This window comes from Mustela lutreola, chromosome 14, assembly GCF_030435805.1.
Source record: "Mustela lutreola isolate mMusLut2 chromosome 14, mMusLut2.pri, whole genome shotgun sequence".
Taxonomy (NCBI): Eukaryota; Metazoa; Chordata; class Mammalia; order Carnivora; family Mustelidae; genus Mustela; species Mustela lutreola.
Window position 1 is genome coordinate 9,874,655 of NC_081303.1, and position 71,097 is coordinate 9,945,751.

Below are 71,097 nucleotides of genomic sequence, written 5' to 3' on the forward strand. Positions count from 1 at the left end.
TCCTAGGGTTATGCCCATCTGTGAGTCCTGCACTCTCTTCCCCTGTCGACAAGGTAGTTTGATGAAAGATTTCATATCGAGTACTAACCGGATCGGAGGCACATTGTGCCCCTCCCCCCCACCCCCCAGCAACCTGTCTTCCTCTATTTCCCCACCGTTCCACGTGCCAGGAAAAAAAAAAAAAAAAAAAGCACAGAGGGCTTGGAAAACAGGGTTGTCACTATGGTCTTTTGCCACATTCAGCTGGCCTCCCCGGGCTCAATGCGACGGAAACCAACAGTGGCACCGACGAAAAAGGGTTGAAGGTAGAGGACTTCACCTGCCGCCAAGGGCGCACCGCAGAGGACCGGCGCGGATCCCAAGCACTGCATGCTGGGAGCTGTAGTCTCCTGGGGAGGCCTGGTGCGGTAAGGAGCGGGAGGTGGGGGTGGGGGTGGGGGGCCGGTGGGGGAGTGGCCCGCGGCATGCTGGGAGCCGTAGTCGTGGAGACTCGGCCTCTGCGCTTCCAGCCGCGAGCTGGAGAGTGAGGGAGGAGGAAGGGGGGGGGGGTCCTCACTGCATGCCGGGAATTGTAGTATTTCTAGGACCCCGCTCCTGCAGCGTGAGAGGCGCCATTTTAGGTCCCGAGGTGCGGCCGCGCGGAGCCAGAGCGCAGGCGGGCTCAGCCCCGGCGCCGGGCCGGCCCCGCCCCCGGGGCGCCTGGCGCCCGCCCCCCGCCCCGCTCAGGCCCCGCCTTTCCCCACGTGTCCGCTGCCGAGGGGAGGCGCCTGAGCCGGAGCGGGCCCGCCAGCGGTCCGGCCCCGTCGGCGCAGAGGGTCCTGTCGGCGGCGCCCGGGAGCGGCCCGGCTCCCCGATGCTCCCGCGCCGGCTGCCGCGGGCCGGGCTGTGCGCGTAGTGCCCGGCTCCGGCCCCCTGAAGTGCCCGCGGGGGTGGGAGCGGCCTCGGCCCCGCGGAGACGGAGCGGCTGGAGGACGAGGCGGCGGCCGCGGGGAGGAGGATGGGGGCTAACCAGTTAGTGGTGCTCAACGTGTACGACATGGTGAGTGCGGCCCAGGCCGGCAGCCTCCGGCCGCTCGGCGCGGGGCTCGGACCCCCGGCCCCCGGCCCCTGCGCTTCCTGCCTCGCGTCTCCGCCTCCAGCTTAGTTCTCGGGGTGGGGGAGGGGAGCGGAGGCTGTTGGGATCCTCGCGCACGTCGGCGGGCGGGCAGCGCTGCCCCGTCCGCCCGAGGGCTCCCGCCCGGGCTCGCGGCGCCTGGAGCCCCGGCGGTGGCCCCTGCGCGGCCCGGAGCCCGCGCCGGGCCCGACCCCCGGGCGGCGGATCGGCGTCCTTCGGGCGAGGCTTCCGTCGGGGGGGGGGGGTCCGACCGCCCTCTCCTGCCGCCCGGACGCCGGGCCGCCCCGTCCCCGAGCACCTCTTCCTGCCCCGGGTCCTCAGGAACTCCCAAGCCCTTCCAAGTGCCGAAAGTCCCATCTGTCGGTGCCGGTGCTAGAATCTCGTCCAAGGTGAACGGGCGCCAGCACCCCTTTGCCTCCAGGGCAACCTCGTCCACGCGAACGAGGCTCCAGTTGAGCAAGCCCCGCTGAATTCAGTGGGGTCCTGGTGGGGCTCCTGCGCTGGCCTCTGAAGACCACTCGCCAGGTGATGCAACAGGTACCTGACGTGACCGCAGGAGAGGGAAGGGGAGAGCTTGTGTGTGAGGTCACCTAACTTTGCAGGACGGCCAGCCCACGGAACCGAGTCCCAGGACTGCTTTGTTAGAGTCGCAGCTGAAGTTCCCGGTAGGGGATGGTCGTGGCAGTTAAGATGCGAGCTTGGGTTTGTTTGCTTTCGCATGGTGCGTTTTTTGCTTTGTGAGAGAGTCGCCTCTGCCTTCGAGGTGCGAAATCTCTTGGCGGAGGAAGAAGTCCTCGTCATTTTTGTTGGCTTAAAGAGGCAGAAGAGCCGAAGTGCTAGATGTCAGAAGTCATGGTTCTCACTCGCAGATCTGAACTTTGCATTCCCTGGCACTGCGTCTGCATTTCTAAATTTACTCTGTCACCTCTTGGGTAGAGAGGAGCTCCCCGTGCCCTAATCTGGGAATTATGTCAGGATGGGCTAGACACTGCCGGGGACTTGAGGTGAGGTCTCCGTTGACGTGGGTTCTGGGTTCGGAGGTGGGTTGACAGGCTGAGGAAAGTGAAACATGCAGAAAAAAATTAGAGGCAAACTGGAGGGCCTAGAGCAGCAGGGCACTTGGTAAGGTCTTTGGCCTAGGTCATGGGTTAGAAATCATTCTCTAGATGTCAACTTCTTATGGTACTGGATGCCTTTATTGTTCAAGAGTTTTTACTGCCTTTTTACTGTTTCATTGCCTGTCTCCACCCCGGTGATGTGCATTTGGTTTCTTGTTCATTCATGAAGACTATTACAAAATATCTCACAGCATTATTTTCTTTTGAGAGCACAGTATGTTTTTTTCTTCTGGGTCATTCGACCCCTTTATAAATTAGGATTATGCAGTGGCCAGAGGATCGTAGACTAAAACCTGAAAGTAGAGGTAGAGAGAAATTTGGCTTGTTAAAATAAAACTGCCAGTGCATTCTTTGGCATGTAATAGGCTTCCTTACACTTAGGGACTCTCCGAATCACAAAAAGCATTGCTAATTGTGGTGACTGTAGGAAAAGCTAGAGATGATATTGGTGTTCCGGGTCCTGGAATGAGGTTATTCACATATTCCTAGTTTACAGGCACACGTAAACCAGTATATTTCAAAGGGAAGAGTGATCTGAAAGATGTTAAAAATATTAACTTGTCTTTTAATAAAGATTGTATTCCTTATATCACTTTTGTAAAGTCGGTACTTACAGAGGAGGCAGGTAGAGAAAGGGGTAAATTAAACCTGCCCAGATAACTAAAAATAGGATCTAGAATTTCTAGACTGCAGTCTGATTCATTATCTCCTCTACTGAATAATTTCTGTGTTTATTTCTTATCAATTGCTTTTTCCTAGCAATAGGAGGAGAAGGAGAATATGAGTGTCTATCAGTGTGGTAAATAATTGAATTATTAGACTTCTAACAAACTTGCCCTTGCATGTTCTCTGGACAGCTTTCAGGCTGTGGCTGTTTCGTGTCACTAATTCAGCAGCCTGCAATTATTATGACCTTGGAGAAGTCACAAAAATGATCGAATTATCCTTTTTCCTTTGAGGAATTGCGACTCTCATAGAGGAGGTACAACAGTAGTAACAATTCGGAACAAAGTGGCATGATTTTGATCATGGAATGGCAGAAGAGGGTGTGAAGGAGGAGACCCCATGTGCGCTGTAGAATTAGGGATTGCGGAGGGGCACCAGGACCTCTCCAGGCAGAGAACAGTCCACAGGAACAGTGGCGGGAGGAGAGCGCGGGTGGGACTGGGAAACAGCTGGTCCCCTGTAACAGTGTAGCCTGCGTGAAAGAGACCAAACGGCCAGTCTGATTCGAACTTGATTCGTTGGGGGCTGGGACAAGGGCTGAGCGGGGGCCGGTCTCTGAACCAGGGGAACCATCTAAAGTTTTCATGGTAGGGAGCAGGGTGATCAGAGTTAGTTTTTGAATGAAGACCAGTGTGTCGAGGTAGAAGATCGTGTCTTTTAAACTGCTCTTTCTCAAGTTGTCTTGGTTTTGAAACGGTTCTGCTTGATATCAAGGTCAAATCTCTTTTATCTTTGATTGTACTGCTCATGCATCATAGGTGCCTTTGATGGGGATCGCTCTTGTCTGTGCAGGCCTCGTCTAGCAGAGTCCATCCAGACTAGACTTTGCAAACATCAAAATCAACCCCTGTTTTTCACTCATAATCAGTTTATAGGGACCCTTTGCCTTGTATCCTTGTGGCTCTCTGGGAGACTGTCACCTGCTCCAGCTCGGACTGCATTTTTCCTGTTCCCTAGATGGGGAATTGCTGATCATTTCTCTTCTTCCAGAACTGCTGCATGTAAGAAAGAAATCGTATCAGGGTCACCTGTATTAACTTCTTCTCATGGAGGGATAGGATAATCCTTAAAAGGTTACTTAATCTTACACAGTGCAGCTAAATTATTGCTTGCTGCTTTCTCAGTGATTATGTTCCTCTTTGTACTTTGGGGTAATCTGCTGCCAATAAAACATGGCCTGGGTTATTTCCGGGTCCTGGAATGAGGTTATTCACATGTTCGTAGTTTACGGGCACACGTAAAGCCGGTGGTTCAGCTGAGGGTCAGGTGCCGGGCCAGTGTCTGGTGTAGGCTCTCTCCCACGAGGGCTTCATTTGCCAGAGACCCCGAATTTGTGCCATTTCGGATCATCTTGGCCACTAATGAATTTTTACAAAATACCAACATGAGGTAGCACGATAATACTTGTAGATTCATTCAGTAAGCTGCTTTCTTCTTATTTTCAAATAGCATCTGTACATCTTCAGAGCCTTAGCACTAAGACTCTTCAAATAAGGAAGTTTGGGTCCGTATTTCTTTTGACCATCCCGCTTCCGTCTGAGTCCTCCAAGAGCACGTGAGGGCATATGCGTGTGACCTGACTTCGCATGCATCTGTGCGTCTAATTCAGACTTTTTAAATGAGTTCCAGACGCATCTACATACACCCTTCACCTAAGTCAGCATGCGGCATGCTCCTTCCCTTCCCAGCTCAGAGTCACCCTTTACTCGACCCAACACTGCCCACCCCCAGTCTTGGATTATAATTTTGTCTTGCTGGCCTTCTGCTTGGTTTCCCAAGCCAGAATGCTGGGAGTAAAACCACTGCTGCTTCTGTATTACAAGCCCATCAGAGTCCAGTCCCCAGGCCCCACCGCTCGAAGTCTGGTTGATTCTGCCTGAAAGCAATAGCTTGACCATCAGTAGCTTAAGCCGGAAGGATACTCCTCTTGACTCCAGAGATCAGTGATCCCGGGTTAGTTCAGCAGCTCAGCTGGGAGGCACCAAGGACAGACTTCCCACCCTTCGAGCTGCTGTCTGTCCCTTCCCTGTTGGCTTTTGTTCTGGTTTGTCCCCTCCTAGTTGGGAAATGACCATCCCGGCACCAAACAATGTCCTCCAGCAGGGTGTGAAGAAAGAGGCGAGTAGAGCCTTTTTCTCCTTTTCACAGAAAATGCTTTGCCAGAGCCACCCTCCCCTCCTAAGGAATGGTCTGGAATGGGCTCACCTGTGGCTACTGAAGCCGAGAGAGGGGCTAGCTGGCTTTCCTGGCCCGCCTGCTGAGCCGCGGCAAGGAAGGCAGGGAGTTGGAACGGAAGTCAGCTGGAAACCCGTGATGTCTGTCACATATTTTACCTTCTGAGTATTCCTTAAATTGGGGACCTTATGCTCATTTCCACTGTTGCATCTTAAGTTCGGGTCCTGGTTATCTCTGTTCATATAATAGCCTTCTCCCGGTTGCGGTCTCTGGTCTTCATGTGAATCTCTTTCCTCTTCTCTTCCCAAAGCGATCTCCTGATATGTGAATGATTGTGCCATTCCTCGGCTTCACATTCGCCTGCGAGGTAGAGGCTAATGCCCCTTATGATGTGACCCCTACCTGACTATTAGGGGCCGACCTCCTACTGGTCCCCCACTGGTTCCCTCCCCAGCATAGATGCTTTATGCTCACGTGATGGGATTGTTCAGTTACATGAATGGGCTGTACTGTAGTAGTTCATGCCGCAGTATCTTTACTCCTGCTGGGCTCACCTGGAATGTTCTGTCCAGCGGCCGCCTCCCGCTCCTCCTGCCTGTAGCTTAGCCCACAGTCAGCAGACTCGAGTGAACTCCTGTGCCCTCTTTGTACTTTGCACATACCTTCCAACAGACGTGTTCTAGTTGCCTGCTTCCCGCTAGGCCAGCTTCCTTGACAGCAGTGTCTAGAACAGGATCTGTCGTGAGAATGTGTTCCATAAACATTGACCACATGCATGGGATTTCCAGGAGGCGCTTTTATTAGGAATGGCGCCCGTACTGAGAAATGGCTCAGAGAGGCCTTCAGATATACCTTCTCTTTGGGCCGATACCTATTTGAGCATTTGTCCCCCTACTTTTACTTAATGTATTTCTAGATTTTAGCTTTTGATCAAACGAGGCGGGTGGGGATCACGGGAAGGGACGGGAAAAACATCAGATATTCTTCTTCGACATAGTTTTCTATTGTTTTAAACACTGTGGGCCTAGACTGAGGAAGTGGGTGTTAATCGGGTTATTTTGTGAGGTGGGGGTGTGGCGCCCCGTGAGAGGCCCAGCTCGCCTCCGTGTTCTTCCTGCACTGCCGCCTGCGGACGCTCTGCTTGACGCAGTGACGGTCATTTGACAACTAAGAGGGACAAACCAAGAACAAGGAGTCCCTCCTTGAAACATAATCTTTCTGAAAACATTGTCAGAATCTTCACGTGAAGTCACCGGTTAACGGGAGCTCGTTCTCATTTCCTCGGAGCTGACGTTCCTCTGCTGCCTCAGCCGGCTTGACCCGGGAGCTGTGAGTCCGAGTCCCGCCGAGGGAACGACAGCCCTAAGTCTGCCCCCCACATGACCCGTGGCATTCTCCTTTCTTTGTCCCCATTTAGTAGAGATGAGAAAAGAATTCAGTCTCTCTAGGTGTTTGTTTTCTATTGCTGCAGTAACAAATTGCCAAGATTTTAGCAGTTTAAAACAGGGTACATGGGGTGTGCCTTGTGTGGTCACAAGGGCGGGTGGGCCCAGGGGCTCCTCTGCTCAGGCTCTCGCAAGCCTGAGATCCCTGAAGTGGCCGGCAGCCGGCGCGGTGCCGGGGGCAGACCCACCACCAGGCCCATCCAGAGGGTTGCCAGAACTGAGTTGCTTGTGGTCGTAGGGTCGCGGGCCAGTCCTCGCCGGCTGCAGCAGGGAGTCCTTCTCCGCTGCTTAAAGCCTCTTGCCTGCCCGGTCTTCAAACCAGCAGCGGTGCCTGGAGTCTGCCTCTCAGCTCCCATGTCTCTGACTTCCCTTCTGCTGCGTCTCTTGTACCTCCATCCAGAGAGACTTCTCCGCTTCTAATAGCTCGTGTCATTAAAGGGGACCCATGAGGATATGCCACGGTAGTAAGCTCCCTGTCTTCAGGTGTCTCTGGCTTACATGTCTGCAAAGACCCTTTGCCATGATTCACAGTGACCGTTTCACAAGTTCTGGAAACGAGGGTGTAGACCCCCCGCAGAGTCATTTTCCGTATCACACCATCTAGGAACGGTATTCTGTAAACCCAGAAATACCTTTTAGCAGTCCTTGGACTCGGCATGGAATGAGTATTAACTCACTAACTTCAAGTGGAAGACTTGAAGTATTCAAAAAATAAAGCGTGGAGGGGTGCCCAACTGGCCCAGTCAGAGGAGCGTGTGACTACTTGGACTTGGGATCGAGAGTTCGAGCCCCGTGTGGGGTGTAGGAATTACTTAAATAAATAGAGTTTAAAAATAAAGCATGGAAACCCTTTGTGAGTGGCATGTTGGTGACCGAAGACCCTTCAAACCGTGCTGGTGTTTGGTCTGTCCGCCCTGACGTCACATCTGTGCTCAAGTTCACAGAATAGAATTCAGCGAAACTTGTAAATTAAATACTATTAAATACCAAGGAGAGCCGACTATTGTAGGTGAATTCTTCCATTAAATAGATGTTCTTTTAAAACAGGACATACCTTTACTTTTCATTTGTTGACTGATTTTCTACAAGATTGTTTACATTCCAAAGCAGCAATTTCGTTCCAAGTCTCACCCAGTTGGTGAATAGAGTGTAAAGGGAGGAAGGCCAAAATAAATCATCGTAAACTATAAGAAAGGCAGAAAAATAATAGAGGGAGATGAGACACATGAAAATAACTTGTAAGTTTCAATTAATCTGAAATGGACATGGGTATATGACTGTGACCGGCCTCCCAAAACAATAACTTAAAAACTGATTGACCCCCCCCCCCATCGTTTGAAATAAAAGTCTTTGCTCACTAAATTAGGATGGCATCCTTGTCATAACACTAAAGTCTTGCCTGTACAGAATTGGTGAGTCTCGTTCCTACACTATTTTTATTATAATTTCATGGAGTATCTTTGTATATGGCTGGGCCAGTTTCCTTTCATTCTTTTTCCCAAGTTTTTATTAGCTGTTACTCATTTCCTTTTCTAGGCTTTCTGAAAAATCCCATACATTGTCACTTTGTTGTTGCTGTTGTTTTAATTGTGTTAAAATACACCTAGAAGTTATCGCCTTGACCGCTGATGGCCGTATAGTTCAGTAGCGCACATTCTCAGTGCTGTGCAGCCAGTCTCCAGGGCGTGTGCATCCTGCGAAACCTGAAAACTCTGTATTCATTAAACAACCCTCCCCACCTCCGTTACCACCATTCTACTTTGTGTCTGTGAATTTGGCTAGATACATCGAAGAAGGGAAACCCGGTAGTGCTCGTCTCTTCATAGCTGACTTACTTCCCTTCGCGTAGTTTCCCCAAGGTTTATCTGTGTTGTAGCACGTGCCGGTGTTCCCTTCCTTCTCACGGCTGAATGATGTTTCGCTGTATGCGTGTGTACCCACCCCGTTGTTTATCCGTTCATGTGTCAGCGGACATCGGAGTTGCTCCCACCTTTTGGCGAATGGGAGTCATCGTGCTGTGCACGTAAGTGTGCAAAGACCTGTCACGTCCCTGCTTTCAGTTCTTGTGGATGTATGCCCCACAGTCTGTAGATTGTTCTTGTTGCTTTAATCAGAATCACACTGGTTCTTGAGCAGTTTAAAGTAACTTGGGAAGAACTGACATCTTTCCTGTTTCCATATTCTTTTCTTCCCCAATGACGAAAATGGGTTTGTTTGGGTTTTTCTCGCTCTTTGAAATTTTTAATCCAGAAAATGCAAATAGTTAATATATGCAAATCGCTAAATAGGTTCATTCCAAGCCCATCTATGTGAGCCATTCTATTAACAGAATAAACTGAAAAAGTAAGTAAAATATTCTAGATGATTTCCCCATAAACATCTTTGCCACAGACATCTTTGCTGCCAACATTTCTGCCACAAAAGTAATTGACTGTAAGGCAATTTGCAAAAAAAAAAAAAAAAATCACAAAATATAAAAGAGGTACTTTCATTTGAAAGGACATAATCATGAAAAATGAGCACCAAAATTAAAGGACTTTATTGCAAAATACAACATATTTGAATGCATTTAAAATGCGTGTAGACTCATGGCAATATTGTGCAAACAACTGATTTGATCTTGTGGATTGTACCAGGCACTTGTCTTCGAAGTCTTTAGTTTGTAGCAGTACACTACACTTTTCTTTTCTTTCCTTTTTTATCTTTTCTCTTTTCTTTTTTCTTTTCTCCTTTCTTTTCTTTTCTTGGCCTGTTGATTCATCTTACTCAGCATCACAATTTTGCTTCTTTCACTAAAGTTTCTTCCTGCATTAAGAGAGGTATCAGTTGCCAGATACCGGGATGCACATGTGGAACTGAGCTTTACATGGCATTGTGCAAGCCTTTTGCACTGCTGGGTTTTTGTCTTGGCGTGTTGTCACGTGTTCGTTGACAGACATTCCAAAGTTCTCGGGGAAGCATGGAAGACCGCCAGTGCTGTGATGCGTTTGTGACTGAGCTTTGTTAGCACGGTAACTGCGATGTTCTCATGTGCTAGCACAGTACAGTATGCAGTCTGGCTTTACACTCTGTACTTCACACTTCCAGTAGGTTCCATCACCGTATTTTTTATCAAGTCGATATATATAGTTGTTACCAGCCACTATTTGAAGAGCGCCACGTCTACGTGTCAGTGTAGAGATCGCTAGCTAAGATTTATCAAACCTAAAAATAGGAGCTTTGTTAATGGAGAAATAATTGACAACTAGCTTCGGTACATTAACCCTGCCCAGGGCACGCTATGCGTCCTTGGAGAAATGAAGCCAGACTGTCATCCAGTTATTTTATCTTCCATGGCCAAGATGCATGTAGCAAAACTACGAGACATGAGTGAAAAATAATACGGTATATTAAGTGGCATTAGGGCTAAACAGGAAAATAAACAGAGGAGGGGTAGGAGAGTGTAGGTGAGGATGGTGTAGTTTAATTTCTACTCCAGTTTCCAATAGAGTGGTCCAGAAAGACCTCACCAAGAAGACATTCCGGAAATGTGAAGGGGTACACCACGTGGCTGTGTAGGGAAAGAATGTTCCAGGCAGAGGGTGTGCAAGTACAAAGGGTAATAAGTCAGGCCACGGGCCTCCTAAGTAAATCATACAGCAAGAAGCAAGAGAGATTTTGAGGGGAATTTCTGATGTTCTTGGGTTCATGAGGACCATTGAAAATAGAGCAGTTGATACCAAAGAAAGAGCACCCCGAGATGAGGATAGTTTCCACAGAGCTGAAGAGCAACATTGCCTTATTGAAAACTACCACAGGATATTGAAAACTAAGGAGAAAATAGCAAGATTAAGAAAATCTGTGAGAACTCTGAGTAGAAGGGTCAATGTTAGGCTCTAAAAGGATCGAGTGCAAGGCAGAACTTGCTAAAAGTTAGGAACATTCATGGAATTTGAGAAACAAAACAGGTGAACACAGGGGAAGGGAAGGAAAAATAAGAGAAAGCAGGAAGACAAACTCTTAAGAGACTCTTCGCCCTAGGAAACAAACAGCGTTGCTGGAGGGAAGGTGGTGAGGGGGCAGGGTAAGGAGGGCACTTGATGGAAGGAGCATTGGGTGTTCTTTGCAACTAATAAATCACTAAACTCTACCCCTAAAACTGATAATACACGGATGATAACTAAATTGAATGTAAATTAAAAAAAAAAAAATTTAAGTCAAAAAAAGGAACATTCGACCAAAGCCTGGCTTAACTTTTAAATGTTAAGGATAAAGTAGAAGGTCCTACAAATACACACAGGCAAAAAAGTTACTCCAGTAACTTTTGTCCAGTGGACAAAATGAAGCTAACTTTTTTTCATGACACCAAAGCCTAAATAAAATGGAGCCTTCGCTACAGAGGGAGAGGGCAGACATTTCTGTCTGAATGCCGTGGCTTCGTAAGTTGTCACTCGTGCAAAAGGACCTAGAGAGTATCAGGCACCTTTTGGGAAGCTGAAAATGACTCAGACCTTGAGAATGGCTGAAAGAAAAGCCCATGGGCTCTACTTCTCATTTAGCACTGCTATCTCCTATTTTATATATATGTGTTTGTGTATATAAAATATAATGTATAAATATATTATCTATAATGCTATGTATGGTTCCAGTGCCAGTGTCCAGAGTTGCTCTTCACAGAGAACACGATGTTAAGAGGATTAAGTCCCAGATTATATTGCCCAAATCTTTGGTCAGCAGAGGCAGTTGGTCTGGGTTGGTATTGGAAGATTGTATGTGTACAGTTTTTTTCATATAAACGTAAGTATTGTTGGGATAAAGTTACATCGAGAGGCAAAACAGCAGAAAGAACACAGTTCATACAGTGTAAGAGAGAAAACAAAGAGAAAAATGTTGAATGAAGACAAGTAGGACCAAATACAAAGATCATGAAATGGTCGTAAATACAGTAATCCCCCTCGTAAGTTTCTTAAGCATATTTGCCTTCCAGAAATTTCAAATCCCATGTGGTCAAAGCTGTTGTTGTTTTAGGACCTTTCTGGCTTCTGTCAGCCCTGGAGAGGCTTTCCCTGGTCTAAAATTACAGAAATAGGCGTTCCACTTTCCCAAGTGGAAAGCCAATTATCCCAACACTGTTGATTGAATGATCCGTGGTTCCCTATGCTAACTGGAGGCACATACCGCAGTCATCCTAAACTAAGATATCATGGATCTAGGAATCTAACTTCCTGACTTTCTGGGCTAGCTGTGTATTTAGCTACCTCTTCCTGCCCCGTTACCAGATGTGTAACTGCAGTATTCCAGCACGTTTTGATACTGGTGAGGGAAGACTCTCTTTCTCTCTTTTGGAATTCTATGTTTCTCACATGTTAGTTTTTCAAGTAAAATTTAAAATCAGTTTGTCAAAAAAAACTCATTGAAATTTTAAGTGCAATGACATTATTTTTTTTTTTTTTTTTTTTTTTTTTTTTTTTTTAAAGATTTTATTTATTTGTCAGAGAGAGCGAGCAAGAGCGAGCACAGGCAGACAGAGTGGAAGGCAGAGTCAGACGGAGAAGCAGGCTCCCTGCGGAGCAAGGAGCCCGATATGGGACTCGATTCCAGGACGCTGGGATCATGACCTGAGCCGAAGGCAGCTGCTTAACCAACTGAGCCACCCAGGCGTCCCAAGTGCAATGACATTAAATTCACGAATGGTAATTGGGGTTAGGTGTTAGAATATCAAGTCGCCCCATAATATAAGGACTAAGCTTGAGTGATTACAACATGCGAGCCCTTGCCCCATATTATTATCCCTTTTTCAGATGATGACACAGGTTTACCTGAAGAACCTGCTCAGAATCACGCCGTAAGTGGTGGCGCACAGTCTGGAACCACGAGCTCCGACAGTGACGTCTGTGCCCTTCACCACCACATTGTATTTCTCCCCCCCTCCCATCCCTGGAAGGTGCTGTTTCTCTATTAATTTGTCCTAATCTCACCGCCTCTCCCACCCCTCTGCCAGACTGACTTCCACTCTGTGCTTTCTGGAACTCATGAATGGGCAGTAGGAAAAAAAAAAAATCCCCTATATCTGTGATTATTTCTGGGATGGTTAATTTTATGTGTCAACTTGACGAGGCCAAGCTAGTCCCCAGGTTTTAGTCAAACATTAGTCTAGATGTTGCTGTGAAGGCATCTTTCAGATGCGATTAGCATTTTTTTAAAGTTTTTATTTAAATTCTAGTTAGTTAACATATAGTATAATATTGATTTCAGGAGTAGAATTTAGTGATTCATCACTTACACGTGACACCCAGTGCTAATCACCACAGATGCCCTCCTCAGTCCCCATCACCCATTAGCCCATCGCCCCTCCAGCAACCCTCAGTTTGTTCTCTGTAGTTAAGAGTCTCTTCATTTAAGTCAGTAGACTTTGAATAAAGCAGATTATCTTCCGTGTTGTGAATGGGCCTCATCCAATCAGTTGAAGACCCCAAGAAAATACTGAGGTCCCCTAAGAGGGAAGGAATCCGGCTTCCAGAGGAGCTGCCACATCAACTCTTCCTGGGTCTCCAACCTGCCAGCTGGCCCTGCCAACTTTATGCTTGGCACCCCCCAAAGTCGTTTGAGCTGGTGCCTTAAAATAATCACTCCCTTACTACATCCTCATCTGAGTTAGATTCTGTAGTCTGCCATCATGGTGTGCTCCGTCCTACCTCCTGTGCGCAGGGTGGGAGTCACCACCACCCATCCGAGGTCAGACCTCCCACTGTGCTAGATCGCAGCCCTGCACTGCACTCCGGTGCAAGGACTTCTCGCTCCGAAATTGGCCTTCCAGTTGGTATATGCGCGTATGCTGCAATAGGTACCTGTTGTCCTCTTGGAGCTGAGTAGAGTTCCTTCCGCATTATCCCCACTGGCCATCCACCATTGTGTACTATGCCCTCCAGCCCGAGGGTGTCTTTTTAATCAACTTCTTTAGAAGTGTGCCACTTTCAGAAGGCTAGCAAGGAAGCAAGCCGGAGCTGTGGGGTGTGAGGCCCCTTCATCCATTCCAGTTGCTCTCTTCTGTGGGTATAAACAGTAATTCAGCAGTACACCTGTTGAAGTTCTTACTCTGCCGTGAGCTTGAGGGCAGAGACAGGGTCTTACTCTTTATTCCCAGAACTTGGTACTTTGTAATGGCTTTTAAAAGGTGTGTTGGGTTCCCCTTAGGACCTGTCATCCTGAAACAGTTCCTTTCTCCACTGTGTCATCTCGCTCGCAGCTGCTGCTCCCCTCGAGGGACCTGCTGCTCTGCAGTCCTGACGGACCTCCCTAGTCTGTCAGGTGGCACATGAGAGCCCCAGACACCTGCACTGGTTCGAAACAAGAGTATCGATGTGACAAAGAGCCACGATTGAGGCTTGGGACAGCCAGCCCTCCCTGGTCAGGCCTGCCATCTGCCTGTCGTCTGGAATCTGTTTTCCTAAGTAGTGTGTGCAGTTCTTTGTCTTTGTGGCGCAGTCTGGAATTAGCCTGCATGAATTTGCATCCCGCCTCCTGCTTTTTAACTGTGTGACCTAGGAAAGTTTCCTGCTAAACAGAGGGTTCCTTGCTGGAACGGAAATCAGAGGGTATCAAGTCTGTAGGGTTGTACGATCTTGAGGCAACTTAAATGAAATGCACAGAATGGGACGTGGCCTATGATAAGCTCTAGAAAGTGTTAGCAGTGTGTTAGTGTAGTTGTTGCCAGATTATGGGAGCAAAATGAGCTGTCTGTATGCTTTGCACCTTTGCATGCGACACCTGAGTAACCTGATCTGTGGCGTTTCCTCAGTGGATCAACAGGAGTGTTCTCCTTCAGGGAACAAAGTGCCACCCAAGCTGAGGCATTAGAAGCAGGCTGTTGGATGTTTGACATTTGCTCCAAAATCTCCATCGTAGTGTGTGCGTGACACTTGGGTTAATTACATAAAGCCTTTTCTCCCCCCTTGAATGTTGGCGTTGACAGCTGGTCTATAGCCTTTCGACCAGATGAACTTAGGGGAACTATTTCTAAGCCTTTAAACATTGATGGAAATTGTGAAAATAAACAACTCGGCCTGAGACTGGTTTGTGTACCATAGCCTAGTTATCATTTCTAGCTCATTGTCCAGCAAAAAGTTAAAGGAGCCACCAGATAAAGAATTTTATACGTTAGCTGTTTCCTCCGGTTCTCAGTATAATCTGTCGCGCGTACTCTTGTTTCCTAAACGGTATAAAAAGAGTGGTCCACTCGGAGTACGGTTGCAGTGTTCGTTTCCGAAAGGACCGTATCTTCTAGATTTCTCCCCCTCCTTTCAGATGTGAAGGACAGCTCCCAGAATAGTTCTCTACGTTACTAAATTAGCTACCGGGTGGACACATTATAGGGCATTTAGGCAAAGACTGGGTCTGTGGTGGTGCCTGAGGGGTCACTGTAACTTTACCCTTAAGGAAAAATGATGACTTAGTAGTCATGGTCTCCATCTTACTGTGAGGTTGTTCAGGAAGCTTCAAGATCGTGTAAAGAAAAGCAAGAGCACCTGAGACTCTCTGCTGGAGGTAGAGCCCTGTGTTCGGAAAACGGTAGGTGGAAACTGTGAAACCCGCGCTCCGTTTGCATTTCAGCCCCTCGTCATGTGACTGTGGCCAAGTGACTTGCCAGAACGTCCCTAAAGTAGTTTATGTATTTTACATGCACTCCTGTCATTATGGAAGACAGAGTAAGTGGAAGTGTGTTGTAGGGTAACATTCAAAAAGTGAGTTTTTAATTTACTATATATATACATATTTCTGTTTAAACACTAAGCTGTGACTGTTTTCATTCTTACTGAGCTCCCTACGGACAAGGACTGTGAGTTAATCATCCTTGTATCCCCGGCGCCCAGCAGTCCCTGCCACATAGGAGGGGTGCCCGCATGTTACTAAACCAGACTTGTCTGACTCGCTTTATTTATAGCTTTGCTGTAAGCAAAGATTTTAAATGAGATTTAAACTGAGGTGCAGTTTAGGGGGGACCCTTCTAGAGCGGTGGTTCTCAATTTTATCCTGGACCCACTCAGAAATACATTTTACATAATGCAATTACACACAGGTAACGGAGACCAAATGTTCAGGAAACAGCCTTGCTCTGGATCATGTCCTCTGATTAGTTCTGTTCCATTATATTTCATTTTTTTCATCCATTATATTTCAATCATATATATCATGCATAAGGCTGGTAACAACATCCCGAAAAAATTTTGGGATCCTCTAACAGGTTGCAGCCTACAGTTGAAGACACCTGTCGAGAACTCAAGCTCTGTGAGAGCAAGAACTTCAGGTTTGCTTCTTCATTGCCAGTGCTTGACACGTAGTAGGTGTTCAATAAACATTGCTTGAGTGCGTAAAAGAATGGAGGTGCTCTTTTCCATGGGCCACAGTTAAAAAGACAGTAAAAGGAGAACATGGCAAACTCCTTGCTGCAACGCTTCGATTCATCAAGCTTTCAAGTGGTCTGCTAGGTCCTAGGCAGCACGAAGGATCCAGAATTCAAGAAGGCTCAGTTTCAGGCCTCGTTCAGTTTAGAGCCCAGTCCAGGGGGATGGTCAGGTAGACGTAAGCCATACAAGAAGTTTTCAGATTTTACTGAAATATCTGACACCAGCCATAGGTACAAACAAAGCTAAGGCCGGATAGGGAGGTTTTACCAAGAACTTGGTTTTCTGCTGCAGATGTGGTATCAGGACCCAGTACCTCGCCCATCGATTTTTCATCAGCAGAAGAGTCTAACTGTAGGTTCTGTAAAATAGGTTTAGTCTGAAATACATTCAAAGGGCATTTGGTTCGCCAGCAATTTGACTTTTAAAAATCAATTCTCCTTTATGGGTGCCTGGGTGTCTTAGTGGGTTAAAGCCTCTGCCTTCCACTCAGGTCATGATCTCAGGGTCCTGGGATCAAGCCCCGCATCTCTGCTCAGCAGGAAGCCTGCTTCCCTCCCACACCCCTGCCTGCCTCTCTGCCAACTTGTGATCTCCGTCTGTCAAATAAATAAAATCTTTAAAAAAAAAAAAATCAATTCTCCTTTAAATAACTTACTAGTTCAGTGATCCTGTGTCTAGTTTGTGGTGGGTCCTAAAATGGGGTCCTTTGAGAAGCACGATGATGTGTTTTCAAAATTGGAGGAGGAAACCTTAACTTTGTTCAAAATACAGAACACTGCATTTTCTTTGGTTTTCCATTATCGCACACGTGTTTAGGTGTGTGTACTCACCCTCGGGAGCCCAGCCGTGGGCTCACCTTAAAATTTATCAAAACTGGGACTCGGGAATAAAAGAGGGTGAACAGTTACACAGAAACACATGTGAACTGGGACCGTCCCAGGCAATCGGGAAGCACCCGTGCCTGAACTTTAGTGCACATGTGTATGTTTGATCACATTGTCTCAAAAAGGGAATAAACTTGACAGCACGTTTACAAACCTTGAAACACTATTAACTAAAAAATACTGGCAAACCTTTTGTAATCAGGAGAGATCATTTCCAGAGATTGCAGCTTAATACCCAACGTTATCAACAACATACACATAATGTATAATGAAAATGTTTTTGTTAATATAAAGTTTTGTCCCCCACCCCAAGACCTACAAAGTGAGTGATATGCTTATTTTAGATATTATTCTCTGGTAATGAAAAGATTGGACATTTTCTTCAAAACGGTAATAGAGTAGGGTCTCCGTGTGGTGCCATCTTTCTTACAGGCTCAACACAAATTAACAGATAGCCCCGGATGCATATGGATTCATCTGGAAAAGATACTAGACTGTCTCCGCTCGTTCAGTGAGTTTTTATTGACTCTGTGTTACGATTAGCTCGATGCCAAGGCTCTATAGATAGCATTTTAATATGATTTACTATTAAATAGCATTTGCTGTAAAATTATCTGGGACTCAACCCAGTGGTGCCAAAAAGACCTCCTGAGTTGATTCCACAGTGTGAACCGCGAGGACAGTTTTCCGCGAGTCTGCCCTCTAGTAATTACCCAACAGCCTCCACTGCTCACCGTTTATTTTTAATTCTTAACTCCGTAATTGAAATGCCTTGTCTTTTCCCTAAGCACCTTTTTGTGGGAAGTAAGTAAAAGACATTTGCTTTAATCCATATGAACACTGGCTCTAGGATTTTTAGGGGAAATGGTCACACTTCATACTGAGATCGGTTTAAGGGAGTCAGGCCCAGGACCTAAGTGGTTATATTAAGTGTTTTAAGTTCCAGACTAGAAAGATTGCATTTATTGTCATTGCTGCTTTCAAACAGGAAATTTAAAATTTTATTAAGTTGATAAGACAAATCACTGACTGAAATGAAGTTTGATGGAAGTTCTCAACCAGAAGAATAATGTAGCATTTTAATATAGGACTATAATATGCCACAGTGAAGTCACTTCTGTAAACACTGCTTTAAAGTAATAAATGGAAATCCCGAGGCCAGTTTTTTTGCATTAAGGCAAAATCGAGTTCGAAAGTAATTATAGTTTATTTATGCCTTTGTTGCCTTCCCACATATTTCAAGATAATTTTTCTCTGAAGTGTGTTCTTTTACTTTATGTTAATGCTTAAAATGCTTTGAAAAGCCTTGTGAACTCGAGTGGCAGGGTTTCGTGTCAAAAGAGGTTAAGTGTGGGTTAGTGATCCTTCCCTGTTTACTGAGGAAGTGCAAGGCCTTAAGGTCCTTGTGCCACAGTCAGCTCCGCAGCGCCTTGCTCTGGCTCGAGTAGCTGTCGTCCTGCCGCCTCGCTGAACAGAGACCTTTTACTCAAATCGGTGCTTCTCAAGAGCATAAATAATTGCTTGTCAGAGTCTTAAAGTAGAATCCAATTAATTCTGCCATTGTTTGCCATTCAGTTTAATGAGTCACTGCTCTTGATCATTTGACATCAACTTCCAGAGAATTAAAAGAGAGCTAGAGCTAACCTGCTTATTTACATGTGCATTCCCGCTATGGGAAACAGAAGTATTAGGGAAGGATCGTGTAGGTCGGTAAATGTATGTGTTTGCTACTCCTAATGCGGCTACCACGGGCCAGACAAGTGTTCTAAGTCTGTATATATTCGTTAATTCTGAAGTAGTCCCCTGGGGTAGAGGCTGTGTTTCATCCCCATATCATAATGGGGTTATGCAGGTTGTGCCGCTGGCAAAGAGTGAAGCCGGAAGTCGAACCCATGCTGGCTCCAGGACCTGAATTGGAATCACTTTCTGAGACCGATCGGGTTCCTTAAGCAGGCATGTGTGCATGTATAAGAAGAAACCGAGGCAAAGTGCTCCAGTCCCCCGACCCTCCGTCCACTGTCTTGTCCTCTGTAATTGACGGGCTTTAGCTCCGGTGAGTTGTCATACTTGGATCAGCCTTTTTTTTTTATCGGAGCCATGATCTCGGGAGGAAAGTTGAATATAATAGAAGCCGGATCCTTGTGATCTAACCCGGAACAGAGGAACACTGTGGGCTTCCCTGTTAGACGTCGAGAGAAAGAGCCTTGGAGTAAGCGGACCTCATGACAGCCTCTCATACATGATTTAGGTGGGCAGTTCTGCAGCCGGGTCGTGGTGACTCTGCTGTTGGGTCGTGGTTTGAGAGCGGATTTTGTGGTAGCGCCCGGCAGGTTTACTGTTTTCCTTCAGTATGTTAGGAAGGACTTGAGAGCAATCAAACAGTAAGTTCACTTCTCAAATGCAGACATCCGACTTCTCCTGGAAGCCTCTGAGGGACTCCCTTTCTCAGCACGGGGTAAACTTGGATATCCAGGCACCTGCAGTGGACCTGCCCCTGAGGTTCTGTGTCACACAGCCTGGTCTCTGGTGGCCGGCCCTGGTGTCATGCCCTAGAGCTCTAGGAGCCACGGTTCTTGAACTAACCCCCGGATTGCTAGTCGACCTCTTAGGCTTGCGCCAAGCTCCAGGAATGGGAGCAGGCTGCTCCAGCTCAAGCGAAACGCCTTGGGGTAACACTGTTCTACATTATCGCGTTTCCCCCAAGTGTGTCATTGTAGACTCTGGCATCTGCTACTGTTCAGACAACAAAATCAGCGAAGACGTTATCCAGCAACAATTCACAGAAGTCGCACTACCATCCAGTCTCGTCTAATTCGGCAGCTTGTTCTGTTTGTTTGTTTTGCGTGCGTGCATGTTCTTGGCTGGGATTTCATGTTGCAGATTTAGATCTTTCTTTCTCTTAGAAGAGTCCGTGTCTTACGGCGTTCTGCAAAAGCAGGAATTCCCACAGCGGCTCGAGAAGCCCTGTTGAGCTTTGTAGGGAGGTTTTCACTGCGGAGATGCCACGTGAAATGTGTCCACGGCAGTAAATACTTTCCCAAAGTAAAGCCAAGGAATAGCAAGCGTTGGAGAAGCGCTGAGAAGCACTACCATTAATTTCAACCACCTTGAGCTCGGAAGGGATGGCCGTTAAACCAGCGGGGAAGTCTGACAACTGAGACCATTCAGTAAAAGGCTTAGCTTCTCCAGAGGGTGGTGTTTGTTTCCAGTTACCTGATCGAATCCCCACTTAAAACAGGCACCATTCCTGCTGTCTGCAAAGCCTGGGAGGGACTTTGAGGCCAAAAGACTCCCGGAGGCGAGGCACGCTGACCTTGAATTAAGCGCCCCAGCCCCGCTTCCACCAGCAGCCTGGCCAGTTTTTCAAGATCGAGCCTTTCAGGCCTGTGCTCTAATAATAGAGCAAGGAAGCCCGAACAGGAGCAGAAACATTTGGAGGGCGTCTCTCTCTATGACCGGTGTTCCCTGGAAGGCTTTACCATCTTTTCTTCTGAATTCATTCAGGGGGGAAAAAAAATCACACCAAAGGAAAAAACATCGAATCTACTTCATAGCGTAAATTCTGAAAGTTTTGGCAGCAGCGCGCTGCTCTTCATATGTTCATTCTGGTAGCTGACCAGAATACATCTGTTTAGAGTTGGTTTTTTCTGTTCTTGATGTGTTATTTGTTTATAGCCTGGTTTCTACATGTTTTAGAAAGCAGCTGTCTGGACTTCGGAATGCAGTCTGTAATTTGAGAAGTAACCCATTTAAAGGTTTTTGACTGGGGATAAGAGTTCAAGAACGAATTGGACCATCTTTTCTGTTATTATAAAATGTTTTAAGGTCACGAATATATTTTTAACTGGTGTTTGCTTGTTTGTTTGTTTTGTTTTTGGTCAATTTCCCACATTCATAATTGTTTGTTTTCTTTCACTCCTAGTAAAGTTTGTATTAGACCATTTGTAAGACTAAGAACAGGGAAATGGGAACTTTTTTCCTCATGAATTTCTTGGTTTTCCTTTTGTTAATATAGGGAAACTTCCCTGTAATGCCATCTTTCCTTCCCTCCCCTCCCAAGAAGCTAAGTGTGGATTGTATTTAAAGGAAAACTTATACTTGGGGGACACGTTATTTATAGAACCGTTTGCGTTTAAGTTTGCCAACTGTAAAATAGTAGGCTTTCTGCCATTTGACATAAGTTAGTACACCCTTTATTTCTATTCCTAGCCTTTTTAAAACGGGTTTTTAATCCACATCCCATACAGTTCACCCTGTGCACAATTCAGTGGACATGTGAACTCATGTGTTCTTTACTCTGAGAAACTATTTACTACTGTGGACACATTTCCACGTGTGTTCACTGAGTTCTACAACCATCATATCAGACCATGTTAGAAATTTGTCTTCACCCTAAAAAAGAAACCCCATCCCGTTAGCAATCACTTCCATTTCCCTGCAAACCTCCCCTTTGTAGATAACCACTAATAATACTGCTTTTTAAATTTACCTATTCTAGGCATTTCTTGGCAACGAAATCCTACAGTAGGTGGTTTTTTCTGACCTAGCATAATGCTTTCAAGGGCTCTTCATGTCATTGCATGCGTCAGTGCTCCATTCCTTTTGTCGAGAAATATTACATTGTAGAAACACTACACCCTGTTCACTCATCAGTTGACGGACATTTAAGGTGTTCCCATTGGTTGGCTATTAGCAATAATACTGCTGGGAAGGTTTTAATCATTTTCAGATGCAGAGCTATATTCTTTTGTTCAGTTTATCCCTAAATATTTTTTTGATGTAACTATAAATGGAATTTTCTTTTTTTTATTTTTAATTATTTTATTAACATATAATGTATTATTAGCCCCAGGAGTACAGGTCTGTGAATCGCCAGGTTTACACACTTCACAGCACTCATCATAGCACATACCTTTCCAGTATAAATGGAATTTTCTTAATTTCATCTCTATATTGTTCATTGCTGGTATAGAGAAATGCAGTTGATGTTTTATGTATCATCCTGTACCCTGCAGTCTTGATGAACTTGTTTATTAGTTTTTAATAGGTCATTAGTGGACTTCCAGTAATTTTCTATATGCAGGAGTACACCATCTGCAAGTAGAGATCATTTTACTTCTTCTTTTCCAATCTGGGTGTCTTTTGTTTCTTTTTCTTCTCTAATTGACTGGGCTGGAAATTCCAGGACAGGATCTTTGGAAAGGGCAAGAGCAGACATCGTTGTTTTGTTCCTGATCCGAAAGGGAAAGAAGGCATTGTATCTTTCACCATTAAGTATGACTTTACACTTGATCTTAGCCAAAAGGCCAAACTGTGGGTTTTCACAGATGCCCTTTATCAGACTGAGGAAGTTTCCTTATATTCCTAGTCTGTTGAGTGTTTATATCATGAAAGAGTGTTGGATTTTGTCAAGTGCTTGTTTGCATCTAAGGAGATGATCCTGTGGATCTTGTCCTTTATTCTGTTGGTATGGTATATTACCAATATGGTATATGACATGAATTGATTTTTTTGAATATTAAACCTAACTTCCATTCCTGGAATAGCTCTCACTTGCTTTTTCTATGTTGCTGGATTCAATTTTCTAGTATTTTGTTGAGGATTTTTGAGTCCAAATTCCTAAGAGATGTTGGTCTGTAGTTTTCTCATGATGTCTGTCTGGTTTTGGTGTCACATTATTGGGAAATGTTCCCTTCTGTCTTTTGGAGTGGTTTGTGAAGAATTGGTACTGGTATTGTTTAAATATTTGGTGGAAGGGCACCTGGGTGGCTCAGTCAGTTAAGCATGACTCTTAATTTCAGCTCCAGTCATGATCTCAGGGTTGTGGGATCCAGCCCCACATCGGGCTCTGCGCTTGGTGGGGAGTCTGCTTCTCTCTCTCTTTCTCTCTCTCTCTCCCCGCTCCCACCCCCTACCCCCGCCTCTCTTCCCTCTCATGCATGCACTCTCTCTCCCTCTAAAACAAATAATATTTTAAAAATTAAATGTTGGGTGGAATTCACCAAAATCATTTGGTCACAGTCTTTTATTTGTGGGTGGTTTAAATTACTAATCTGTTCTCTTTCATTCTCATTGATTATAGATCAATTCAGATTTTTTATTTCTTCTTGAGTCAGTTCTGGCAGTTTGTGTCTTTTCAAGAATTTGTTCATTCCGTCTATTATCTAATATTGGTATATGGTTGTTCATAGCATTTCTTATAATCCTTTTTTTTTCCTGTAAGGTCCATAAAGCTGTCTGTTCATAGATTTATAACTAATAAATAGTTACCTTAATCTCACAAAGAAATTAACTCTAAATTTGGGGGCTTTCTAGGGATGGAAAATACAAAGAAACGTGATCATCAGAGGACTGTTGAGCCCTTCGTTGTTACTGCTAACAGTGAATATGTAGCATCACCATTGATTCCTGCCTGGCCCAGAATATTAAGACAAAACCTTTGCTGGGGGGGAAAAATGATGTTAGGAGAGGTAGGCTTCTGCTGTCTAATACTACCCAAAGGAATCTGGGTAAAGATAGCCTTTCCTTAGCAACTTCTAAGTTTCCTAAAACCTTGAACAAAACATTTGACCTGATTGTCCAACTTTGCATCCAAGGGTAGAAGTAGATGCTGGAGCTTGAAAAGCTCCCGAGTATTCATTTTTCACTGTAGTACGTCAGCACTTCACGAGAAATCTTATATAGATCAGGTCTTATTATAGTGAATTCCAAAGGACCAGCCAAATTTCTGGATAGTACATTTCTCTCTCGTTTTTAAGTTTCTCTAATTTTACAGATTTTCCTTCTCAAAAAATGTGTCACAACATACCCTTTCTTTTTTAGAATGTAAAATCTTGAATACAGGGAGATTTCAGACTCTAAAGTAGTAGCATACATACCCAGGCGACTGAAAGGAGTTCTAAGCATGGGAGAGATCATGATCTTTATTCTTGGAAGGGCAGAAAAGAAAAGATTCCTGAGTTCAGGATCCCCACTCTGGCGAATGCGTCCCCATTGTCACCCTGGCCAGAAGTCACTGCTTATGTATGATTTTTAGTTTCCTGAAAACATTTCTGTCTCCTGAGAAAACATTTAGAGTCCCATTATAGAAATTTATTATAAAAGCACTTTTGGAAAACTAGTGTGCAACTAAAAGATAAATTGTTAAAATTAAGTGCTATTAGACATTAAATGGAGAAAAATGCTCAGTTTACTAAGAGTTTTAAACCATTTGATTATTGCAGACAAACCATTTTGGATGATTTTCTTTTTGGAAAAGATGGATTCTTTTTGGAAAACGTTCTATATTTTGGTAGAGAAGCTCACACTATAAAAAGAGAAAAGGTCACCTTTAAATGAGAGCTGTCTGCGTTCGGAACAAAAGCTGTCGGTGCTGTTGTTAAGGAAATCAGCAGTATACAGACCAAATTATTGGTTGCAAAAAGTATAAACAATGGAATTTTTCAAACGGAAAAGACAGTTTAAGTCGAAGAGAAGTCGGCTGCCAAGGAAACCACTGACTGGAAGGAAACTAGCAAAATTTTTATGCAGACTCGCCTGATCACCTTGTGGGATTTTTTGCTTCCTCTTCTGAGAAGGGAGAGCAAGTAGGAGGATAGCAAGCAACAGGGAAAAGCAGCTCCTCTGCTGTAAGGAGATGAGAACTAGATCATTCTCCTCAGTTCCCCCTAACTTTTTATTTTGAAAATGTTTATGACTTCAAAAACAAAACAAAACAAAAACTTGGGACGCTTGGGTGGCTCAGTCAGTTAAGTGGCTGCCTTGGGCTCAGCTCGTGCTCCACTGGGATCCACTCCTGCATCGGGCTCCCTGCTCAGCGGGGGGTCTGCTTCTCCTGCCGGCTCTACCTGCAGCTCCCCTGCTTATGCTGTCTCTGAAATAAATAAAAATAAATAAAATCTTAAAAAAAAAAACACTTGAAAGAAGAGTACAATGTGTATACTCTTCCCCTAGATTCACCAGTTTTTTAACTATACTTGCTTTCTCGTACCCTATCCTACGCACACAGTCACTTTCACACCCATGCAGAAAATAAGTCACAAATGTTATAGCATTTCAGCTCTAAATACTTCAACATGTATTTCCTAATAAGACATTCTCTGCCTAACCACAGTACTGTTATCACACCCAGGAAATTTTCCATTACTGTTTCCCCTAATAATGTCTTAGGGAGAGGGGGATTTAACCTAAGATATAGTCAAGGTTCCTTCATTGCATTTAGTTGTCATAATTTTTTTCATCTTCTTTAAAGAATAGCCACCCTTCTTTTGACTTTTATGTCACTATTTCTTTAAGAGACCAGGTTACTTTTCTTATAGAAAGCCCCACAGTCCAGTTACTGATTTTTTTTCTTATGATTATATTCTATTAAACATATCTGACAAAACTAACAAAGGAAATGTTGTGGCCTTTCTGTTTTATCACATCAGGAGGTACATAACATCAGTCAGTGATACTGTGTTTAATCATCTACATAAAGTAATAGTCACCATATTTTTTTCATATTTTCAAAGATAATCTTTTTTGGGGCACCTGGGTGGCTCAGTGGGTTAAAGCCTCTGCCTTCGTCTTGGGTCATGATCTCGGTCCTGGGATAGAGCCCCACATGGGGACTCTCTGCTCAGCAGGGAGCCTACTTCCCCCTCTCTCTCTGCCTGCCTCTCTGCCTACTTGTAATCTCTCTCTCTCTCTCTCTCTCTCTGTCAAATAAATATAATTTTTTTAAAAGATACCTTTTTTTCCTTATAATACAGAGAAATGTGGGGTTCAGTACTTTGAGACCAAGTGAACATTATTCTCCTTTTTCTTCAAGATCAGGAACAAAACCAGGATGCCCCCCTTACCACTTTTACTCAACATCATATTGGGATTCCTGGCCATAGCAATTACGCAAGAAAAAGAAATAAAAGGCATGCAAATTGGAGAGGAAGAAGCAAAACCGTCACTACCTATGGAAGACATGATACCATATATGGAAAACTCCACGTGTTTTAAAACTGTTAGAATTCAGTCCAGTTGCTGGATATAAAATTAATATATAAAAACCAGTTTTTAATACACTAATAAAGTATTAGAAAGAAAAATCAAGAAAACATCCCATTTACAATGGCATCAAAAAGAATAAAATACCCAGGAATAAATGTAACCAAAGAGGTGAAAGACCTGTACACTCGAAACTATAATACATGTGTGAAAAAAATTGGAGAAATAGCAAGATTTTATCCTCAAAGACTGAAAGAATTAATAATGTTAAGATGTCCATACTACCCAAAGTAATCTACAGATTCAGTGCAATCCATATTATAATTCCAGTGACATTGTCCCAGACCTAGAAATAATTATAAAATCTGTATGAAACCACAAATGACCTCGAAGAGCCAAACCAATCTTGAAAAAGGAGAAAGCCAGAGATACCACTCTCTTATTTCAAACTATACTACAGAGCTACAGTAATCAAACAGTATGGTATTGGCATAAAAACAGACACATACATCATTAGAACTGAATAGAGCTCACAGACTTAAACCCATGTATTTTTGGTCAGTTGATTTACAACAAAGGAGGCAAGAATAGAGATAAGGAAAGGACAGTCTCTTTAACAAATGGTGTTGGGAAAACTGGACAGCTCCATGCAAACAAATGAAACTGGACCACTGTCTTATACCAGATACAAAATCAACTCAAAATGGGTTAAAGGCTTGATTGTAAGACTTCAAATTATGAAACTCCTCCAAGAAAACATAGGCAGTGATAAGCTCCTTGACACTAGTCTTAATGTTTTTTTGGATCTGACTTCCCATTTATAAAGTAAATAAGTCATTGGGATGTATTGTGCCATGCAGGAATATAGTCCATAGCATAGTATTAACATTGTAAGGTGATAGATGGGAACTAGACTTATAATGGTGACCATTTCACAATGTATGTAGATATCAAATCACTGTATTCTACACCTGAAACCAATATTGTATGTCAGTTATACCTCAATAAATGTAATTTTTTTCAAATATTTCAGATAAAAGTGAAAGTAGCCCTTTCTACTGCTTTACTCCCTCCCCTGCTATGTCTGCACCCCTTTCCCAGACTGTTAACAGTTTGGTCTGTATCCTTCAAACTTTCTTTTGCTGTAGTCAGTGTAGTAAAATACTACAGTTTTGTAGTATGTTTCCATTTTAGCACAAGATATACACAAAGGGCATATTTATTTATCTATTTTGCAAATATGTGATCACATGACAGATAAGATATCATAATTGGTGTTTTACCTTATACGTCTTAGGGATCTTTTTATGTCATATGTATCGAGTTATACATAGCTACTCTTTTAGTAGCTGTATGATAGTTCATAATACAGATTTACCATAATTTATTTAACCATTCCATTACCGATATCAGTGTTATTTCTTGGTTTTCAGTATTATAGACAACAGTTAATATCCCAAAAAATGTCTTTGCATATGTTCAAGTATTTCTGTAGAATAGATGCCCAAGAAGTATAATGGTTGATTAACTGTTACTGATTCACACTTCAGTGGGAGCTTCCTCACACCCTTACCAACACCAGCAATATTTAGCAATATTTTTTATATTTGCCAGTCTGATGGATTTAAAAAAAAGAATGGTAGCTTATTGTTTTCATTAGTATTTTTCTGTTTACTAGTGAAAATGTTAGTTCATGTTTGTTAGCCACTAATTTCTTCCATGATTGCTCACTTGTCAATAGGTTTGTTCGTTTTAAGATTTTTATTTATTTGAGAGAGAGACAGAGATAGAGCACAGGAGTGGGGAGGAAGAGAAAAGCAGGCTCCCCAGAGATCAAGGAGCCTGATGTGGGGCTTGATCCCAGGACCCCAGGATCATGACTTGAGCCAAAGGCAGATGCTTAAGTGACTGAGCCACCCAGGCACCCCAAAGGAGTTATTTTACTGGAGCTTTTGTGTATGGTATCCCTTGCTGTCTGAATTTTTGCTGCCTAAACTGTAGAATTAAGTAGATTTGATGAAGTCTTGAGAAATCCCTTTCTGTATGTACCCTCACTACAATACCCAAAATCAATTCAATTCAGATAATATCCCTAACTTGCCATCCAAATTCAGGCTGTCCTAAATCAAGAACCAAATAGAATCTGATAGAGAGCGAGACATATTATCATTCTCATCTTTTCTTCTTGTGTCTTGTTCATCCTTTGATGTTGTGCATGTGGTTTTACACAATAAGAAATTTGAAGTTTTTGTTGAATATCTGTGGTTTTCCTATAAAAATTCTAGGTTTTGCTTTACTTAGGTCATCTTTTCCCATCTAAGAATTTTTTTATCAATTTTCTTCTCTATGATTATTTTTAGACACACCAGAATTTTTAGATACATGAAACATATTTTTATGCATGAGTTTTGTCAACACCTTTTTAATAGTTTAAACTTTAACATTCTTCCTAAACACCATCTTGATCATATACCAGATTCTTACACATGCAAGGATCTGTTCTAAAGCAGTACTGTCCTGTGAATGAGTGTATTGATATATATTTTTTTAAGATTTTATTTATTTATTTGAGAGAGAGAGTATGAGAAGGGGGTTGGTCAGACGGAGAAGCAGACTCCCTGCCAAGCAGGGAGCCCGATGCGGGACTCGATCCCAGGACTCCAGGATCATGACCTGAGCTGGAGGCAGTCGCTTAACCAACTGAGCCACCCAGGCGCCCAAGTGTATTGATATTTAGATGAGAAAGTTCCTTGTTCTCTTTCAAGTATTTCATCTTTATTATTGCTTAATTTTTCTTCCAGGTACCTTTAGGACAGAATAAATTGACATTATCCATTTATACTTCCTCCAGTGAAGTATATATATGTATGCGAACATGCACTTCCCAAAGTCTGGAAAACTGGCTAGGGATCTGGAACCAGGTTAAGACTTGAATAAACCCAGAAACATTAAGACCAAATTACCTATCCTCTAATCTAGAAGAAACTTAATGGGTTTGTAACACTTTTAAGTGTTGCCTAAGTATTGTTTAATGAGCTGTCGACTCATTTACTGTCGCCTTCTAGGTAAACCCTCTCCAGTCCTCCTGGCACCCCTCCGCGTTCACCCCCAGATATCCACATCGTGATGCTTGGTGCACCCTCTTTGCCATTCCAGACATTTTTCCCCATTCCCTTCCACTCTGCCACACCCCCTGCATTTTCTACCTGGGGAAACCTCATTTGTTCCTAAAAACCCAATTCACATACTGCCTTTTCTGGGAGTGTTTACTGCATGTCACTGGTAAGATTGTGGTAGCCTTTGTGCCTCATATTATCTGTTCCTGTATTACTGTGATCAAACTTTGAGCTGAATCAGGACATACATGCCATATATATGTCTTATATGTCTTTTTCAAACGTTTTTGAAAAAATACAATAGCCCAGTCCTCAGGGAGCTCACCAGAGAATGAAAGGGAAGGCTTAAGATAGAAAAAAAATAGATATGAAAGCATATGCTATGTGTGATTTTTTTTTTTTTTTTTAATCGCAGGAGAGCTTTTATATCCATTTTTTCCCCCAATCTGACCAGGTTTAGACTGTATGGCTTATGCTCTAAGCCTTTACAACTTTGAGGCAGTCATTTTGACCCAGGAAGGCATTCCACATGGGATGTCTTACAAGCAGAAGCGCAGAGATAGGACCAAATGAGCCATTATTGTTGAGTCCGGGGGCCAGAAGGAAAAATACTAAGAAATGAAGCTAGAAGTGCCTGACTGTTCCGTGAAGGACATGGGGTAGTAGTTTCCTATCATGTGGAGTTAAGTGGTAAGTGGACAGATACTCTGAATCTCTTCTTTTTCTCCTAGTACTGGATGAACGAATACACCTCGTCCATCGGAATTGGCGTTTTTCATTCGGGCATTGAAGTATATGGCAGAGGTATGTGTACACACAGTCTAAGTAGACTTTCGGAACATTGTTTTCTTTTAGAGGACTTGCAGTTCTGTCTGTAGCGCTTCCTGTTTTTTTCGGCTGCTTCCATACATTACTGTGGTAAAAAGAAAATCTCCCCACATTCGTTTACACTGTATTTTGAGAAAATGCCCAAAGTTGAATGTATTTGGGGAGAAAGTATATGACACCATACATTCATGAAGTTATCTTTTATTTCACATACAGGGTCTTAAAAGATACTTGCCTTTTGGGATTGTCTTACCATTGACAGTCTTGTGCCAGTGATACTGGAGTTCCTAAGAAAACCTGCACGTTGAAAACCAGTCATTGCGGTTGGAGAGGAGTTGGTGCTAGTGTCAGACTTGAAATAACCAATTTCCTGAGGGAATTTCAGTATTAAATTTGTTTTTATAGACTTGCAAGTATGTCATTACAAAGTTTAAAAATGTCACAGAGCAAATCCCACCCTTGATTACATCTAGCTTTTTGCTCAGGAATGATGGCCTTTGTCATTAACTCAGCCCTTTTAGTCCTCTTGGTCCTTTATTACGATAAATACGACAGGAGCCACTCAGGCCAAGCAGCTTGTTATCAACAGCTTTTTCCTTGGTTCTGATTCGCACTGTTGGTGTGGGGTAATTTCCTCCAGACCGAGCCATAAGTGGTAACGGTCTGCATAACGCAGAGCACATTGCCAGTTCCAGCAGGGCTGTAAGACCGTATTATTTGCATCATAAACTCCCCCTGTAGCAGAAATGTCTTTTATTTGCCTCAGCCAGGCGGTCTCTGTACCAGACTTTTAAGAACACGTGATGGCAACCTGCCCGGAGCCACCCATGGAGGTTGCAGACCAACTTGTGCGAACACGAGAAAAAGGCTCATGTACCCCAATGTGTCGGGGGCACTGATACTGTCCCCTCCTCACGCTCCACATTAGCTGCCCCTGGCTGCGGCATAGCATAGGAAATGTTTGCTGTGGGGATCCGCCCCGTGAGCTCCATCTTACTGGAAAGGCTGCATCTACCAAGTAATCCCCCAGAGCACGGAGGCTGCTGCCCGAAGGCTTAGCAGTCAGATTGTCGCTGCAGGCCGCATCGTCATCCGTGGGTTTACTTCCCCTGTTTGATTTGGCTTCTACCAAAGTTGTGTGTGTTGCTTTTTAACTGATTTTCTGTGGTGTGTTCCAGTCTTTTAAGTGCCATCCAGTTCTGAGCCACATGACCATGCCGCTGTGACATAGAGAAGGACATGGGGACAAGTGGCATTTGCTCCATTTTGCAAACAAAGAAGCCCAAGCCCAGCTCTGCTGAAAGTCCTGCTGCTGATCAGTAGAACGGGGACTTGAACCCGAGTGTTCTTGCCTACTAGTCAGTACCCTCACACCAGTCTAGTCAGTGCTCCCCTCCGTCAAGTGATTTAGGAAGAATTAAAAACACGGTCCAAGCATGTTCAGGGAGGCTTATCCAAGCTAAGGTCAATATCTTCCTGAAAGTGGAATAATACTTCTGGAATAAATGGCTGATGACTTTTCTTACTGGAATTGAAGTTAAAAAAAAAAAAAAACTAAACATTACCTTTCCACATCTGATGTGATTATCTACAGTGTTTTATAAAATCCTGTCGTTAAGATCAGGCACTTTATTCCTTATCCACGTCCTTGTGCCAGTGATACTGGAAGGTCTGGATCAAAAGGAAACTTGGTGTCTGCCTTGTTCGTTGACCTTTCACGATTATATTTAGTGAATGGTCAGCGAGGAGATTCATTTAAACATTTGTGATTTTGAAAATAAGTCCACCACGATCTAAGTATCTCCTCCCAGGAATTTTAGTTCCTTCCTTATCTGAAAGCACTGTCTGCTTCTGTTCTGGATCAGAGCTGATTTCTCGTGAGCCTATAGCACGCACCGTCCCCTCCTGGCTCAGAGACGTGCTGTGGAGAGTGTGTGTGTAGGTGTATGTGTCAATGTGGCAGCTTCTTTTTTTCTTGAATGAGGGGAATGGAATTCAGTTTTTCAGGCTTGCTAATGTTTCACTCTTACTCAAAGATAAACCAACAGTCTTCAACCCAGGAGCTGTGCAAAATCATTGTTATTAGACAGCTTTTCCGGTAAAGTGCGAGTTTAACATTTGACCGCTTTAATTTAGAAAAAGACAACACACGGAATGGACCACCCACTTGGTTTGGCACAGTAACTAGGCAGAGAGACCACATTCCCCCGTGGTAATCATTCTGCTCTCACCAGCCTACACGAGATATGGATCACCTTGGAGTATCTTTCCTTAGTGGTTTCAGGTTTTTTGAATCAACTGTTGTGTACGAGTAACAGCCGAATGAGATGTTTGTGAAAGAATTGATAACCTGCAAAATGTTCAGATGGTATCATTATTATCCTCATGGTTTATTAAAGCTAATACAGCATTTCTGATTAAGTTTTGTGTGATAAATACTAAAAATCATGAGTTTTCTCTTTTCAGAATTTGCTTATGGTGGCCATCCTTACCCCTTTTCTGGAATATTTGAAATTTCCCCAGGAAATGCTTCTGAACTAGGAGAGACATTTAAATTTAAGTAAGTAGGGAGGATAATTTTTATTATGCTATCTTAGGTGCCAAAGTGTGTTTACAAGCATACAGAATTCCTTCTGGAGACGAAAATCTAGGAAGTTAAAATGTTTCTTTGACGGTGTTGTAGTTGCTGACTATTTAAAACTGAATCTGTCTGAAGTTGTATAAAGATGGGAATCGGCCCTCTGAAATGCCTGACGTAACCTAGTCTGTTGCTTGTATTCAGGACCCACGTAAGTTCCCTTGTGTACTTGGAAAACGTTCTTACCTTGGTAAGACTTGGGTTCTGCTTTAGAATACGTTTGTATGTAGCAGTGGTTTCCCCTCGACCTCCCATGCAGGGGGAGAGGGAAGACAGTGACAGGTGTCTGTATGGTTCAGGTGGTAGCTACCCTCGGGGTGAGCAGAGCATATGGGGCTGTTGACTCTGCATACACCTGAAACTAATGTGACATTGGGTGTCAAATACAGTTTATTTTAAACTCAAATAAAGTTTAAAATTTAAAAAAAAAAAATACATGAAGAGAAAAGAAATGGTGGGTAGGATTTTTTTTTTTTTCCTGTTTAAGAGAGAGCAAAAGAGCGCAAGCAGGAACAGAGACGGGCAGAGGGACAGAGAATCCCAAGCAGGCCCCTCACTCACTGTGGAGCCTGATCCAGGACTCGATCTCACAACCTGAGCTGAAATCAAGAGTCGGGACTCTTAACCGACTGGGCTACCCAGGTGCCCCATTCAGTAGGATTTTTTTTTTTATCTTTTCATTTTTCCCAATGAAAGGGACACTGTTTATACATTTGAAATAATGGAGCAGTTGGTTAGCTGAGAAACTATTAGTAAGGTGCGTGTATATCACGTGTTTGGATACACCAAAATACTCTGGAGCCTTATGAGTAGTCAGCAGCACTGAGAATTTGAATGCTTGATAATCCAATTTCCATTTTTTAATGAAGGTTTGTATTTGAAGAGCTATTTAGAACCTTAGGTTCAAGGAGCTTTAAAGAAACTTCTGGGCCTGTGATTGTTAATTTGCCAAGTAAAAAGTGGTGAAATGAGGTTATAACCTTGAAATTCAGGATAGGACGCAACTTTTTCTTTTTTTTTTTTTAAGATTTTTATTTATTCATTTGACAGAGCACAAGCAAGGGGAGAGGCAGTGGGAGCGGGAGAAGCAGGCTCCCCGCTGAGCAGAGAGCCCGATGCAGAACTCAGTCCCAGGACCCTGGGATCATAACCTGAGCCAAAAGCAGACGCTTAACAACTGAGCCCCCCCAGGCGCCTCAAGGGCTACACATTTTTATCACTATGAAGTTCATCGGTTTTCTTGGCCGGTCACAGATTAGCTATAATGCCATCCTTAGGTTTCCCTTTTAACAGGACTACTGGTAAAGGGGTTTTCTAAGTATTTTCAGTTTTCTTGGATTCCTAACTTGTATGTGACTAAAATTCTGCTTTCTGTTGCATAATGTCTGTTGCAAGTCCAGGGTAGCTGGGAGTCAGGTGCAGGGCAGTTATTTTTTAATTGGTGGGCTTGGTTGATTGGTTGGTTTTAATTCTGCTCACAGTGGCACAAAAGCAGATGACATAAAAGACAATTTCTGAACGTGACTGTGGCCAGCTCTTTAGGGGCTGGCGTAATTGAGCAGGAAAATTTGCGGCATGGATCTGGTTCTCTGATAACCTGACGGCGTACACAGGCCTTGGAAAATAACGTGTTCCCACATTTTTAATACACGACATACTGCTTCATCAAGAAAATGACTAGGTTTGCGTCTGTATGATTCAGAAGTAGTGCACCTCGGAGTTTATTGTAGGAGAGTCGAGCCTCCACAGAACTTTTGAAAAGTATCGCATTGACCTTGTAGTCGTGTTTGTTGTGGCTTTGTTAGGCCAGTCACAGTAGTCCCGGGAATAAGCCAGTCCTTAAACGTGCCCTTTAGAAATACTTAAGAAATACTTAATACTTTAGAAATACTTCAGACTCACACGATCGTGTTTCTTTCCTCCTCCTTTTTCTTCAAGAGAAGCTGTGGTGTTAGGGAGCACAGACTTCCTGGAGGACGACATCGAGAAGATCGTGGAGGAGCTGGGCAAGGAGTACAAGGGCAACGCCTACCACCTCATGCACAAGAACTGCAATCACTTCTCCTCGGCGCTGTCGGAGGTGAGTGCCGCTTTCTCCGCAGATCCTTCGAGCAAAAGACGGCCCCGGCATCCTCGCTGTCTGCTTTCGCCGCCGCCTGCGTGTCTCCTGTAAGCACAGGCCTTCGTGTCGGGGGAGCGTGGCGCCCCTTGTCCTGTAGGAATGAATGAGCTCCCTGAGGTCCGCGGCTTCCGAGTGGGCGCAGTTTCCAACCGTGCCCCCGACCACGCCGCGGCCGCGGGGAGAGGGCGCACCGATGACCCACGATCGTCTCCTCGGCTCCCGATTCATTTTCTTACAGCCTGGAACTTGCTCTTGAAAGAAAGCAATGCCTGAGCGAGGGCTGCCTCTCAGCCACGAGATTCTTCCTTTTCTGTTTCAGTTCCGGTGTGAGGTTTTGTTCCCCCAGCTCTGAAAATTGTTCCTAAGTCGTTTGTGTTGCCACTCTGGAAATTTCGTTCCGCCGGCTTACACACGGGCACACACTTGCCTTGGGAGTTTTTGAGTCCCAAGTGGGAGATCGGAGCTAGATCAGAATCGTAGGACCTAGACACAGGAGACGGAGGGAAGAAATCACAAGATTAGGAAACAGGTCGAGCAGATTAATGGGCACTCGAGGAGCTTCCCAGTTCGCCGACTCTGGGCGGCCAGAGGCCGGGGCAGCGCCAGGCCCCGCAGGACCCGGACGGCGGGCAGGACAGGTGGAGCCACTGCCTCGGTGGCCTGAGCATGGGCGCCCGGCTCCCCGACTCCCCGGCCCTCGCAGCTGCCACAGCTCGGCTCTCGGACAGACCCATGGTGGGGACGCTGTGCTGCTTGGAGGATGCGTCCTGCGCCTGCCACACGGAGGGTCCCGCCACGGTGCACGGAGTTGGCATCTTCACATTCGCATGATCCCCGATGGTTCGCCCGGGTGTGGAAGCCGGTGAGGCAGCACCAGTCTTGTCGACACGCTGACACTGTTGAGGTGACCTGGTTGCCTTTTGGGAACGAGAGAAGGTGGTTCAGATCCTTCTTGACACTGCTTGTCCCCTCATCCGGGGACCCATAGGGATCCGTAAATGTTAAAATTGGCAGAGACAGTAGCAAGCACCCAATCCAGTCACCTCATGTGACAGGGCCGCTGTGCCCTCATCTGGGGTCTGGAGGAGCCGCTGGGCTGTCATCCGTTGTTACAGGAGAGGCAGCCTACACGATCTGGAACGGTCGATCCGGCCCCAGGAGACCCAGCGTCTGGATCCCCCGGCTGTTTCTGCCAGGCTGCAGACGTCAGGGGGACCAAGTGTGGCCCAGGTGAAACCCGGATCTGTCCTCTCCTGCCGGCAAGAAGAGAAAAGCCCCCCAAATCCCCAAAATTGAGTTTGGAGGCAGCCCAAAGTGCTAAAACTTTTGAGTTGCTCTCTCCTCCTCATGAGAGGGAATGTGGTTAAAAGGTTTCCAGGCCTGAGCCAAGTAGGAAGGGCAGCAGGGCGGACACCACACTGACTCTCTCCCTGCTGCTCGCATCCCTGCTCCCCTGCCCCAGCTGGGATCTCCCCGGACGGCCGTCACCTCTGTCTAAGGTTGCTGCTGGGAAACTGTGAGGGAGATGACGTGAAAGAGACCATTTCCAGGGGGACTTTAAAGTATTAAAAAGCAGTTTTTAAATACTGATGAGCTCTTGTAACATCAGATGTCTGACCCATCGAGGTTGCTGATTATCCGGCCTGATGCGCACATTTTGTAGCAGGTTTTAAGAAAAGGCTTTAGGGAATACTTGCATGTCGCTTCCTGGCCTCAAGGCATCTCAGCCTCACTCCTGCCAGAAGAAATGCCGCGGCCTTTTTTATTTTTTTATTTTTTTATTTTTTTATTCTGAATTCACAATCCTAATTGGCTGGGCTTGACTCGTAGACTGAAACCCGGTGCCATCTGCCACCCTCCCTGCTATACTGAGAGGTAGAGGCTCAGGGAATGGGACTTGGCCCTGGGGACCATTGCAGGTCAGGACACTGTCCTCGGACCCCTACACCATGAAAGTTAGGGACGCTGACCGGCCGGCCTGGCTTCCTTGCAGATGCCCCTGGGAAGGGCTTTTTCCTGCTGGGACTGGCTGCGTTGAGTTGCTCATCAGCTTAGAGTTTCCAATACTGGGAATGATTGAATCCGTAACCAGTGATTCTTGCCAAAACTGCAAGTGGGGGGAAAGCCCATCACCAGGACTGTGAGCCCCTGCTGCTCCCGACGCCCCCCTCCCCAGGTGCTTCAGGGTGGCTCCGGCCACGACTGGTGCGGTTGGGGACTGGCAGCCAGACGGCCCTCCTCCCGCAGACACGGGCCCATCTTCTCTAGGCTGTTTGCTAGGTAAGTGGTCAGGGTAGAGGGAGTGGCTGTATGAACCCATTTTGAAATTTTCTGAAAACTCAGGATTTTACCCTGACAAATCCCTAAACATGATATGGCTGTCTAGTTCAGGTACATAAAAATATTTCCAATAAGAACTCTTTGTCCCTCCTGTGCTCATCCTTTTCAGATCAGAAAGAGGGCTGGATGAGAGCAGGGACAATTTTAAAAAGTAAAGTTAGGATTGCTAAACGGCACACGCTGATTTCACAACAAGAACAAACAAGCCCCAAACCGCAGCCCCTCAGGAGGAGAGAAGTGGAGCGGCCGTCATCACCTTTCTTGTCCAACACCGCGCCTTCCCTTGTCCTAAAGAAAAACACTGCGCTCGGCCTCTCTGGGCCGCTGCGAGGACCTGGAGCCCACCGGGCTGCCGCCCTGTTCCTACACCTGCCGCACGCGGCTTCCACACCTGCGAGGCCCACAACCTGGCGTCACGGACAAACAGCTCTTTGGATCCGACCGTCTCTAGGCAGACCCTCCGGAACCAAGATTCAGCCGGTTTTCCAGGCTCGATTGGAAACCCTTGGGCAGAAGCCCCGTCTTCTCGTGCGTTTGGTGGCTGGGGCCCGAGAGCGCAGACCGGGCTGCTTCTCCACAGCAGACCTTTGTTTCTCACCATTCTGGAGGCCAGGGGTCTGAGGTCGAGGCTCTGGCAGATTCAGTGACTGGTGAGGTCTGTGTCGTGGGTCACAGGCGGGAGAGGTGGGAGGCACTCAGATCCCTGGTTGGCGCACTAATCTGTGCCCCAGGGCCGAGCCCCCCAAAGGTCCCTCTTCCATGCATGATAGTGGATGGTGGCAGCACGCCAGCTTAGAGGGGACAGAAAGCTTCGGTCTAGAGCAAGGCCCTTGGTGCTCACTCCCAGAGACAGAGTGCAGTGGCTGGAGACCTTTTAACCCAGACTGCCTGACCCGTGTGCCCTGCTTGGGGTGCCCTGACAGCATAAACTGACTGTTCTAAGGGTAACCCGCGTGCCCTCTGGGGTTTTACTTTCTGGGTGTGTTCCCCGTCATGACATTGCTTCGGGCCTGAAAACCTCTTTGGGCCAACTTCGGGTTCCTGGCCAGATCATGCAGGTTCTGAATGATGCGTCCGACCCGGCAAAGATGGTTCGTACTGACACTGAAGGTGGGCGCCACCCGGCTTTCTAAAATGAACCTCGATGCTTAGTGGGATTTGTTTTAACTGGCGTAAGGCCAGGAACCCTAAAGGGTATAACCGAAATCAATACTTCAGGTTCAACAAAAGAGAGAAGTTCTCCGTCTCGTAAGAGAAACTCTGTGAACAGACTGGACGACCCAAGAAAAGACGGACAAATCCCTAGAAACACTGTCTTCTGAGGCGGAATTATAAGGAATAGAAAATCTGGCTAGACCTTTTACTACTGAGGAGATTGCATCAAAAATCTCCCGGCAGACAAAAGTCTAAGACCAACAGCTTGACTGGTGAATTCTACCGAACTTCATTCAAGGATTTAATACCTAATCTCCAACCTTTCCCCAAAAAAGAAAGAGGAGGGAACACTTCCACACTCCTTCTGTGAGGCCAGCAACACCCCGATACCAAAACCGGACAAGGACACCACAAAAAAGGAAAATCACAGGCCAACATCCCGGATGAACAGAGATGCAGAAATCCTCAATAGAATAGACCAAGCCAGAGCCAACACTACATTAAGAGGATTCTACACCAGGATCAGGTGGGACTTTTCCCAGGGACTCAAGGGTAGTTCCACATTTGCAGATCAGTCAGTGTGATGCGCCACCTTAAAGTGAAAAATCAAAATCATTTGATCATCTCAGTAGGTCCAGAAAAGCACTCGACAAAATTCAACATCTGCTTAACAATAATTTTCTCTCCATGAAGTGGGTAGAGCGGTAACTACCTCACCACATTAAAGGCCGAAAGCGACAGGCCCACAGTGCCCGTCGTACATGGTGGGGAAAGATCCAGAACAAGACGGGGGCGGCCTCCTGCCCTTCCACACAGCGCTGGACCAGCTCTCCCTGGGCGTCTGTCTCTTCGCCCCCAGCGAGTGTGTGTCGGTGGGGGGATTTCTACAAGGGGAATTACTGGTTGAAGTAATTTTGCTCCGTAAGCCACCACCCACCGTAAGAAGTGTGTTTTACATCTGGATGCAGCAGGTACACGGGCGTACGTAATGCATTTAGTGTCACAGCTGGCCCTCCTCTCTTCAAACTTCAAGTCACGATGCTGAATGACTCATGGATGGACTCGAAGTTTCGAGACATTGGCTTGGCAGAGGACCAGCACGCCTCTGAGAGGGTCGGGGGGAGAGGGGACTGGTCCCAGACTAGACTCCGCCACGAAGAACTCAGCCCACGGGTGTGGCCTGTCGCAGCACGATCCACCCACCAGAACAGGAGGCTGTCGGTCTTCATACCATGTTTTCAGCTGATCAGGCCACACCACCGGGCCTTGGGAAGAAGGTAGCTCATTGGGTAGAACCAGGACTTGGGAAGTAGTTTGGAGGAAGGGACTAGTCCGCGGTGGCTGTCGCTGCCCCGCACGGTGCTCGCCACGCCTCTGCGCTTCCCCTGCAGCTGTGTGGGTGTCCCTCCCCGGTTCATCTCGGCTCTGAAATACAACGTAAAACTTGCTTGCCTGGGTTTCTGACGGTAGAGAGACGGGAGTGGTATCGTGTAAGGTGACCCCTCAGCTTCCCCCCAGATCCAGTTCACGGACATGTTTCTCATGTATTTGTTTTTTAAAGATTCTATTTGAAAGAGCACGAGCGGAGGGGCAGAGGGAGAGAGAGAAGCAGACTCAGTCCCCACTGAGCTGGGAGCCTGACGTGGGGCTCAATCCCACGTCCCCGAGATCATGACCCGTGCTGAAGGCAGCCGCTTCACTAACTGAGCCACCCAGGCGCCTCTCCCAGATAACTTTGAGTACTGTCTCTCTGTGCTGCCTGGCGGGTGACCGAATTTGGTCAGAACAATGCCACCACTTCCCTAAGTGAGACTTGCCCTGTGGTTAAGTCAGAGACGTTGTATGTGAGGAAAAGTGACGTTTGTCAGGGAAGGCTACCCCTTCAGAGAGAGGAGATACCTTGCTTAATTACAGGTCCTGGTTTGTTTATATTTTAGTGATTTTTGGACTATGATACTTTGACATCTTTTCCGGAGTCACCAGCTAAGATAAGATGTCCGGATCCTAGCCTGTGACTGTGACGTGACTGGAGGCGAAACTGCCAGGAGGACAGGGCAGGGCAAGGGTCGGGGGTGGGGGCTCAGGAAGCCCAACATTGCCTGCGGACAGGCAGGAACGTTAATAAAGAGTCAAGTTCACTGTGGAAGACCCAATTCTCACTCTCTGAGATAGGTGGCCCGTGGCTTGTGGCTCCGGAGTCCTAAGGACAGGTTCAGGGCAGGAAGTGGGCAGAGAGCCACACACCATCAGCCAGAGGGACCCTCCTGGCCCCATGTCGCCCCCGCCACCCCCAGCGGAGTCTGCAGACAAAAGGCAGCCGGGCATTGTGGCCTCGTCCTGGGCACGGCCCTGCTCCTGCCCCGGACTCCCGAAGCCAGGGCTGCGTCTGGGGAGATGGGCTTTCTCAGCTGATGCGAGTGCTTTGGGAGAAGTGGGTCAGGAACAGAAGTCCACGGGGTAGAGAGAGATGCAGAAAGCGAGCTCCTCGAACAAGGCTCCGCAGAAAGGGGGGATGGGGCTGCCGGGAGGGCCCAGGCTCCCAAGGCAGGTGCCGCATGTCCCCGGAGGCCCGGGTGCAAGGTTTCCGGGGCACTCCCTGGCACCAGGCCAGGCCCACGTCATCCTTCTCACCTAACCCGACACCCTTTGTCGTCCGCAGATCCTCTGCGGGAAAGAGATCCCTCGCTGGATCAACCGACTGGCCTACTTCAGCTCCTGCATTCCCTTCCTACAGAGCTGCCTCCCCAAGGAGTGGCTCACGCCCGCGGCCCTGCAGTCCAGCGTCAGCCAGGAGCTGCAGGACGAACTGGAGGAGGCCGAGGACGCCGCCGCGTCCGCCTCCGTGGCCAGCGCCACGGCCGGCCCCAGGCCCGGGCGCCACACCAAACTCTAAGCGTCTCCAAAGCCCCCCCCCCAAGAGCTGTCTCGGACAGGGGACGGTCAGCTAGAGAAAAGTACAAGAGCACGCGTCCTCTGGACATTCTGTATGCAAAGATGGCTCTCCCCCCCCATCCCAGTTTTTCAGCTCAGGATTATATTTGTAATCAAAAGAATCACTCGGCGCAGGAGGGAGAACTTTGTATGAAGCCGCCCTCTGGTTTTTTTTACCCACTTGTAAATTTGGATTTCCTTCTGTTTTATACGAGCTCTGTTCAGTTATGTTTACAGTATTTTGTATCGCTGTTTACAAATCGTGCATGGACTCCTGCCACCGTGGAAGAAGGAAGCATTCGCGGCCCCAGCGGGCGAGGCGGGCCAGCTCTGTAGCCTCCCGACGGCAGCCGAAGCTGCGGTGGGGCCCCCAGGCACGCGACAGGTCCCAGAGCAGCCAGTCACTGTCCCCTGCTTACGAGTGGTCTTTTAGGTTCGTGTTTGGTTTGTCCATGTTTGGGACGCAGTGGGGAAGGAGCACCCGGGGCTGAGGGCGGTGGCTCGCAGCCCCGCAAGGGAGCGCGGTCCCCAGGCAGATCCAGGCCAGGGAGGTGGGGGGGGAGGGGAAGGGGGGACAGTTGCGTCCCAAATACTGGTCCAGCTCAGCAGGCAGGCCCCTTCCTGTGTCCGTCCGGCTCAGACACCTCGGATTCTGTCGTTAAGTTCGTTTTCGTTGAAGATTCCCTTGCTGGTCACTGAGGAGTATTTTTGCACACGCGCTGGGGGCCTCACCTGCATCCACTACCCTCCCCGCCCCGCGCTGCGACGCCGGGGGGTGCGCGTGGGGCGTGGGGGGGTCCAGGCGACAACCTTCTGAGTAGCCGTGTGAGGTGACGTGCAGCTGCTTTCTTACTGGTCGGGCCGCCTGTTACATGAGACCTTGAGAACCGGGGGCTGAAGTAACACCGTCCAGCGAGCGACTCCGCCGTCCCGCGGTCTTACCTACCATTCGCGACCGAGCGCGTCGGAGGCCACGGCTCGTGATGGGAGTCGTGTCCCCTCATCATAGGAAACCGAGTCTCGTTGACTTTTTGTTGGAAGATATTCGTGTGTCTTAAAAGTCATCTTTTTCTGTTCTCTCAGATGTGTCTCTTACAGAACCTGCTCTGAGGGAGAACTTGGCTGCCACGGACGGGTCCTCATTAGCAAGGACTCAGTGTGCGCAGGCTGCTTCCCATTTGACCCCTGGACGTAAGAGCCAAGTCATTACGTGTCAGATTCAATTTTTCTGCCTTAAGAATGAATGTCCTACATAGAATATTGGATGCAGCGTAGAAGTAGATCCGAGGCAGTGACTTCAGCTCTGTCGAGACGGTTAGTTTCAAAGGCACCTGCTCTCACGCAGACTTCTCGATTGGGTTGTTTGCTAGAGCGCTTTGTGAAGATCCATACCTTTCAGTAAAGGACGTTTTTAACTTTTCCATTCAGCTGATTTTGATTCATTTTTACCAACTGAAGCACACGCTGTTCCTAGGGAAACCAAACCTTGGGTTAGAAGCTTTGACCCGAGGAAAATGAAGCCACTTAACCTAATTTACGCTTCTGACTGTTCCGTTTCTGGAGAGGAAAGCCTCGGCCATTCTGCCCTTGGTTCTTCAGAGGGTGCAGAGGGCTGGTTTCAGAGACGAGACGCGGCCGAAGGAGGGAAGGAGCATATGGTCTTTGTGAGAAGTGGACTCGGTTCAGGCCTCAAAAGGAGATTTAGAATCAAACACTAAGACTCTGGCCAGGTATGTGTTCCCTCAGAGGAGAGCCCTAGCGCCAGAAGCCAAGGGAGTGGAAAGTGTCGGAGGCAGTTTGCTTGGGATTTTTTTAAATACGGTGGTGGGTGACGGTTGTTTCCTGTCCATTCCGGTGGACGTGATTTTAGTCTGCGCTGCTGACCCACATGAAGGAGTGGCCGCCCGTTAGACCCCTCTAGAACGCCAGGGACATCCCGTCAGTGCTTAGCCGGAGCCCAGCGCCTCGCACACAAATGATTTCTCCATCGTCCTGTTGTATTTACTTTCATCTGCGGCATTTGGAGTGAAAAATAGCGTGAAGGGGCCTGGTAGAAATAAATAGTGGCCTGAGGCTGCTCCTCATAGTAGCAGTCATCAGCCAAAATCCTGGGTGTGAGATTGCTTGCCGTCCAGGGGTACTTGAGGTTGAAAAAGAAAGAAACGTCTTTACTTTCGAAACTCTCATTTAAACTAGTTCCCCTCTATAGTTCAAAGTTGCGGTTGGACTTATGGACTAGCACTTAACCAGCTCTTCCTTGTCCCTCGTTCTCGGCCTGTTCAGAAAAATCCGTGTCCATTAGGGTACGTATGACGTGGCGGAGTTAGAGATGCTCTTTGTAGTGGGAACCAAGTGAAACACATTTCTCACGGTGGGTTAGACAGTGACAGACTGTGGGGGCGTCAGAGCTTCTGGTTTCTGTTGGTTTTCAGTGCCCTTGCTTGGGTCGGTCGGTTTGTTTTGTCAACCCTAAGAAGGGGGCATCGGCTTTGGAAAGTGGCCTCTGGAACTGCAGGAGGAGGTGCGGAGAGAGGCTCCGGCGGAGGCCTGCCCCCAGCCGGCCGCCGCTCTGCCCTCAGCAGTAGCGCCCAGCTCCCTTCACCAGCATCTGTACAGAGCAGGGAGGCCCGGGGTTCGCCGATGGGCGCCTTCGTGTGTGCCAGAAGAGTCCTCGCTGCACGTGCTGCGGGACTCCGTGTCCGTGGCTTCTCTCCATCACGAAACGGGTAGAAACACACTCACTGCTTCAGGGCTCGAATCTGTGTTGTCTTCTTATGGCTCCGTTTCTGCAAGATACTCGGTCGTTTCAATCCGTGCTGTATTTCCTTTGGGTTTTGTTCCGCAAGCTGGCCACGCTGCCGCGGCGCTTCCGTTCGGTCTTAGGGTGCGGCTCAGTCATCAGACTCGCCTTGTCTACGCAGTCCATACACATCTTCACTGTTCGAGAGGTGTTACAGCTGTTAAAGAATCTTCATGAACCTGAAGATCATTTCTTGTGAAGTTGAATGCAAATGTACGGTCATTCATAGTGTTTATATATATATTAAAAAAAAAAAATACCAGGAATTTCACTTTTGCTACCTTGATATAGCATTGGGCTATCATGTTAACAACATTGAAATACATCAATTTATTAAAAAATACTTTTATAAGAAATGTTTCCTAGTGCTTTCTGACTACAGCTGTGGTGCGGTGGGCGGTGACTCTTAAAACCCCATCTGCTCTGTGGATGCGGTCGGCCCTCTGGTCAACCCACGCGCTGACTCACATGCTTCCCTCAAGCCCAAGTCCACTGGCCAAGTCCTTTGCTCCCAGAGAGCATGGCCACACTCCTCACAGCGGCGGCGGGTATCCGCGCCCCAGCTCCCGGGCCATGGGAGCAGGCTGGGAGGGAAGACACATCCTCTCTGCTCTGCGCCCAGAGCGCAGGGGGGTGGCCCGCAGAGGAAGAGCCCCCGCTGCACACGCGGGCTCCCTCTTCCCCGTAAACCTGCTCCGCTTCTGTCTAGCGCATTCAGCATGGCCCTGCCCTTCTCCGCTGGCTTTTTTTGTACCTAGCCGAGTAGCATGTCCCTCCACTAACTCAAAAACTCTTAAATTAAGTACTGTTAAATAACTGCTGGCGGCCCCCTCCCTGCTAAAAAGGAATGACGGACAGGCATGTGTTCTCCCCTCAAGCATGGGGACCGAAGGGAACCTCCCCCCGCTCCCAGTGCCCCATCTGAGTAGGTTCCGAACAGCCTCCAACAAGTTGGTCGCAAACTCAGATCTGGTCAAGCAGCTGGTCTTGCCTACAGAGAAGATGCCGAGTACACAGAGAAACAATAGCTCCTTTTCCCCGTTACCCTCCCCGAGTTCTCACTACCCAGACCCTGACCTTGTTCTGAGTCTGCGGAAATCTGTGCTAATAAAGATGAATGGCTTTGGCTGTACTTCCAAGAGGTAACTTGGACGCAGGCAGCTACCCGTTTCCTTACAGATTCTGAGCCCAGAGAACTGCTGAGTCCTCTCAGACTCCTACCTTTGATCCTTTCCCCCAAAAACAACATCCTCCCCAAGAAGATGGCACCTTGACCCTACCCTGGGCAGTGGGCATGGTCTCCTTCTTCTCAGCACCAAGGAGGGGAGCTAACGGGAGTTAAGAAGGGCCTTCTCCCAACTTGGTCATGCAGGCATTCTTTTCCAGAGGCTGGACAGGTGTACCTGTACCCTGCAGCCATGTCCCGATGGGGAGGGCTCTACAGCCCCAATCTGGAATGTTCCATTCCCATGCTGTTGAGCACAGTAGAGCCCTGTACCCAGAGCTCCTCTGTGACCCCCTCATTCAGGAGCAGTTGCCTGTTTCCACCAAACACTTCTGGCTACTCAGCCGGCCCAGCTAGGGGAGCCAGTGGCTACCACACTAGCGTCCTCACCCCCTAACCCCCAGCGATTGGAGGGAGCTAGTGCCTGAGCGACCTTCAGATGCTCCAGAAGCTGCTGCCATACAGAGGGAGCCCAACAGGCTGGCCTAGCTTTGCGGACAGGTGGACCTGGGAATATGGTCGGCAAAGCCAGAAGCCAGACCCCTCAGGTGGAGGGGGTTACAACCCGCTCTGCTGGTTCTGCTGGGAAAGGGATATGCACTGGGCAGGGCAGCAAAAAATTAGACAAGGACAAGTTACTCTGTCCGCCCAGGGCCCTATCTATGTGATTATCCACCCAAATGGGGACTGGGGTTTTGAGGTCACCAAACCGAAGCAAGAAAGAGTAAGGCAAGCAGGGCTACCAGACTCGGCCCTAATCAAAGGCAGAAGGACCCTGCAGCCTCCTGCTCCCCGCCCCCAGCCCCACCAGGGTCAGCAGGTGGGTGCCATGGAGAGGCCCACGCAGAGGCCCCTGGTGGGCAGCCGACAATCCACAGAAGACCAGCATCTCTGCAAAAAAAGTCACTTTGGGGGCACCTGGGTGGCTCAATGGGTTGGGCCTCTGCCTTCGGCTCAGGTCATGATCTCAGGGTCCTGGAATCGAGTCCTGCATCAGGCTCTCTGCTCAGCAAGGAGCCTGCTTTCCTCTCTCTCTCTCTCTCTCTCTCTCTCTCTGCCTACTTGTGACCTCTGTCAAATGAATAAATAAAGTCTTAAAAAAAAAAAAAAGTCACTTTGCATCTATCAGTGGATTTTGTAGACCAGACAAAAGAGAAATGGTCTTACTGTAGCCCTGCTGTGTGCACCTCCCGTCTGTGCAGGACCCGGTACTCTGCACCGCTGACAGCACCGAGCCGCTTGGGCCCCTCCCACTGGGACTCCCAGTCTGCAGCAGGCAGACTGCTTCCTCTGCTTCCTCTGGAGCCCAGCTGTCCCCTGCAGGTGCGTACTCCCAGCCTGTGCCCCCTCCCCCCGCACCTGCCATTGCTGCTTCCAACACTTCCCCCTCCTCCGTCCCAAACCACCAGCTCTGCGCCGCTGGTGTCACCATATCATGCAAGATTCCCAAACCAGCAGCTCCGCTGAGCCCGTGTTCCCTGGTGACCCTCAGCGCGGCCATCTGCTCTCCCTCCTCCTGCCTACCTTCCCCTCCACCACGTTCCTGTCCTCATTCATTTGCAGGGACTCCAGTCACACAGATGTCCCATCCTGTACCCTGGCCCTGTGTTTCTCCCCCCGGTCTCTGTTGCCACGGGGGTGGGACAGTGCCTCCTGCAAGACAGTCCAGTCATTGCCACGTCAAAGGTCCCCACACATCTTGCCTCCAGGGGGTAGCCGGTGGTTCCTGGTTGAGAACCAGGGTCAAGGTCTCTGCCCCACTTCCACCAGCACTCCAACCTTGACCATGTCCCCACCGCGACTGACCCTCTTCTAAGTCTTTGCCCACTGACCCGCACGGCTCTGATGCTCCGGATAACACCGTACCCCCTGTCACTTCAGATGTCCCCCATGTCCTCACACACGTCAGCTGAGACCCTCCCCTGTGTGCTTCCTCCAACAGAGACAGCGGAGGCAGCTGCCCCTGTATTACGAAACCCAGTGCTCCCTCCTCTGTGCGTCTCCTTTACTTTCACACAGAACGTCCACGTCCCACACATCTGGTCATCCTACGTAGGGGGAAGGTCCCCACCCACGCAATTCTGTGTGACGCCAGTGGGATGTCCAGTGATTTAACTCTGCTGTGATGCTGTGGTCTACCTGGGGGTGGTCTCAGCCCCCAGGTCAGGGCTCAGGTGCCGGTCACAAGTAGTAGCTCCCAGGTGACCACAACCTCTGTCTGACTTAGCGACCGATCACAGGTTCCCTTTCTTAAGTCCAGCTGATTTGCTGGAGCAGCTGACAGAACTCGGGAAACACTTACTTAGTTTTACCGTTGACTAAAGGACATGATAAAGAATGAGGAGATACATAGGGCGAATCTGGGAGGGTCCCGAGTGCAGGAAATCTGTCCCCGTGGAGCTGGAATGTGTCACCCTCTCGCCCGTGGAAGTATCCACACGCACCCCGACCCCCACCCAGAGGCTCTCGCAACCCTGTGCCATCGGGATTTCTACGGAGGATTCTTCAAGCAGGCGGGGCCGATCACCACTCCATTTTCAGCCCCTGCCCCTCTCTGGGTAAGTGGGGGTGAGGAGGGCTGCGAATTCCAAGCGTCTAATCATGGCTTGGCCTTTCAGCCGACCCGCCCCCGTCCGGGAGCCCACGCAGAGCCACCTCAGGAGAACGGGAGTTGCTCCTCGTGCTCTCACCACGTAGGACGGACAGGGGTTTCAGGCGCCCGTGTCGGGAACCAGGGGCAAAGCCCGCTGTATCTGTCTTCTATTACCTCACAACCTCCAATTTCCCAATCTACAAACTCACCTGAATTTGTAATCGGAGTCATTGTCCCTGTCCCAATGGGAGAAGGTCTCTTAGTCTTTCCAAAGACCAGTCCCCCCCTCGCCACTGGATCCCGGGCTCCCCCATCTGCCAGGCACTTGCCCCAACACGTCCCCCCACCCCCCCATCCTGAACTCTGTCCTCATCATCCCTTTGCTTTTCTTCATGGTTTTTACACCCACATTTTCATCCCTAGACGGCATGTCATTTGGTTTTACTTACTTTAAAACATTATACAAATGGAATCCCACTGTGAATGTTTTCCTGTGATTTTTTAAGTTCCATCTATATTTTTGAATTCGTGCACATGAGTACGTGTAGTGATACTTCATTCATTTTCATTGCTGTATAGTATTCTGTCGTACAAATATACCACAATTTTATTTATCGATTCGACTTTTTTTTTTTTAAGATTTTATTTATTTATTTATTTATTTAACAGAGATCACAAGTAGGCAGAGGGAGAGAGATAGGGGGAAGCTGGCTCCCCACTGAGCAGAGAGCCTGATGCGGAGCTCGATCCCAGGACTCCAGGATGATGTCCTGAGCCAAAGGCAGAGGCTTTAACCCACTGAGCCACCCAGGCGCCCTTATCAATTCGACTCTTAATGGATATCTGGGGCATTTCCGGTTTACTGCCCTTAGAGCGATGCTTCTGTGACTATTACAATGCATGTCTCCTGCTGCTTGTGGAGAGATGTCTCCCTGAAGGGAATCGCAAGGCTGTAGAGAGTGTTCCTGCCCAACTTGATTCATGTAGAAGAAACAAGGCCATCTTCTTATTATCCTTTTATTAAATAAAATCCTATCTCCGCCTGCTAACCAAACAGAGCTCCATAGCCTAGCTATTTTCTAATCATGTTATATAATGAAATTTCAGATCCTGGCCTTTAAAAAAAATTTTTTTTTTCATTATTAACTGAAGGAGTCAAAGAGGTGAGAACTGTATCGTATGCCCACACGGCCGCCAGGAAGGAAATCACTCGAGACACAAAAGCAGTTTAAAGAGTCCGAGTGGCGTGGTTGGAAGAAGGTTCTGCAGCAGGTCTGGTTCTAAGTGGTCCCGTGTGAACGTTCATAGCTGTTTGCAGCTCTGTTCGAGCAGCAGGGCCTCATTCAACGTCCACACTTTAGAGATTGTTGGCATGTCCAGTGCGGATAAGCACTAAGCACCGTATGAGCGTAACCTCCGGGGGACGGCTGCGTCTGCTAGCACTTTATTATCTTAGGTGAGAATTCGCTGGTTTACGTACAGTGTTGCAAAGGGCAAGTCAGTCTTCCTCCAGGCGACTTCTCTGCCACATGCGTTTTGGAGAAACCAAAGCCCCTGCTAGAGATCTTGTTTAACAAACCAGCCCAAAGTTCTCCTGTCCTCCTGTCAGCACCGGGTCACCAAAATTATTTTCCCAAGGGGCTGCAACGCTGTCCAGTCCCACCAGCAGAAGATTCTCGTCCCGACACTCCACACCCTTGCCAATACCTGATACCGACTGACTCTCCGGGGCTGGTCACCAATCTGGCCAGCCGAAATCGGCACCTAGGTGTGCTTTTGAAAAGCATTTTCCTGATTATTAGTAGGATTGAGACTCTTAAGGGTTTCTGGGCTAAGTACTTATGTCTCCTTTTCTGTGAAATGTCTGTCCTATCCTTTGTTTTTCTACTAGGTTACGTGTCTTTTTCTTGCTGATTCGTAGGAAATAGTAACATATTCTGGCTACCCTTCTTTGATGGTTCTGTGTCTTACAGATATATTCTCCCAGCTGGAGACTTCGTTCACTATCTTTCTGGTGTGTTTGGAGAAACCGAAGTTCATTTTAAAGTAGTCAGAAATAAGGGTGCCTGGGTGGCTCAGTCATTAAGTGTCTGACTTCAGCTCAGGTCATGATCCCAGTGTCCTGGGATCAAGCTCTGCATCAGGCTCCCTACTCGGCTGGAAGCCTGCTTCTCCCTCTGCCACTCCCCCTGCTTGTGTTCCCTCTCTCACTATCTCTCTCTGTGAAATAGATAAATAAAAATCTTAAAAAAAAAAAAAAAGCAGCCAGAAATATTAGTAATGTTCTCTATGGTAAATATTTTTTATATCTGAAGACATTCATCTATCCCCTTAGATCATCAAGGTATTTTCCTACATTTTCTTCTAAATATTTTAATGTTTCCTTTGCACAGCTAAGTCTTCAATCCACCCAGAGTTGTATGTTGTGTGTGTGTGAGTGAGGAAGAGCTCAATCTAGTTTTTTTCCGGATGGATAACTGTTCGCCCTCACGCAATACACCAAATGGCCTGTCAGTCTCCCCCCGGTTGGCCATCCCCATCTCCTGTTAACCAGGTTTCTGTGCACAGATGAGCCTCCTTCTGGGCGCCCTCTAGTCCCGCTGGGCTGTTTACGATCTCCAGACTCATGATACGCTCTCCTAACTGCTAAGATTTATAATAAGCCCCAGTCTGTGAAAAAGCAAGTCTCCCCAACTACTATAGAAGTGCTTTGGTTAGTCTTGGTTTTTTTCCATATAAATTTCAGAATCAGCTTCACAAGTTACACACACACACACACACACACACACACACCCTATTGAAATTCCATTGAATTTATAGATCAGCTTGTAAAGAACCAACATCTGAATGACATTGAGTCTATCCAAGAACATGATAATCGTTCCATATACACTGATTTTTAATGACCCTCAAAAAGGTTTATAGTTTTCTCCATAAAGGCCTTTTATATATTTTTGTTAGATTTATGCCTCAATTCCTTACTTTTTTTTTTTTGCTACGGTTAATATCTTTTATCTCTTAATTATAGTTTCAGACCCATTGTTCCTCATACGTATGAATGCAATTGACTTTTTTCATTTTTTTAAAAAAAATTTGTTTTGTTTTTTTTTTTAAAGATTTTAAGTAATGTCTATGCCCAATGTTGGGCTGGAATTTACAACCCCCGAGATCAAGAGTTACATGCTCTAACAACCAAGCCAGCCAGGTGCCCTGAAAGACTTGTTTTGTTTTGTTTTGTTTTGTTTTGTTTTGTTTTAGAGAGAGTGAGTGATGGGGAGGAGCAGGGGAGAGAGTCTTAAGTGGGCTCCTCGCTTAGCACGAAGCCCATCGCAGGGCTCGATCCCAGGACCCTGAGATCACAACCTGAGCCAGTAACAAGAGTCAGATGCTCAACCGACTGAGCCCTCCCAGCTGCCCCCGCCCAGCTGCTCTGTCGGCTACCTGATGAGTCAGCTGCGGCCACCTCGACAGTGAACATGACCTCAGACATCTTCAGTCTCTTTAGCCACCCTGGGTGTCCTCAGCTCTGGTCCTCGCAGCCTCCCCTCACCGCGGGGCCAGCTGATGGGGCAGACAGTGAGAGGATGGGATTCTCTGTGAGGCTAACGGCACCCAAGCCTTGAGCCCCGCACCCCCAGATCCTCAGCATTCGGGTGAGGAACAGAATCCAGATGTCTTCCCTGATGAACAGGGGGTCTCCCTGGGTTCAGGAGGCTGGTCCTTCCGCCCTGCCTGTCCTCTCCCTGCGTGTGTTACCCGGCTCATCCTTCTGGCTTGGGGCTCGTAGGTTTTACAAGGACTCCATACACCGTGCCATTTGGGCATCTCAGCTGGGTCTGCGAGCTCGGCTTCTGGCTTGGGGTGGCCAGCTTGGGGTGCACTTGGAGCCACCACCGTGCCAAGGTGGCCCTTCCTCTCCCACGTGCTGATTTGCAAAAGGGCACTTTGGAGCAAGAGACAGCCTTGAGTTAGTGACCCTCCCCAGCCGCTGGTGGAGGTGGGTGTGGCAGGGCAGGGCGTGACATTTGCACATCATCCAAGTCCACATGGAGCCCAAAGGAGAAAAGGAATTAGAATAAATGACTAGAGTCTTGGAGCTTTCAAGGTCTTTTGTTTTTGTTTTTCAAGATCGCTATAGGCAGTTTCCCCGAAACGTTTGCGTGGAAAAGCTTCCTGCTCAGTACCTGACTTCCTTCCCCGCCTGGACTCTGGAGCCGGACAGCGAGGGGCTTGAAGCTGGCGCTTCGGGAGCTCGATGGAGAGTCCCGTTTGCCAGTGCAAACAGGAGAAGACAGCACGACCCGCTGGACAAGTTCACGTCCCCTCTCAGTGCCCGTTTCCTCCTCTGGGTCTGGCCTGAGGGGCCGTGGCAGACTCTGGCACAGCCCAGGAGATGGGGCTGGGAGAGAGAAGAGAGGGCTCCCAGAGGTGCCCCCGCCCGGCAGCTCTTACCCTTCTGCATGTTCCCCAAACTGTGAACCCAAGAATCACCTGGGAGCTTAAAACAGATTCCCACGGGCATCGCCTCCAGTTAGGCAGAGTCAGCAGACCAGATGGGGCCCCGGGAAATATGCATTTCTATCCGGCTCCCCAGGGTTTTCTAACTCGGGACAGCCAACCCTACTTAAACAGGCATATCGGCTTAAGGAAGGGGTGAGGGGGGAGAGCAGGAAATACCACCTCTTTATCCCTCATCTTCCTTTCATCTCTAAAATTTTCTCCTTAGGGAACTGGGGGTCCCCAAAGCTCCAATTTTATTCAGACATTCAACTCTCTGGACCGTATTCCCCAGGCTGAAGGTAAAGCCAGATGGTGCTGGCCGTGAACACATTTCCTTTCTGGTCATTGCAACAGGAGGAGAGCCAGCTGGAGGGATTCTGAGAAGGCTTTCTCCTCCTGGAAGATCGCAAGATGCTATACTCTTCTTTTTGGACTGTTACACCTGGAAGGCGCATGGGGACTGCCGAGGCCGGTTTGCATCCAATAGCCTCAAGGCAGAGCCTTGCACCAAGGATAGGCAGAGCGTGAATAATGCACAAACTTGGGGCTTTGACGCTCTGCTGAGCTGATCATCCGAACCTGGAACCGGTCTCCCTAGGGATTTCTTATAATGTGAGATAATGTCCCTATTTGTATGCTACTTTGATTTGACTTTCTTATGTTGTTGCCAAAAGCATCCCGACTCATCCATCTGAAAGGGCCCAGGCTGGCTTTGTGCATGGCTTTCTCCCAGACCTGATTTCTCTGCATTTCTTAGCTCCACCCCTCGAGACAGGCCCTCGCCTTGCGATGTCACTGTAGCCGCAGCTGGTATCAGGGTACGGGTCCCTTGTTTAGAGCCACCAGAAAAGAACCTGTGTCCCAAGGTCCTAAGGTCTATCTTGACTAGACCCACTAGGGAAACTTTCCCGTCCCTGAACTCAACAGTAGCCACAAAATGGAATTTGCTAATTGGCTTCAGATAGACTCTCCACTAGGGCTGCATATTAGAATTACCCGAAGGGTCTTAACAATGCGTATGAAACTAATCGCAAAACCCTAGATACTGTATGATTCCCATTAGTGACATGGTAGAAAAGGCAAACTTACAGCAATAGTAACAACAACAACAACAAAACAGTGGTTGTCAGGAATCTGTGGGGAGGAAGGGATGAATTGGAAGAGCACAGAAAATTCTTCTTTTTTTAAATATTTAAATAATCTCTACACCCAGTGTGGGGCACGAACTCATGACCCTGACAGCGTTGCATGTTCTTCCAATGTAGCCAGCCAGGCAACCCCCCACCCCCGCCTTTTAAAATATTTAAATATCAGAAAGCTTTTTTTTTTTTTTTTTTTTTTAAGATTTTATTTATGTATTTGAGAGAGACAGAGTAGGGACAGAGATATCATCAGAGAGCACCACCGTGGGGAGGGGCAGAGGGAGACGCAGACTCTCCACAGAGCAGGGAGCCCGACATGGGTCTCAGTCCCAGGACTCCGAGATCATGACCTGGGCTGAAGGCAGATGCTTGACTGACTGAGCCCTCCGGGCGCCCTTGAATATCCGGAAAGTTTTTAAGACAGTGAACCTGCTCTGGATGATGGCAGGCTGATGGGTACGTGTCATCGTCTGTCTGTCCAAACCCGCCGGATGTGGACCACCAGAGCGAACCATAGTGTGAGCTATCAACTCTGGTGATAAAATCGGGTGTCCGTTTAGGGTCCATGACTCTGACGAATATTCCACTCTGCTGGAAGATGCTGTTGAGAGGGGAAGCCATGGCAGGGGGCAGGGAAGGCACATTTGAGAGCTCTGTACTTTCCACTCAGTTCTGCCGTGAACCTAAACCTGCTCTAAAAAAGTCTACCAGGGTTCCAGAGTGGCTCCGTCGGTTAAGTGTCTGTCTTTGGCTCAGGTCAGGATCCCAGGGTCCTGGGATCGAGTCCCATATCGGAGCCTGCTTCTCCCTCTGCTTCTCCCCCACACTCATGCTCTCTCACTCTCTCTACCCTCTCTCTCGCCCTAACCATAACAATTAAACCAGAATCTCTGGGCGCAGAATCTGTGTGCAGCCAGGATTGGGGACCACTGGTAAAGCCAGCTGGAACCCATCCCTGGACCCGGGAGTAGAGTCAACCTTTTGCAAACTAATGGCTGAGACTGGTTCCAAAAGGAAATGTGGGATGCTCTTACCAAGCAGCTTGAGAAATGAATGCTCGGTGGCAAACAAGCGTGTACCCATGAGAGCCGAACGCCACTGTCAAGGACCACGTGCCCAGCTGGATTCCTATCCCAGGAGCTCACAGCTCTGGGACTTAAAAAGACCGTGTTCCTCCCTTTCCCGTGGCTGCTGACTGGCTTCTGTTTTGAATATGGAGATAAGCATGTCCGCCTCAGCTGCACTTTTCCTTCCCAGGTGAGAGAGTGAGTCTTAACGTTCTTCCCACCTCCTGCAACCCCCAGAGCCCCTGAGGGCAAAGGGGGAGACTAAGAGTCAGAGTCTAGGGCTCTGCTAGGAAAACAGCACAGTGAGTCAATCGGACGCCCTTTCCAGGTACTCAACATGGAGCCCAGGCTTCTTACTAGTCCGATTCTGAAATGAAACCCCAGTTGCGACATCCAGTTTGATACCACTTCTCAGTGTCCGTAGATCCGTCCGTAATCGAAAAAGGAGACCATTAAGCAACGGCGTCCAGCTTCTGCGGGCTGGGGTCAAAGAGCTCGTTCCATTTGTGCAGAAGTGACCGGGCTTTTTAAGGGGGAACAAGGGGTGGGGGTGGGGGGGTGCCTCAAGTGAAGAATGACAAAGGGTTGGTCAGTGGAAATGTGATCGGGCGATCAAGTCTGCAAGCTAGCAATCCCCGCAGTTAGGAATCTCTCCTCCACACAGTCTGGGAGACTGAGCCCAGCAGCTCCCACAGATTCCATTTCAAAGGAATGGCTCTCGGGTCCTTGAGAAAGAGACAGGTCAGTCTGAGAAGCTATACAGACATCTCAAGGGGACAGAAGAGCAATTCACACTTGTAATCCCATTTTAGTACAAGTTCTAAGAAAGGCAGGTCAAGGGCCTGTCTTCAGGTGTTGGCTAGAACAAACAGCAAATTCTTCCCACAGCCTGGAGTTTTTTCAGATGGGAACTCCCAGGAGGGCTGCTTTGTCCCGGAAGCCCCAGCCTGAAGCGGCCAGGAGCTGAGTTCATGGTTTCAAGTCTCCAAATACACATCAGTAGGGAGGAAGTCAAAACTTTCACTATTTGCCGATGACATTTTACTCTATATAGAAAACTTGAAAGACTCCACCCAAAAAAACTGCTAGAACTGCTTGAATTCAGTCAAGTCACAGGATATAAATTCTATGCACAGAAATCTGTTGTATTTCTGTACACCAGCACTGAAGCTGCAGAAGGAAAAATTAAGACAACAATTCTATTCCCAGTTGCAGCCAATATAATAAGATACCTAGGAGTAAACCTAACCAAAGAGGTGGAAGAGGGTACTCTGAAAACAAAAGAACACTCATGAAAGAAACTGAAGGTGACACAAAGAAAAGGAAAGACATTACATGCCCATGGATTAGAAGAATATTGTCAAAACGTCTGTGCTATCCAAAGCAATCCGCACATTTAATGCAATTCCTATCAAAATACCAACAGCGTTTTTCACAGAACTAGAACAAACAGTCCTAAAACTGATATGGACCCAAAAAGGACCCCAAATAGCCAAAGCAATCTTGAAAAAGAAAAGCAAAGCCGGAGGCATCGCAATTCCAGACTTTGAGTTATATGACAAAGCTGTAGTGATCAAAACAGTATGGTAATGGCACCAAAAGAGACACACAGATCAATGGAAAAGAAAGGAAAACCCAGAAATAAACTCACAAGTATTTGGCCGATTCGTCTTTGACAAAGCAGGAAAGAACATCCAATGGGAAAAAAACAGTCTTTTCAACAAACGGTGTTGAGAACAATGATGAGTAACATGCAAAAGAGTGAAATTGGACCACTTTCTTACCCCACGCACAAGAATGAATTCAAAATGGATTAAAGACCGAAATGTGAGACCTGAAACCATAAAATCCTAGAAGAGAGCACAGGCAGTAATGTTTCTGACATCAGTGACAACAACATTTTTCTAGACACGTGTCCTGAGGCCAGGGAAACAAAAGAAAAAATAAACTATTGGGACTCAAAATAAAAAAGCTTTTGCACAGCAAGGGAAATAATCAACAAAACTAAAAGGCAACCTCTGGAATGGGGGAAGAGATATGCAAGTGGCTTATCTGATTAAGGGTTAGTATCCAAAATATCTGAAGACATTATAACCTCAACAGCCGAAAAACAAATAATGCAATTAAAAATTAATTTTAATCCAGTTAAAAGACACGAAGGGAATTTCTCCAAAGGAAACATACAGATGGCCAACAGACACTTCAAAACATACTCACCACCACTCACCGTCAGGGAAATGCAAATTGGGACTACAGTGAGATTTCGCCTCACACCTGCCAGAACCACTAAAATCAACAACGCACGAAACAACAGGTGTGGGTGAGGATGTGGAGGAATAGGAAGACTCGTGCAGGGTGGGTGGGAATGAAACCCGTGCAGCCACTGTGGGGAACAATAGCGAGGTTCCTCAAAATGTTAAAAATAGAACGACTCTCCCATCCAGGAATTCCACTACTGGATATTTACCCAAAGAGTACAAGAACACGAATTCAGAGGGATACATGCATCCCTATGTGTGTAGCAGCATTATTTACGAGAGCCAAGATATGGAAGCAGCCCAAGTGTCCATGGATAACGAACACGATGACGGGTCACCAGAGGGGATGTGGGTGGGGGGGGGTGGACTAGGTGATGGGGATGAAGGCCACCTGCTGTGATGAGCCCTGGGTGATGTATGGAAATGTGGAATCACTACACTGATCACCTGAAGTTAATATGTCACTGCTATGTTAACTGGAATTAAAAGTAATAAAAAAATAAGCCATAAGCCTGTCATGGTGGTTTATCACAAATAGTGTGCGATTCCATTTATAGGATAGAGTCAAACTCAGAGAGACAAAAAGCAGAATAGTGTAGCCAGGTTTTCAGGGAAGCGAGGGCAGGGAAAGTCATTGTTTAATGCGCACAGAATTTCACTTTTGCAAAATGGAAAGAGTTCTGGGTTGGGGGATGTTGATAGCTACGAAACATGGAAGTGTGTAATACCGCCGAATGCAGAAAGAGTTCAGATGGTAAATGTTATGCGCATTTTACTACAATTAAAAATAATTTTTAAAAAATGATTCAACTCATGTAGTAGTGGTCAGAAATATATTGTATAAAGGCAAAGTAAGATCTACCTGAACCCGTGGAAATCAGACTGGGGTGGGGGGCATCTTAAATCTCACTGCACTCCCTTGCTAGGCATGCCTAGTCCTCTATACATTCCTTGGAGCCCCTGGCAGAGTGAAGCTTCTGGAACACTGAGCACACTGGCCTATTAACAGAGCTGAGGCTCCTCCTCTTGGGCTCATCGGTGGTGACCCAAATATACAGCGCCCCACCCCTTCTATTTCAGAGGGTAAAGCAATTCACCATCTGGAACTCTCTTTTCCAAGAACCCCGAGCACTGTGGATCATCCCAGTAAGACCAGTCCCACCACGAGTTGTCCTCTTTGCTGGCCGCCACCGCCCAGAGCTCAGTGTGTGGGACTGCTTAGGAGGCTGAGGTCCTTCCCCAGGGACACATGGAGGGTTTGGGGAATGCACCAGAAGACCACCCCAAATGGCCAGCTAATGAAAAACTGCGTTTCTTGTTATTGGCTTCCGGCCTGGAGGATGATGGATATAAGAGGAAGAACGAGTCACATGCTGGTCGGACTCCAGCCCCAGAAGATCAGAAGTACAAACAGTCACCATGAAATAGTCAAGTTCATGAGAAGTGGGAGGGGGGTCCCTAATAGGGTGTCCACGGGAAGATACTCCTTCCCAACCCCGGGAGGGAGCCTGAGCACCCAAAGGCCATTGCTTCTGCTGAATCTGGTCTTTGATAGGAGATATCGACCCACAAATTTAGGCAAAGCTACCCCTCTCTTGGCCTGGGAGGGATCCATGATGGCCCACGGCCAGGAGGCTCCGATCACAGGCAGGCAGCATTACCAAAAACACGTGGCATTGGGCGGATGCCAGAGGACGCCCATTACATCACCACAGTGATTCTCTGACACACGGACGTGATGCCCCGTGCCTGTACACAGAGTCCGTGTATGTGTTCACGGAGATGAACCCAATTTCCCTTGCCTCCTGAAAAGGGAAGTATGATGGGGCAGTAGACGGTCAGTCAAAACAAAAAGGCAAAGCCACAGCCAAATGATGGCTCAGAGAGAATTCACTGTGCATTAATGCGGCTCTTGCTTTTCTGAAAGGAACCCAGGAAACACAACCTGTACTTGCGTATTACACAATAGAACCCACTTTCCCGGGTCGGAGGATTCCGTGATTTGGTATCTTCTTTGAGGGGTTTCTCCTTGTTTTGATTTTTTAAGATTTTATTTATTTGAGGGGTTCGGGATTCAATCCCAGGACTGTGAGATCATGGCCTGAGCCCAAAGACGCCTAACAGACTGAGCCACTGGGTGTTTCTCCTTTTCTAAGTCCCTCACCTCTAACCTCTCCAAGCAAGGACATTTTCACTGGGCTACTTCCTACAGAACAGGTTTTAATTCAGGCTTCTTAGGATCCTTGTCTAATCGGCTAGAGAGATGCGGGGTGGGGTGTGGGGGTGTGGGGATTGCTTTCCCTACACACAGGGCGGCTGGCTACGTGGCTTAATGGCTTTCCCCTTGAAAACGCATCCCCTTATCGAAGCCCTACGGAATAATTTAAGCTGTGGGGGCAAGGTCAGGAATGAAGAGGTAGTAGAAGTTCAAAATGCACCTGACCTCAATTACAGAGTCCTGTCCCCAGCTTTCTGACCCATGCCTCGTTTTCTCTGCCCTTCTCAGGCCTGCCCACTGCTCTCTCACTACAATGCACCGGACAGGGGTGGTGATCCTCGGCACTTCCTTCCTTGAAGGGAGTGACTTTCTAGGTCACGGGCACCAGGAGAACCCTGTTAGGGACCAGGAGCTCAGGGGCCACTTCCGCATCAAGCGGAGAGCCTCTAGACCCATTGCTGGATGCTTCTGGCTAGTTCAAAGGGCTGTTTCGGGGAGGGTAGAGGGGGCATGGGGGGCGGGCGGGCCGCAGGTGTGATCTGGGAATAGCTCCCAGGAGAGGCCAGCATAACAGTTTAATAAGTACCCTGACCGCCTTCCTTCTTTCTTTTCAGAAAGTGCTCCGAGCACTTGTGCTTCTAATATTTGACTTCCATCCTCACAAGCCTGTGGAGAGTATCATTAGCTGGCTTTTATTGATGAGGCACAGGAAGAAATGAAAGACCCATCCAGGGGTCCCCCAGATTCCTCGGATTCCTCCTTGCTCTGTGCTCTTTTATCTGTCCCTGCAGGCAAACCCCAAACCTTAGTTCTAATGTTGGCTTAGGTCAGAGCTCACAAATGCCTGAAAACAAAAGATAAAAGCAGAGTTGGAGCACTTCGATGTGGGCTGAGGAGCTCAGCAACCCGCTGCTTACACAAACTATTCTTAATCCACAGACTGTCAACAACGGCCTCTCACCTCATCCCCTTTGGGTGTGTCCAGCCGCGAAGGAGCAGCAGAGGGGGGTGTGGGGCTCCCCAAGGGTGGGGGGGGGGCAGAGGAACTGGGGGTCTGGTGCTTGGGAAGGTGCAGGGCCCCAGGAGGATGCGAAGCCCCTGGAGGATTCAAGGCTCCAGTGGGGTACGGGCCCCCCGCCAGCTCCTCCAGGGCTTCCCAGCGCCTCGAGGCCTGAGGCCCTGCAGCCTGGAGACACGAAGGACGAAGGACGGGCCCTTCCCGTCGGTGAAAGCCCGCGCGGGGGTCGCCCAGCCCCAAAGAGCCCGCGCGGTCTTTCATTCACAGGACGTCGGGTTTATTTTTCTTTCTCGCCTTTGTCAAACCAAACCAAACCGAGGCTCTGGGGCGCCCGGGGTGGGGGGGAAGGGGCCGGGGTCCCGGGGTCCCGGCGGCCGCCCGCGGCCTAGTCGCCGCCCGGCGCGCGCTCCAGCACCAGCAGCGGGATCTCCTCCAGCCGCTCGGGCCGCTCGCCGCGCCGCAGGTAGCGCCTCCTCCACGCCGCCAGCCGCTGCATCAGCCTCTGCAGGCGCGGGTGCGCCCACAGGCCGCGCTCCGGAGCCGCCCGGCCCCGCGCGCGCTTGGCCTTCTTCCTGCGCCCGCCGCGCGCCGCGCCCCGCCGGAACAGCCGCCGCCAGCACCAGCAGCCCGCGCCGCCGTCGCCCGCGTCCCCGCGCTTCAGGCGCGCCGCCCCCTCCGCCAGCCCGTGCTGCGCGCCCCCGCGCCGGGCCCCGCCGGGCCGCACGTCCGCCATGCCCGGCCCTCGCCGCCTCCGCACGCGGCCTCCGCACGCGCACTCGGGTCCCCGCTCGGCCGAGGGGTCCTGGCCGCCGCCTGCGCTCGGGCTCCGGTCTGCGGTCTCCGGGGAAACCCGAACGCTGACCCCACAATGCCCCGCACGGCCGTCCTCGCTCCCCCACGCCGGGGGCCCTCTCGGGCCGCGAACGGGATCCGTCGGCCCGAGGCTCCGGGGGCAGATCCGCGGCACCGGCTCCAGGGCCTGCCGGGGTCCCTGCACCCCCTCCCCCGCCCTCGACCCCCACATTAAGCCCGCGCACGGCCCCCACCGGATCCCAGCTTGGATGTCAGCCCCAGGCCTGGGTTGCCCTGGAGGCTGGTCGTTTAGGGGGACTGGTCTCAGGGGTTCTGTAGCTTTCCACCAGCGGGAACCAGAGTTGCAGGAAAGACCTCAGCACCCGATACTCTTCATCGGATCTCTTCCTTGTGGGATGATGATCGATTTTTTTTTTCCAGGATTTTTTCCTGATTGCAGACGTTAAGATTTTTTTGTGTGTGGAAAAAACCGAAAAACACAAATACAGCAAAGAAAACATCTTTTGGGGCACCTGGCTGGCTCAGCCGGTTAGGCATCTGCCTTCAGCTCACCTGGGATCAAGTCCCCTTCTCTCCGGCTCTGCTCCGCGGGGAGCCTGCTTCTCCCTCTGCCACTCCCTCTGCTTGTGCACTCTCTGCCTCTCTCTCTCAAATAAATAAAATATCTTTAAAAGATAAGAGATAACCTCTTTTTCCTGCTTTTGTATACAAATTTTTGCACTTGTCAATTTCTCAAATTCAAGGGAGGAGAGGGAAAAAGAAGAGGAAGCTAGCATCTGTCGTGTCTTTATGTCCTAAGCAGTCCACCTAGCATGTCTATTTGTCTCGTTTTGTTGTTTTGATTTTGTTTTTTGGTTTTTGTTGTTTTGGTTTGGTTTGGTTTGGTTTTTGTTTTGGTTTGGTGGTTTTGGTTTTGGTTTTGTTAGTTGTGCCGTTGGTAGCCCACCACCAAGTAAGTGATCAAGCTCTGCGATAAGCCTGACTTTGAATGCTGACTCCAGCATTCACCAGCTTTAACTTCGGGCAAGTTACTTGACTTCTCAGCACCTCACCTTACCCACCTGTAAAACTGAGGTAGTAGCAAGCCTACCTCTGGGAGAGTCTTGTGAGAATTACATGAGATAATATAGAGAGAGTATTTGGTATACACTGGGCACATAGTAAGTGCATGTGAGTCAATTATTACGCAATCCTAACCACAACTCAAGAGAAGTGTTTCCCAGGTGGATACTCCCATTGTGCTGACTGAGCAAAGTAAAGCCTAAAGAGGTTAAAAATCCCTGATCTGGGAAAACATAGCTTATAAATTAAGGAAAAAGATTTGAACCCAGATTCTTTGAGTCCCAGGATGTGAAATGACCATCCTGCTGTTAAGCGCTCAGCTACTCACCTTAGCAGTTCCATGTCCCTCCTTCTAGTACACCCATCGTCCCAAATGTCCACAGCCCACGGGTAAGGGTCAGCATTTAATGTTTGTGTAGACTCTGGGCACAGAAAACAGGAGGAAAAAGTCCCCAGCTGTGCCCAGTCCTTATTTCTAGAAACGTCTTAAGTTCACAGTCATCTGGGCTGAAGCCTTTTGGTCCCCGCAGCCCCTGAGCATATCCTGACGGACACGGATTTTGTTTGCCGCTTCCCCTCCGTGGGAGGGCACAGAGTCCACATTTGTTTTTTTGGTTTTGTTTTTGTTTTCTTAAGATTTTATTTATTTATTTGACAGACAGAGATTACAAATAGGCAGAGAGAAAGAGAGAGGAGGAAGCAGGCTCCCCACTGAGCAGAGAGCCTGATTCAGGGCTCGATCCCAGGACCCTGGGATCATGACCTGAGCTGAAGGCAGAGGTTTTAGCCCACTGAGCCCCCCAGGCACCCCCCACCTTTGTTTCATTTGCTCCTTCCAGGGTTTTCCACGGGTGCTTCCTCCTTATATTCGGGTTGTGTGAGCTTTCTGCTGCCTGCACCACGAAGTCAAGTCCAAGGTTAATCCCGACTGACAGATGCGGCTAAAGAAACAAGCCCTGAGTCAGGGGGATCATGTACGTGGACAGTGAAAGGGGAATGAGCCAGAGATACCAGATGCCCACAGACACCCTGCACTCCGGGCAACCCTGAAAGCAAAGGGACCTGGGGACTCGAACATCAGTGTTGGGACCCCCTGTTGCTGAGGCTGCTGCAGCTAGTGTCCAGTGAGCATCTGTGCTCTGGGGGGGGGGGGGAGGACAGACAGCCTCACGCATCATCAGAAGCCGAGAGATGATGTGGAACTTTCTAGAACAGCCTTCCGGGCAGCTAGGAGGCAAGTGATGGCTCTGACAGCTCCACAAGCTTCCCGGGCCCTCCTCTTCTGGGACAAGTACCACGGGTTCTGTCAAGACCTAGATTCAGCTGTCATTCAAGCTTGGCTTATGAGGCCTGTGTGGATGTGTACTGGGAGCCTCCCCGGGCACCATGACAGAGCCTTCACCTGCACAGACCAATTCACGTGCTTCCTGAATCTTTTTCTGGCCGTCACGGACTAAACTGTGTCCCCTGAAAAGTCCTGTGTTGAGGTGCTAACTCCTAGAAGTTCAGAATGAGAAGATGGGGCCCAAGGAGGTAACTGAGTTAAAGCGAGGCCTTGAGGGTGACCCTAATTCACTATGACACTATGGCTAGTGTCCTTATAAGAAGAATAGGACACCGACACAGAGGGAAGACTGTGTGAAGACACAGGGCAAGGTGGTCAATTTACGAGCCGAGGAGAAAGGTCTCAGAAGAAACCAAAGGTGCCAACACTTTGATCTTGGACTCTTGGACTACAGAATTGTGAGAAAATAAATTTTTGGTGGCTGAGCCACGCAGTGCGGTGTTTTATTATGACAGCCCTAGTCAACGGCACCCCGGCTCGCTGGCTTTGCCTCCCGTTTTATTTTGCCATAAAGCCCTCCATGCCCTCCCTCTCACAACACCAAGAGGCACTTTCTTGGCACCCCAGTGCTCAGGTTCCCCAAAGCTACCTTCTAGGGATGCTCTCTTTATAGCTCTCACCAGGCAATTGGGGAAGATCTGGGTGACCTCAGACAGAGCCACGGGCCTGTCTTAAAGATTGGAGTTTTCTGATACCTGTCACTGTTCACAGCTGCTTGGGTTAGCCTTAGGGGACCCTGGGTCTAGGGTTGCCAGAAGAAATACAGGTCACCCAGTAGAATCTGAATTTCAGATAAAGAACAATTCTCGATTATAAGTATATTCCAAATATTGCATCGGCATACTGGCACTATAAATTATTTAACTGGTCATTCGTATTTCTATTCACTACCCCACCAGGGTCCTGGGGAGGGTCAAGGGCACACTGCCTAAAAGGCTCTCTGGGGCTGGTTCTCCTCCAGGTCCCTTAGGTGATCTTCAAAACTGGCCAGAGACTGGAGCACTGTCCACATTCTCCAACCCCAAGCAGGAGCAGCTTATGGGAACCCCTTTCCTTCCCTCTGAGTTTTAAGGAAGTGACAGAAGATTTGGTAACCCCAGATCCAGAAAAAAAGGGATAGCACAACTAAAAGCATAACGTGTGGGGTCATACAGCCTCAACAGAATTAGCAAAATGGCTTTGAGTATGATACAGACCTGTGTCTCTGCCTCATGTCCCACTGGAGTGTGGGAGTTCTAGTCCTGCCTGTCGTCACTATGACAAGCAAGGAGGCAAGCATGTGTGTCCTTAGACGGCGTCCGACGCAAAACCAGTGCTCGACAAATGTTGCTCTGCTGTCCTGAAATCCTCTCCCCTTTGGCCAGTTTGCACCTCCTGTCCCAAGCACTCCCGGCACATACAGTTCTCCTGACACGAGTCCCATTAGGGCCTCTGTTTCTGGAGCCCCAGAGCTAATGACCAGCTTTGTGAGCTCAAACTCCTGGAAACCTTCCCAGGAAAACGTGGCATGCAGAGACACGAGATGGGAGAAAGCAGATGGCTTTGGTTTTTGTGAAGCATGGACAGTGAAAGGTCAGGTAGCTCTGCGGGAGCAAGCGCAGTGCCAAGAGGACCCAACCCATAACACCTCTTGCTCACGTCTCTAGCCAGCTCCCCCGCCTCACGCACCTGCTGCCCGTGCAGCCAGGGACAGGCGGAGCAACGCCATCCAAGCCCTAGCCTTGAAAGACGAAGGCGGCATCCGGTTCCATCAAGGCTGAGCCTGTGACATCACCCCTATATATGAAAGGTGACACGTTTGTAAGCAGACACGTGAAGTGGGAGAGCGAGATCACCCAGGACAACGCCTGCCATTACATTGATAACTGGGCCAGAAGTGGAGCATGAAAATTTTTTTTAAGATTTTATTTATGTATTTGAGAGAGAGAGAGAGAGAACGTGAGCATATGAGCTGGCAGTGCAGGGACCCCAGCGTGGGACTCGATCCCAGGACCCTAAGATCATGACCTGAGCCCAAGGCAGCTGCTTAACTGACAGAGTCACCCAGGCGGCAGTGGAGTGTGGAATCTGAACAAAACAGAACAGACTTCATCTCTTCTCTTTATGGATTTGGCCTTCCTTCTAGTATACAGACTTGACAAGGTGACTATTTCGCAATGGTTCTTTATTATAAGAACCACATGTTTTCCCCAGATATTTTAAGATAAAATTTGATGAAATAAGTGCATCCTAGGAAAAGCCTGGTTCCCATATCAGGAAAGCCAATTCTGCATCCAAGGACATTGGCTAATTGCACCCTTGAATGTTTGTGTGCAATTATAGTAACAACAAGGGAACAATCTCTAGATTCTCTCCCCTTTATTGTGTGCGGGTGGATCCTAACCTCACTGTGTCAAGGCTACTGAAATGCCAGCGCAACCTTGAAGTCACATAGGGCCTCCCCTAGGGAGACCCCCAAAACCATGGCCTGTGGAAATCCAAAGCTTCCCCCTCAGATTTCTGCAAATTCTTTATCTCTATATGTACACGTTTCTCTCTCTGACTTTCACAAAACCCCTTACCACTTGAAGCATGAAGCATTCTGAAATTCATAGAGTTTCATGGAAATTTCAGACACAGAGATGGATAAGGGGTTCACAGTGTAAAAATACAAATGACTTCCATAAGGACAACAGTAAGGACATGTTGCTCAGGATTTCTACCTCTGTAACCTCAGTGGCCTACCCTGACCCAACCCAGCCTTCTCACCCTGCCTGGCTCTTCTCAACCCTGCCCCTCTCTCCTCTCCATGTCTCTTTCCTCCTTCTTCAAAGAGGAAAGACAAAATCCTCTGCCTTGTTCATAGCAAACGAGTTTTCTACTGATATATTGACTCTTGGGGACAACTGACTTCAGAATCTTACCTACCTCAGTCAGCTTGATATGTTCCTTAAAGAGAGATATTTCCATCTAAAAAGAATACCTTATCATCTTCTCACATGAACTATATTTCTTTTTTTTTCTTTTTTTTTCCATCTAAAAAGAATACCTTATCATCTTCTCACATGAACTATATTTCTTTTTTTTTTTTTTTAAGGTAGGCTCCACACCCAGCGTGGAGCCCAATGTTGGGCTTGAACTCACAACCCTGAGGCCAAGACCTGAGCTGAAATCATAGATGGACATTTAGCCAGCTGAGCCACCCAGGGGCCCCATGAAGTACATTTCTATTATTAAATGTAGACCTTTGCAACTTCCCTGTGGGATCAGAGGTGGTGGGTGGGTAAGTGAAGAAGGAGGAGGAATACTTTGAATCAACATCATCACTGTCACCATTATCACTATCACTGTCATCACCATCATCATCACCACCGCCATCATCATCACCATCATCATTATTAACACCATGACCACCATCACCATCATCACCACCACCACCATCATCACCATCATCATTATTAGCACCATGACCACCATCACCATCATCATCATCATCATCATCATCATCATTATCACTATTGTCATCATTAGCACCATCATCATCATCATCATCACCACATCAGCAGCAGCACCACCATCATCTCCACCATCATCATCATCTCCACCACCATCATCATCACTGCCACCATCATCACCATCATCATCATCACCATCACCACCATCATCACCATCACCATCACTACCATTCAGTGGCTCCGGCCATTACACTGTAATAGAAGGGCGTAACACGCATGATGTCATTTCAGTGTCACGCCAGGCTCTGAGGCAAGAGAAACGGCATCCCATTTCACAAGCAAGGACACTTGAGGCGTAGATGGCTGTTGAAGGTGCTAGAACTAAGCAGAGACAGTAGGTTAAAGCAGGAAGAGCCCGCAAATACAGCTCCTGCCTTATGACTTGATTAGGACTTGGGCTTGCCCTCACAGATGGACAACCAGGAACCACCGGGAAGAGGTGAAGGGGTGCTGGAAGGTTCGAACCAGGCAAAGATATATGACTTTTGTGCAAGAAGGACCTTTTATATTATTCTTGGAGAAGGCCAAAACACAGTTAGATATAGCCTTGTGTCGGGAAAAGAAGATCCTGGCCTCGTGGAGACAGGGAGCTGGGAGAAAGGGGCCCAGGACAAAGCTGCAGCAGGTTTCTGGGAAGAGAATATGGTTGTTTTAAACCCGGATGTGCTAAGGAACCAGCTGTTTGCTTGTTATTCACCTTCACTGTTGTGCAGTCGATGACCTACAGTTTGCAAACATAATTTTGTACACTCTGAGTTCTTTCTGTGGCTTATTAATTTCAATTTCTTTGCTCTCTTTGTAATGTTCTTTTAGATGATGTCGGTCTACTTAATTTTCAATAAAGAAGATAGAGAAAGAGGAGATTTTTTCAAAAATAGTTACTAAGGGACGCCTGGGCGGCTCCGTTGGTTAAACAGCTGCTTTCGGCTCAGGTCATGATCCCAGTGTCCTGGGATCGAGTCCCACATCGGGCTCCTTGCTCCGCAGGGAGCCTGCTTCTCCCTCTGACTCTGCCTGCCTCTCTGCCTGCCTGTGCTCACTCTCTCTCTCTCTGACAAATAAATAAATAAAATCTTTAAAAAAATAGTTACTAAGAGTTTTAAATGGGAATTACGTACAAATTATATCCATGCCAGGGTATGGCCAAGGGAATCTGAGAGAATTCCTACAGGAAAGGTGACGTTCAGAGAGAAGAGGTCTGTGACACTGACACAGCCACACTCCTCTACCCTCTGCCTGAGTTCTCCACGTGGAACTTTGAGGGTGGGTGTCTGGGTGGCTCAGTCAGTGAAGCATCTATCTTTGGCTCAGGTCATGATCCCGGAGTCCTGGGATCGAGTCCCAAGTCAGGCTTCCTGCTCAGTGGGGAGCCTGCTTCTCCCTCTGCCGCTCACCCTGCTTGTGCTCTCTCTCACACACACACTCTTTCTCTCAAATAAAGAAATAAAGAAATAAATTAAATATCTAGGAACAAAAGAGGGAGAATGGGTAGATGAAGCAAGTCTGGCAAAATGTTGGTGATTGTTAAAGCTGAGGTGAGGGGTCCGTGGAGATTGTTCTACTCTGTTGTTTTGCACATCTGGAAAATTTCAAAGAAAAACCTTTGGAGAGGCTGGCATACAGAGAGTTTGTCGCTGTGGTCCCTGCTGCAGTGTGGTGGGGGAGAGAGACAACTTGTCAGGTCATTTGAACCGAAGTTTGAAAACACCCAAGTTTCAACTCTGAGCCCTTTGTAGGGGCAAGTGAGATGTGCCTGGGACACTGACCTAGACTGTCACCTAATTTGGAAGGTGGAGACCTCAAAGGCTAGAGGACATCCCAAGAGGCAAGATCTCCGAGGAGGGGCGCATGCCCCATGTTTTTACCACAGAAGGGCAGGGGAAGCCAGGCCAGCCGATTGGTAAGTCTTTCCAGAAAACCAGGAGATGACGTTCTCACTCTCCTTGGCATTTCTATATCACAAAATCAAAATGATTATCATGAGGTCCAGATACTTTCTCTCTGTGTCTCAGTTTCTACACCTGGGAAAAAACTGGAAATAACGGGATGGGGACACCCACGTTTGCTCGCAGCCTGGAACGGCTGTGAGGCTCTGAGAGAGACCCAGGGTGACGAAGCAGCAAAATGGGACACTAATGACAAGACACACAACTCCCTAGGCGTCGCCCCCCCGTCCTTGGCGCCAAAGACTTTGTTGCCAACGTCAAGTGGAGGACGAGGACTTCGCTGGCATAAAGCTGTTGGAAACCCCAGAGTAGCCCGGCGTGAAGTCGGGGGACTCCGAGGGCAGGGGCAGAGCCCTGGTAACACAGACAAGCAGTACGTCCGACCTCAGCCTTGCTGGAAGAGCAGGCAGACGGCTGCATTTACTTTGGCAAATGTTTTACTTAAGGAAGCCCAGAACATTTGTTTCAGTCCAGATTCCAGGAGAGGCCCCGGGAGATGGAGAGGACTGTTTGTCCCACGGACTCTTCCTCGTCTGAGCCTTGCCCCCGGCTCCAGCCCTGATGTTAAAGGACTCTGCTCCTCTCCCACCACAAGCTAGACCCAAACTGCATCCCAGAAATGGTCTCCCCCAAGAACTGGAATCCTGATGGTTTCTGGTTAGACATGTGTGGGGGTGCAGGACCCGGAAAGTTGTGTCGATTTCAGGGGTGAGGACACCATCACACCGATCTTTAATATATATATATATATATATATATATATATATATATATATGCATATATATATATATATATATATAAAAATGTGGAGGTGTCTATCTATCCCTTTGATGTATTCAAAACCCTTTCCAGGGGTGCTGGGTGGCACCGTCGGTTAAGCATCTGCCTTCGACTCAGATCATGATCCTGGGATCTGGGGATCCAGACCCGCATCGGGCTACCCTGCTCAGCGTGGAGACTCCTTCTCCTTCTGCCTCTGTCCCTCCCCTTGCTCATGCTCTCTCCTTCTCTCTCTCTGTCTCTCCCAAAATAAATAAATAAAATTCTTAAAAAAAAAAAAAAAAAAACCTCTTCAGCAAGAAATACTCATTCTGTTGGCTACGACAAAGATTTTTCAACAGTCGTGAGAAACCATGTCTCAAGGTCCTACAGCATTTCACTAGAAAATCAAACCAGAATTTGGATTTTTCAAATCCAAAGTCAGCTCATACTCTGTGAATAAGAGCGGCTACCTCCCTTGGCATGACATATACACGGCTTCAGTTACCCAGATAATGTGAATTAAAAGGGCCGGCGGCCGGAAGTACTCAGCAGCACTAGGACCTGAAAATCCGGGCCCCCAAAACAGCCAGCATCCAGCAGAAAATTGCCAGCCCATGAAATCACTGAACCCAGCCCACCTTCCAAATTACGTGTATTTTCAGTGATGAATGTAATCGTCAGCTCTATTTTTAGCTCTCCTACAAAAGCAATTGTAAGAACAGAGAAAAATCTCTGCAGCAGAATTACCAGTGAACCATTCACCTGGTGTCTCCAGGCGGAAATGCTACAAAGTCTCAGGGTGCGCTTTTATATTTTTGGAAGGTAACACAAATAGATTCGTAAACTCTTGATAGTAGAATCGGTAACACTTTGTAATTGGAACATTCCCCAAGGTCTGTAAATGAAATCCCCAACCCTTCCTCTGTTTCAGGCAGGAAGTTAGTGGGAAGTCTGAATCAAGGAAGGACTGGTTTTTTTTTTAACATCCAAAGGTAGGCAGTGGGGCCAGAACAAGGTTCACAACAGAGATTCGTGTTGGTGGCTTTGATGTCTATAAGGGAGGTACCTTAAATTCCTGTCTCCAGGTAACGTTGAAAGGATCCGTCTCACAAGCAGACACAATCCTCTGGGGTCTCCTTAAAGTCAGCTCGACCAGGGCTGAATTTCTCCTTCCCCTCCAGCATCATGAACACAGAACGGATGGAGATAATCTGTGACAGGGTCAACCAGCTGGAAGTCAAAATGCAGGGACCTCAGTCACCAGGGTCCACAGAAAACCCCATCCCAGGCTGGACGGAGGTGGGAGGGGTCATCCCTGCAGCAGGATCCCGGACCAGACCCCAGCCCTGCAGAAGCATCATGAGGATGGTTGGGAGCAAAGAGCTTGTTCTCAAGTCATGTCTCTGCCGCCGGCCAGGGACGAGTGTCTGCTGTTTTCTGAGACTCACTTCCCCATCTGCAACACGGGGATTATTATAGGATCATCTTCAGAAGTGAGAGAATCAAATGGGAAACACGAAAGTATTTGGGAAGTGCAATAAACTGAGAGACACGAATTCACGAGGACCCCGAGGTCTGCTGTGACCCATTAGTCCCCAGCGTGGGGTCTTTCAGGCAGGAAGTACTTAATCAATATTTCTGGACAAGGAGGATTGTTAAGATTATTTTAAGGTGTGCTGATGGCCCTCCCCAGGCCCCAGCAGGGAGAAATGAAAGAGAGCACAAGTGGGGGAATGCAGGGAGGGGGAGTGCCCTCTGCCCTCTGGCGGGGGCTGGAGGTCCCCAGGGGTGGTCTTCTAAGGAGACCACCTGACCTGCTTCTACAGGCATCTGAAGCTTGCTTTCCTTAAAAAAAAAAAAAAGAAAAAGAAAAAGAAAAAGAAAGAAAAAGAACAAT

The 71,097-nt window shown here is 47.8% G+C and overlaps 2 protein-coding genes across 3 annotated transcripts; one reads left to right on the top strand and one right to left on the bottom strand.

Annotated features, from left to right (window-relative positions):
* The first annotated feature begins 803 nt into the window (after positions 1 to 803).
* DESI2 (desumoylating isopeptidase 2) lies at positions 804 to 44,113 on the top strand. Of its 2 annotated transcripts, none has more exons than XM_059145222.1 (5): positions 804 to 1,039; positions 29,675 to 29,747; positions 32,238 to 32,331; positions 34,348 to 34,489; positions 40,686 to 44,113. In XM_059145222.1, the coding sequence occupies exons 1-5, from the start codon at positions 998 to 1,000 to the stop codon at positions 40,917 to 40,919; spliced, it is 585 nt and encodes a 194-aa protein (XP_059001205.1). In that variant the 5' UTR covers positions 804 to 997; the 3' UTR covers positions 40,920 to 44,113. The 2 variants fall into 2 exon arrangements, with proteins under 2 accessions (XP_059001205.1, XP_059001206.1); XM_059145223.1 differs by lacking the exon at positions 804 to 1,039 and adding an exon at positions 1,355 to 1,651.
* Positions 44,114 to 59,739: 15,626 nt separating this feature from the next.
* C14H1orf202 (chromosome 14 C1orf202 homolog) lies at positions 59,740 to 60,511 on the bottom strand. Its single transcript, XM_059146231.1, has one exon. It carries the CDS (start codon positions 60,509 to 60,511, stop codon positions 60,164 to 60,166), a length of 348 nt encoding a protein of 115 aa, XP_059002214.1. The 3' UTR covers positions 59,740 to 60,163.
* Positions 60,512 to 71,097: the final 10,586 nt, after the last annotated feature.

Coding starts and splice junctions, on each gene's coding strand:
- DESI2 (XM_059145222.1), top strand. CDS start 998: ATGGGGGCTAACCAGTTAGTGGTGCTCAACGTGTACGACATG. Junction 1,040..29,674: donor TGCTCAACGTGTACGACATG/GTGAGTGCGGCC, acceptor TTTTTCTCCTAG/TACTGGATGAACGAATACAC. Junction 34,490..40,685: donor TCTCCTCGGCGCTGTCGGAG/GTGAGTGCCGCT, acceptor TGTCGTCCGCAG/ATCCTCTGCGGGAAAGAGAT.
- C14H1orf202 (XM_059146231.1), bottom strand. CDS start 60,511: ATGGCGGACGTGCGGCCCGGCGGGGCCCGGCGCGGGGGCGCGCAGCAC.